The sequence below is a fragment of the Heterodontus francisci genome, chromosome 6, assembly GCF_036365525.1.
Source record: "Heterodontus francisci isolate sHetFra1 chromosome 6, sHetFra1.hap1, whole genome shotgun sequence".
In the NCBI taxonomy this organism is placed as follows: Eukaryota; Metazoa; Chordata; class Chondrichthyes; order Heterodontiformes; family Heterodontidae; genus Heterodontus; species Heterodontus francisci.
In genome coordinates this window covers 26,918,572-26,990,660 of record NC_090376.1, presented here as the reverse complement: position 1 = coordinate 26,990,660, position 72,089 = coordinate 26,918,572, and the positions used below count along the sequence as shown (strand labels likewise).

Here is a 72,089-nt window from a genome sequence, read left to right as displayed (position 1 = left end):
TTTAAAGTAAACTTAATTTCCTTTTGTTTTCGGCGGAGACCAGGGGGCTGCTGGGTAAGTAAAACCCTATATATTTGGGCCATTTAAAATAACTTGCCTTTCACTGCAGCAGCTTTTTCGGGAGCAAAGAGTGCGAGCGAGTGAGCAGCTGGGAAGGTCAGTTTAAAGTAAACTTAATTTCCTTTTGCTTTCGGCGGAGACCGGGGGCTGCTGGGTAAGTAAAACCCTATATATTTGGGCCGTTTCTGAACCCGAGACACTACACCTGTAGTGTCTCCCACCCGCCCTCCTCCTCTAACCAAAAGAAAAGGACTCGGTGGTGTGTAGATAAGGTAAGGCTTTTTCTATTCCTCTTTTTTTTTATCGTGTGATTGGTAAAAAACTTTTCGTTCCTTTTTCATTTAACTAAGTTTAAGCTTAAGATTAAAATTGGCAGGAGATCTCAGACCCGTGACATGCTCCTCTTGCTCAATGTGGGAGCTCAGGGACATGGCTGATGTCCCTGACTCCTTCACGTGCAGGAAGTGTGTCCAGCTGCAGCTCTTGTTAGACTGCATGACGGCTCTGGAGCTGCGGATGGACTCACTTTGGAGCATCCGCGATGCTGAGGAGGTCGTGGATAGCACGTTTAGCGAATTGGTCACACCGCAGATTAGGATTGCTGAGGGAGAAAGGGAATGGGTGACCAAAAGGCAGAGAAAGAGCAGGAAGGCAGCGCAGGTGTCCCCTGCGGTCATCTCCCTCCACAACAGGTATACCGTTTTGGATACTGTTGAGGGAGATGGCTCACCAGGGGAAGGCAGCAGTAGCCAGGTTCATGGCACCGTGGCTGGCTCTGCTGTTCAGAAGGGCGGGAAAAAGAGTGGAAGGGCTATAGTCATAGGGGATTCGATTGTAAGGGGAGTAGATAGGCGGTTCTGTGGTCGAAAACGAGACTCCCGAATGGTATGTTGCCTCCCAGGTGCACGGGTCAGGGATGTCTCAGATCGGCTGCAGAACATTCTGAAGGGGGAGGGTGAACAGCCAGTTGTCGTTGTGCACATAGGCACCAATGATATAGGTAAAAAACGGGATGAGGTCCTACAAGCAGAATTTAGGGAGTTAGGAGCCAAGTTAAAAAGTAGGACCTCAGAGGTAGTAATCTCCGGATTGCTACCAGTGCCACGTGATAGGCAGAGTAGAAATGAAAGAATAGTCAGGATGAATGCATGGCTTGAGAGATGGTGCAGGAGGGAGGGGTTCAGATTTTTGGGACATTGGGACCGGTTCTGGGGGAGGTGGGACTATTACAAATTGGACGGTCTACACCTGGGCCGGACTGGAACCAATGTCCTTGGGGTGCTTTTGCTAACGCTGTTGGGGAGGGTTTAAACTAATGTGGCAGGGGGATGGGAACCAAATGAGGTCAGTAGAGAGTAAGGATGTAGTAACTAAAGCCTGTAAGGAACTAGATAATGAAGTCAGCGTGACTAAGGGAAAGAGTAGGCAGGGAGCAGATGATGAAAGAAAAGGGACTGGTGGTCTGAGGTGTATTTGTTTTAATGCAAGAAGTGTAGTAGGTAAGGCAGATGAACTTAGGGCTTGGATTAGTACCTGGGAGTATGATGTTATTGCTATTACTGAGACTTGGTTAAGGGAAGGGCATGATTGGCAACTAAATATCCCAGGATACCGATGCTTCAGGCGGGATAGAGAGGGAGGTAAAAGGGGTGGAGGTGTTGCATTACTGGTCAAAGAGGATATCACAGCTGTGCTGAAGGAAGGCACTATGGAGGACTCGAGCTGTGAGGCAATATGGGCAGAACTCAGAAATAGGAAGGGTGCGGTAACAATGTTGGGGCTGTACTACAGGCCTCCCAACAGCGAGCGTGAGATAGAGGTACAAATATGTAAACAGATTATGGAAAGCTGTAGGAGCAACAGGGTGGTGGTGATAGGAGATTTTAATTTTCCCAACATTGACTGGGATTCACTTAATGTTACAGGTCTAGATGGAGCAGAATTTGTAAGGAGCATCCAGGAGGGTTTTCTAGAACAGTATGTAAATAGTCCAACTCGGGAAGGGGCCATACTGGACCTGGTGTTGGGAAATGAGCCGGGCGAGGTGGTTGACATTTCAGTAGGGGACCACTTTGGGAATAGTGATCACAATTCCGTAAGTTTTAGAATACTCATGGACAAAGACGAGAGTGGTCCTAAAGGAAGAGTGCTAAATTGGGGGAAGGCCAACTACACCAAAATTCGGCAGGAGCTGGGAAATGTAGATTGGGAGCAGCTGTTTGAAGGTAAATCCACATTTGATATGTGGGAGGCTTTTAAAGAGAGGTTGATTAGCGTGCAGGAGAGACATGTTCCTGTGAAAATGAGGGGTAGAAGTGGCAAGATTAGGGAACCATGGATGACAGGTGAAATTATGAGACTAGCTAAGAGGAAAAAGGAAGCATACATAAGGTCTAGGCGGCTGAAGAAAGACGAAGCTTTGGAAGAATATCGGGATTGTAGGCACAATCTGAAACGAGGAACTAAGAGGGCTAAAAGGGGTCATGAAATATCTTTAGCAAACAGGGTTAAGGAAAATCCCAAAGCCTTTTATTCATATATAAGGAGCAAGAGGGTAACTAAAGAAAGGATTGGCCCACTCAAGGACAAAGGAGGAAAGTTATGCGTGGAGTCAGAGAAAATGGGTGAGATTCTAAATGAGTACTTTGCATCGGTATTCACCGAGGAGAGGGACATGACGGATGTTGAGGTTAGGGACAGATGTTTGATTACTCTAGGTCAAGTCGGCATGAGGGAGGAAGTGTTGTGTATTCTAAAAGGCATTAAGGTGGACAAGTCCCCAGGTCCGGATGGAATCTATCCCAGGTTACTGTGGGAAGCGAGAGAGGAATTAGTTGGGGCCTTAACAGATATCTTTGCAACATCCTTAAACATGGGTGAGGTCCCGGAGGACTGGAGAATTGCTAATGTTGTCCCCTTGTTTAAGAAGGGTAGCAGGGAAAATCCAGGTAATTATAGACCGGTGAGCCTGACGTCAGTGGTAGGGAAGCTGCTGGAGAAGATACTGAGGGATAGGATCTATTCCCATCTGGAAGAAAATGGGCTTATCAGTGATAGGCAACATGGTTTTGTGCAGGGAAGGTCATGTCTTACCAACTTAATAGAATTCTTTGAGGAAGTGACAAAGTTGATTGATGAGGGAAGGGCTGTCGATGTCATATACATGGACTTCAGTAAGGCGTTTGATAAGGTTCCCCATGGCAGGCTGATGGAGAAAGTGAAGGCGCATGGGGTCCAAGGTGCACTAGCTAGATGGATAAAGAACTGGCTGGGCAACAGGAGACAGAGAGTAGCAGTGGAAGGGAGTTTCTCAAAATGGAGACGTGTGACCAGTGGTGTTCCACAGGGATCCGTGCTGGGACCACTGTTGTTTGTGATATACATAAATGATTTGGAGGAAAGTATAGGTGGTCTGATTAGCATGTTTGCAGACGACACTAAGATTGGTGGAGTAGCAGATACTGAAGGGGACTGTCAGAGAATAAGCAGAATATAGATAGACTGGAGAGTTGGGCAGAGAAATGGCAGATGGGGTTCAATCAGGGCAAATGCGAGGTGATGCATTTTGGAAGATCCAATTCAAGAGTGAACTATACAGTAAATGGAAAAGTCCTGGGGAAAATTGATGTACAGAGAGATTTGGGTGTTCAGGTCCATTGTTCCCTGAAGGTGGCAACGCAGGTCAATAGAGTGGTCAAGAAGGCATATGGCATGCTTTCCTTCATCGGACGGGGTATTGAGTACAAGAGTTGGCAGGTCATGTTACAGTTGTATCGGACTTTGGTTCGGCCACATTTGGAATACTGCGTGCAGTTCTGGTCGCCACATTACCGAAAGGATGTGGATGCTTTGGAGAGGGTGCAGAGGAGATTCACCAAGATGTTGCCTGGTATGGAGGGCGCTAGCTATGAAGAGAGGTTGAGTAGATTAGGATTATTTTCATTAGAAAGACGGAGGTTGAGGGGGGACCTGATTGAGGTGTACAAAATCATGAGAGGTATAGACAGAGTGGATAGCAAGAAGCTTTTTCCCAGAGTGGGGGATTCAATTACAAGGGGACACAAGTTCAAAGTGAAAGGGGATACGTTTAGGGGGGATATGCGTGGAAATTTCTTTACGCAGAGGGTGGTGGGTGCATGGAACGCATTGCCAGCGGAGGTGGTAGACGCGGGCACGATAGCGTCTTTTAAGATGTATCTAGACTGATACATGAATGGGCAGGAAGTAAAGAGATACAGAACCTTAGAAAATAGGCAACAGGTTTAGATAGAGGATTTGGATCGGCGTAGGCTTGGAGGGCCGAAGGGCCTGTTCCTGTGCTGTAATTTTCTTTGTTCTTTGTTCTCTCCAGTACTTTAACATCTATGTTCAAAATGGATATAGGGAGACTGTGGTTTATACAGACCATAATCCTCTAACTTTTGTGGAGAAATTCAAAAATCAAATTGCAAGGCTATTTCGATGAAGCCTGCTCTTGCAACCCTACCATTTAAACTTACCCACATTGCAAGAAAATACAATGTCATCGCTGATGCATTGACCAGGGTTTAACACAACAGAGAACCATCCCAGACAAAACTCCAAAAAATTAAATCAGCATAGCTGTTGCAGACAATGCCAGCTGCAGCAATTCTAAGATTAATGTGTGAATTTGAGAAGTGAGGTTTGAGAATGAATATGTGTTTCCTTTTTCTTTTTGCTTTTCCACAATTCTGTAATAAAATGTTCCTTTCATCACATTTTATTCTGTGTGGTGCAGAGGTGTCAAGAAAACACAATATGCCAAATGAGGAATTTTAATTCATCGGTTGGAAACTTACATTAAACTTTTAATGGGAAAAAAATCCTACAGTTAACTTTAAAAAAAGCTGGCAGCCAAGATGGCCACTGCAATTTTAATTTGAATACCTTACACATTCCAAGGCCTTCAACAGGAGACACATGTCTGATGTGCCTGTATCCAAAACAATGGCTTTCTCTAGTGATTGAATTATCTAATATTGCTTTCATTAGCATGACATTCAAGGCCATCCAGACACATTGACTTTGAAAGAGCAAATCCCTCCAAGTGTAAATTTTGGCAGCCTGAGACCTGAGGAGATGGAAACTTATAACCTTGAATTTCATTAGAAGGTTCCAGAGAATATATTGAGGCAGTCATGTGACCATCTGTCCATCTCTGTGGAAGCTGGGAGTTTCCCTTGGACAAAGACAGACAAGCCGGTGACTGAAACCGGGAAGAAGCAGAAGAGCTGCGTTCTTCTCTCTCTCTCTTTCTCCAGATAACATCACAAGTTTGAAAACCATCCGCAACTGTGAACCCTCCAAGCCTACAGATTGCTGCAGACAGAGACACCAGAGGAAGAGAGCCACCTACAAGTCTGCCTCCAAGAAAACCTTGAGCCAAGTGGGCCAGCCACAAAGTGCACTTCAACCAGCCAGAGACTTCAAGAATACAACTTCAACCAGAAGACAACAGAATCATCAAACCTCACAGACTGAGTATTAATTTTTTTATTTATTCTGGACTCTAATCCAACCACAAATCTACTTCTCATTCAGTAATCTATTTGTGTGTGTGATTCTCGTGTGAGTGTGTGCATGAATGTGTAGCATTTTTATTATTTTATTTAGATCGGGTTTAGATTGTTAAGTATAATAAACTCACCTCTTTCTTGTTTAAACCCAGGAAAACCTGTCCGATTGGTTCTTTCATGATCACAACAAAGGTAAAAGGTAAAAATACTCACTGAGGTGGTAAACACATTCACTGTTTAAAAAGGAATAAACCCTGTTACAGTCAAATAAGAGGAAGGACAAGAGGGGAGCCTGTGACCCCTTACTCACCTGGCCATAACATTCAGGATAAACCAAGATCACAAGACAATGCCCAGATATATAACTTTAAAAGGACCAAACTTTGAGAAAATGAGAGAAATTTTTAAACAAGCTAATTGAGGGACAGTATACAAGAAAATTTAATTTGAGAACAAAGAGAATATACAAATTAAATAAATGTATATCAAAACTAATAAGCATGAAGCATACAAACGTGACTTCAAACAGATTAAGATAATGTGAGGTTAAATAAATAATAAGGAAAGACTGTACAGTGTATGTAGGGATAAAGATGAGGCAAACAGCTGAGAAGAGCACAGGAACTGCCAAGAAATGTAAACAAAAAAGGCCACTAGAAGAGAAAAGAGGGAATTAGAACAGGGCAAAACTGAAGGCAAGATATTCCTCCAGCATCATATGAGTAAGAGGGTAATCAGAGAAGAAATGAGAGCCCAAGGATGCAAATTAATTGAAACGGAGAATGAACTCCTTATCTCTGCAATCTCCTCCAGCCCCACAGCCTTCCGTGATCTCTGCACTCCTCTAATTCTGGCTTCTTGAACATCCCCAATTTTAATTGCTCCACCATTGGTGGCTGTGCATCAGCTGCCTAGGTTCTGAGCTCTGGAATTCCCTACCTAAACTTCTCTGTCTCTCTTTCCTACTTTAAGATGCTCCTTAAAACTTACCTCTTTGACCAAGCTTTTGGTCTCCTTGTCTCCATATGTGGCTTGGTGTCAAATGTTGCTTTATGATGCTCCTGTGAAGCACATTGGGGCGTTTTGTTATGTTAAAGAAGCTATATAAATCTGAGTTGTTGTTGTTTTTGTTGAACTAGATATAGCGAACAAACAGAATCATTATTTCCCAGAAATATTCAATGTAGAAGATCAGACTGACTTGTCACCTATCCGTAAACCTAACAATTTGACATCACTGTGTTGGAAGTCTGAGACAGTCTTAAATAACTGAACACAAATAAATACCCAGGAACAAACAATATATACTCAATTAAATCAAAGACAAAATCTTCTAAGAGTGGTTGGTCATCATGAGGAAGTGACTAAACACAAGAGAGATCCCACTGTGTTGCAAACAAGCAAACATAGTAGCCATCTTTAAAAAAGCCTACAAAATGAACCGAGGTAAGAACACATCTATTCAATAATTGTCAAAATAATGACATTAATCATCAGGAACAATCCAGAAGATTATCTGCCTAAAATTAGAATGTAAGAAAGTTCAGAGCAAAAAAAGTCCATGAAGTCAGTCAAACTAGTTCTTTCCAGTAAATGACAGCACTGTTTCAGAGAGGGAGACCAATGTCATTAGCATTTTTTGCAGAAGACTTTTTTTGAGTTGGCAATGGAAAGCCCTAGACTTCCAAACACTTTAAATATGGTTCTGCATAAAATGCTGCTACATTGGCTTAAGGCAGTGGATGTCCATGACAAAATTGTAGATGGACAAGGAATTGACTTAAATAAAGCAGCATATACTTCTTAGGGGAGTAAGGTCAGGCAGGGAAAATGCAATGAGTGGCATACCCCAGGGATTAGTGCTAGATTCCTATTATTCCTAATTTACATATATTCAGAAATTATATGTAATTCGATCAAATTTACACATAAAAATATATAGAAGTCACAACATAGAAAAAGGCCATTTAGTTCTTTTATGCACGCTAACAGTTCTAATCATTTATCCACTCTGTCCCCACTTCCCTTCAAACCTTTTTCCATTATTAACCTAAGGGAAGGTGGTGGTGTAGCAGCAATGTCACTGGCTTAGTAATCCAGTGGCCCAGGCTTATGTCTGGGGGACATGGGTTCAAATCCCACCACGGCAGCTGGTGGCATTTAAGTTCAATTAATTAATGCAAAAGTAATCTTGAATTGAAACTATCATCAATAGTCATAAAAACTAATGTTCTTCAGGGAAGGAAACCTCCTGTCCTTACCTGGCCTACATGTGACTCCAGACCCACAGAAACGTGATTGACTCTTAACTGCCCTCTGAAATGGCCTAGCAAGCCACACAGGTACTGGAGCCCAGTACTGCACACAATAGCTTAACTGAGGTTTTATGAAGGTTTTATATGAAGGCTTATCATTACCTCTTGGCTTTTATATCCTATACCATGTAACAAAACTTAGAATTCCAGTATATAAAAACAAGAAATGCTGGAAATACTCAGCAGGTTTGGCAGCATCTGTGGAGAGAGAAGCAGAGTTAACATTTCAGGTCAGTGACCCTTCATCAGAACCCTGCTGGAGAGAAGAGCAGGACTTCTTCAAGGTAGGCATTCCTGGAAGAGAAGTGGCAGTGAATCAAACACTAAAATAAAAGCAAAATACTGCAGAAAGAAACCCAACCGAAGAATTTCCTACCAGAACGTGACAAACTGATTTATTTTATTATTTCTTCTATTCCTAAGAAACAGCTGCAAACCAAAACCCTTTTTGCCCGGTTAACTGTTTTTTTATGTATGTATGTTTGCATGAGCACTAGGGAAATAAGGAGCTTTCATATCTATAGATTTATCTCATTAGTGGTTAAGACTTTCTTTTTCTAATAAATAGTTAATGTTGTTGTTGTTTAAAGAAACCTGGTTGGTGTGCTTTATTCTGGGGGACAAATAGAGTGTCTAATTGTCTATTCTTCGGTAGGTGGAAGAATTTATTGATATGCTGTGAACTGTGGAGAAGTGGGAATGAATTAACAATGCATTTCTCCCACCTTGGTCGTAACAACATCAAAACAATATTTGATCAAGTGTGGCATCAAGGAGCCCTAACAAAATTGAAGTCAATGGAAAACAAGGGTAAACTCTCCACTGGCTGCAGTCATGCCTGGCACAAAGGAAGATCGTTGTGATTGTTGGATGCTAATCATCTCAGCCAGGACATTATTACAGGAGTTCCTCCAGGAAGTGTCCTAGGCACAATCAGCTTCAGTTGCTCCATCTATGATGACCTTCCCTCCACCCTAAGGTCAGAAGTGGGGATATTCACTGATGATTGCACAGTTTTCAGTACCATTCGCAATCCTCAGATAATGAAGCAGTGCATGTCTGCATGCAACAAGACCTGGACAAATTCAGAATTGGGTTGATAAGTGACAAGTAACATTCATGCCACACAAGTGCTAGGTGTTATGAAAGCGTTTCTATATTTTTTGTTAAGTATATGTTTTTGAGGACATATTTAAATTGTGGAGATGGATTCATTGGAAGGCTGAAGATTTCATAGAAGCTGGACTTTGCTTTGTTGTTGACAGTTCATTGAAAGGACACTGAGATGTTGTTTAAAAACAATCCTGCTGGAAGTCATGTGCTTTAAGCAATAAACAACAGAAATCTTGGTGACCTGGGAAACATGCTTATAGAGAAGTGAAAAGTCAAGATTTATAGGGGTCAGGAGGCTTGACTCTTGAGATATTGTTTTTGGTTTTGCTTTGGACAGTTGTTGGGGTGTGAACTGGTTTTAAGACAGTTGGAGAAAACCAGCCAAGAAAGCAACCCCCATCAGTTCATCCTCTTCCATCTCTTTAAGAACTTTCTGAGAATCAAGTGTAAGAAATAGAGAAACTGTTGCCTCATTTCTCCTCAACGTCACCCGAACAGAAGTGCTCTAGAAAGATCCCAGTGACAGCCGTCTACGCGTATTTGGGATGCCAGACCAAAAAGGGACAACTGACATCTTTCCATATCTTCTCTTTTTTCTTCAAGAATTAGAAAGTATTTGGCCAAGGTATCCTTTTTTGTCTTTTTTTTTGTAACAGACCTGTGCAGCGAGAATTTCTGTATTTTTTCAGTGTGTGTGTGTTTGTGTGTGGGGAATTTAAAAAAGGTACATTCATATTTCAATCTGTGTGTTAATGCTTTGTTTTGTTACTGGTTAAGTCTTGTTTTATAATAAAATAACGTTGTTGTTTATTAAAGAAACCTGGTTGGTATATCTTATTCTGGGATAAAGAATAGAGTATATGATTGTCCGCATTGGTAACTGAGTAAACATTTTTTAAAAATATAGATTGTGACCTATGGAGAACGGGAACTTCCCGCCTCAGTCATAACACAGGCAATGCCCATCTCCAACAAGAGCGAGCCTAAATTCCTCCCCTTGATATTCAACAGCATTACCATCTTCAAATTCCATTGACCAGAAGCGTAACTTGACTAGCCACATAAATATTGTGGCTACAAGAGCAGGTCAGAGGCTGAGTATTCTGCAACAAATGACTCACCTCCTGACTCCCAAAGCCTTTCAAACACCAGCAAGGGAAATGTAAGGAGAATGATGGAATACTCTCCGCTTGCTGGAAGAGGGCAGCTTTGAAAACACTCAGGAATCTCAACACCATCCTGGTCAAAAATAGCCCGCTTGATTGGCACCCCATCCACCACCTTAAACATTCACTCCATCTACCACTGGTGCACCATGGCTGCAGTGCATACCATCTACAAGATGCACTGCAGCAACTTTCCAAGATACCTTCAACAGCACCTTCCAAACCCACGACCTGTAACATTTAGAAGGACAGGGGCGGACAGGGACAAACAGGCACATGGGAACACCACCACATGCAAGTTCCCCTTCAAGTCACACAAGTCACACACCATCCTGACATGGAAGTATATCACTGTTCCATCACTGTCATTGGGTTAAAATCCTGCAACTCCCTCCCTAACAGCACTGCGGGTGTATATTCACCACATAGGCTGCAGTGGTTCAAGAAGGCAGCTTACTCCCACCTTCTCAAGGGAAATTACGGATGGGTAATAAATGCTGGCTGCCAGCAAAACCCACATCTCTTGAATGAATGAAAAAAAGGCACAGGAAAAATGAATCAGGATAAGTCCATGACTTACTCAATAAAACTAGGCCTGCCAAGCAACACTCAGAGTGCCAATTACTTATATTGATTTAAAATAATGGGACTATTTGTGATCTGCATTTCTTTAAAACATAAACAATGTTTCATACTTTTGAAAGGATTTAGTGTACAATTTGTACCAATTATCATAGTCAATTCTAAAATTTCCTGGGTCTTGAACAGTGGCACAGCCAGTGGAGGGGTTGCAATCACTTTGAGGTAAGCCAACATGACTTTGAAGATCTGCATCTATTTTGCTCCCAAGGACCTCTGTCACCCCTGTTTAGCCACCAGGTTCAGCCTGCGAGTCTATGTGGTTTCAGGCTCAGCCTTTGGATGAGGCATGTCAGCACCCACCAGTTCCTATGCTTGGCTCCCTTCCTCCCAAGTCAACCAAACCTCAAGTTCAAACTACCACATTCCCAACCCCCAGTTGGCCAAACCTAGCTCCACCACTGGTGTTGACAACTCTGGTAAATGCACATCTGGGGCTGGATTTTAAGGAGCCCTCAATATTGGGATCTGAGAAGGGGCGGGGGGGGGGGGGGGGGTAGGGGCTTGCCTGAAGGTGGCCCCAAATGAGGCCCACCACAGACCTCAATGACAGCAGAGCCTGGCCCGATCATCCCAGCGGCAGCGGGGCACCATGGCGGCCCCCCTCGCCCCGGCCGCTCGGCGACAGGAGCACAATCACCATATGCAAAGGAAGTAAATTAATAGATTTGCACGTACTTACCATCAATCTTGATGTCCCGCTGCAATCTTCAGCCCAGTGGCCGGCACTCCCGAACCTTCGGATTCCCATCCGGGGAAACGAGGCGCAACATTGGTGGGGAGTGGAAGGAGGTAAGTTTCTCAGTGCAGGGAGGGGGGCACGGGGTCAAATTAATGTCATGGGTGTAGGGGATGGTAGGAAGGGTTGAAATTGAAAGTTTGTGCAGTTTGGGGGGGAATGTCAGATGGGAAAGGTAAGTGTATTGGGGAGAAAGGGAAAATAATTAATGCAATCGTTATTGGGGGTGGGGTGGGAGAGGGGCAAACAAGATGTATTTATTTATTTAATTCCATTTCCCTTTAAATGTTGAAATTTCCTGGTAGGGCTAACAGCCCTTTAAAAATGGCGCAACATCTGCGCACAGGCAGCTAACGCCATTGCTGGGGACGGACAGCCCGCCCCTCCACATAATCGGTGGGGCGGGTGCGGGGTGGCCTGCCCCAGCTATTTAAATGAGCCACTGTGTTTGGAATCGCTCTTTGGTGTGTGGCCCATGAGGGCAGGCAGCCATTTTTTTTGCCCCCTGCCAATTTCGGCATAGGGCTTATAAAATTCAGTCCGTGGTGTGGCATTAAATTACTGAGTAACAGCTTACATATATATAGAACATTTCATGTAACAAAACATTCCAAATAATGCAAGTTTTTCTTAATAGTTCTGATTAAACAGTTGCACAAGACCTTATGTTACATTATTTTTGCTAAGCAGGGCTTTCTTTCCATACTAAAGGTTTCTAAAGTAACTCTGCCAAATTGAAAAAAATGCATCTGTTATTGACCACTAAACCCCTGTTAGCCGACGATAAGTTAAACATGAGCCGTTTTGCTCATGGTGGAATAAGTAAGGCTTTTCCCCATAGTCAGACCTACAAATTAGCTTACACAGACATTCTGTGTTTTCAAAGAACACTAACAGAGGTAAATGGTGTTGTGCTGTTTTGATCCCAACATATGCAGCTTAAAGATAAAAAAAGGAAGAAGTTATAAAAATATTTCATAATTGTCAATGTACGTCTCATATCTTTTATAACACAGGTTTTTATAGTATTTCAATAAAATATTCATTGTGCATATCATCAGCAGCAACAATTTGCATTTATATGCTGCCTTTAATGTAGAAAAACATCCCAAGACATTTCACAGAAATATGCAGACAAAAATCAACATGAGTCAAAGAGATAATGAAAACGGTGATTAAACACTTAATCAAAAAGGTGGGTTTCAAGGAGGGTTTTAAAGAAGGAAACTGAGGTGGAGAGCTGGTGAGCTTCAGGGAGGAATTTCCAGAGCCTAGAACCTAAAGGCATGGCCATCAATGCAGGAGTAAAGGGAGTGGGAGTGCACAAAAGTGCAGAGTTAGAGAGTTGTGGGACTGGACAAGGTTATAGAGATAAGGAGCGGCAAGACCATCAAGGGATTTGAATACAAAATAAAAATCTTTAATTTGTAGATCTGGGAGCCAATAGGAGTCAGTAAGCTAAGGGGTGATGTGTGATTGGTACAGGGTATGGGTTTTGGATGAGCTGAATTTATGGAGGTTTGATGATCAGAGGCTGGCCATGGGAGCATTGGAAGAGCATTCTAATGAAAGGTCATCGACCCAAAACATTAATTCTGTTCCTCTCTCCATGGATGGATATCAGACAAGCAGGCTGACAACACAGAGGCAATGGAGGGGTTGGGAGGTAGCTGAGAGGTAAAGCTGGGTGTCGTCAGTGTATGTGTGGAATATAACCCCATATCTTCTGATGATATCACCAAATGGCATCATGTAGATGAGGAAGAGGTTGGGGCCAAGAATAGATCCTTAGTGGGACCCAGTGATAACAGAACAGGGCCAGGATGAGAAGTCATTACTAGAGATATTCTCATTATGATTTGGACAGCCCATATCCTTCCTGCATTATTCTTTACCTCTGTCCTTGTTGACCTACAATAGGCTCAAATATAAAATTCTCATCCTTGTGTTTAAATCCCTCCCTGTCCTTGTACTTCCCAATCACCACAATCTTTCCCAATGGTACAACTGTCTAGAACACTCCATTTCTCTTACTAGCCTCCCCTTTCTTTTCCCTCAATTGCTGGCTGTGACCTCAGCTGCCAGGCCGTCTGGTCTGGAAGTCCCTCCCTAACTGTTTCCACCTCTCTATCCTCCTTTCTAACCCATACTAACCTCATAGCAAAGGAGCCTCTAGGTAGCAGTGATCATAACATGATGGAATTTCACATTCAGTTTGAGGGTGAGAAGTGTGGGTCTAAGCATTCTAAACTTAAATAAATGTAATTACAAGGGTATGACGACAGAGCTGGCTAAAGTGAATTGGGAAATTACGTTAAAGGGTAGGACAGTAGAGATGCAGTGGCAGAAATTTAAGGAGCTATTTCATAACACTCAGCAAAGATACATTCTTGTGAGAAAAAAAGAGTCTATGAGAAGGTCGCACCATCCCTGGCTAACTAAGGAAGTTAATGATAGTATCAAATTGAAAGAAAAGGTGTACAATTCTGCAAAGATTAGTTGTAGGTAAGAAGATTGGACAGAATTTAAAAACCAGCAAAGAATGACTAAAAATAATAAGGAGGGAAAAGTTTGAGTATGAGAGAAAGATATCTGGAAATATAAAAACAGATAGTAAGAGTTTCTCCAAGTATTTAAAAAGGAAAAGAGTAACTAAAGTGAGCGTTAGTCCTCTAGAGAGTGAGTCTGGGGAATTAATAATAGGAAATTAGGAAATGGCAGAAGCATTGAACAGATATTTTGGGCTGAATTTTACCATCCCCTCAACATCAGGGGTCGTGGCGGCAGGCCCATAAAATACTTGCAGGAGCAGCCCACCACGACACCCCGATGCCAAGAAGGCGCCACCGCATTTAACCAGCGGCGGAGAGGCCTCAGCGTGGCCCCCTCACAGCTCGGCAGTGGGGCCTTCATTTATTTATTTTTTTTTTTAGAGATAGCACTGAAACAGGCCCTTCGGCCCACCGAGTCTGTGCCGACCAACAACCACCCATTTATACTAACCCTACAGCAATCCCATATTCCCTATCACCTCCCTACACTAGGGGCAATTTACAATGGCCAATTTACCTATCACCTGCAAGTCTTTGGATGTGGGAGGAAACCGGAGCACCCGGCGAAAACCCACGCAAACACAGGGAGAACTTGCAAACTCCACACAGGCAGTACCCAGAATCGAACCCGGGTCCCTGGAGCTGTGAGGCTGCGGTTCTATCCACTGCGCCACTGTGCCGCCCATTTAAATAGTAAAATCAATGCAAATTAATTTACATATACTTACCTTGTCCCGGCGGCCGTCCCACGCCGATATTATGGCCTGCGGCCGCAACTCACATGCCTTTGGAACTCCGTATGGAATTTCAAGGCGAGACGCTGGTGGGGAGGGGGGAGGAGTGGGGAAAACCTTTTTTACTGGTTGTGGGGATGCTGGGAAGGGGTTGAGGTTCAAAAGTTATGAAGGTGGGGGGGTTAAAGGTCAGCATTTTCCAAAGTGGTTTTTGGGGGGCAAATATAAATTTATGAAATGTGAACTCAGTGAGGCAGGGTGGGTGGGGGTAAAGGGTAATCAAAGATCATTTACAATTTTATTCACTTTCTACTGAATTGGCACCTTTAAAAATGCAAATGAAAGTGAAGGGCCTGAAGCCCTTTAAAAATAGCACCGGCGCCTGCGCAGTGGCTCCGGACGCCATTGCCGGGGATGGAGCGGCCGCCCCCTCTACGTCCATTTAAATGAGCTCCACGCAAAATATTGCAAGGGCTCAGCGGCGGTGCTTCCAAGTCTCAAGGCCGCCAAGTTCAAAGCGCGCCGTTGCAACGTGCGGTCCGCTAATAAAATTCAGCCCTTTGTGTCGATCTTCACTGAAGAAGACACAAATAACATCCCAGAAATACTTGTAATTCAAGAGGTGAAAGGAAGGGAGGAACTTAAAACAATAACAATCACCAGGGAAAGGGTACTGAGAAAACTATTAGAACTAAAGGCTGACAAGACCCCAGGACCTGATGGTCTGCATCTTAGGGTCTTAAAATAAGTGGCTGCTAAGATAGTGGATGCATTGGCTGTAATTTTCCAAAATTCCCTAGATTCTGGAAAGGTCCCATCACATTTGAAAATAGTGAATGTAACTCCTCTCTTCAAGAAAGGAGGGAAACAGAAAGCAGGAAACTACAGGCCAGTTAGCCTAACATCTGTCATAGGGAAATGCTAGAATCTGTTATTAAGGAGGTTATAGCAGGGCACTTAGAAACTCTTAGTGCAGAGTCAACATGGTTGTGTGAAAAGGAAATCACATTTAGCTAATTTATTAGAGTTCCTTGAGGAAGTAGCAAGCAATGATAAGGGGGAACCTGCAGATGTGGTGTACTTGGATTTCCAAAAGGCATTTGATAAGGTGCCACATCAAAGGTTACTACACAAAATAAGAGTTCATGGTGTAGGGGATAATATATTAACATGGATAGAGGATTGGTTAGCTAACAGGAAACACAGCATAGGGATAAATGGATAATGTTTGGGTTGGCAAGCTGTAACTAGTGGACTGCCACAATGATTAATGCTGGGGTCTCAAGTATTTACAATCTATATCAATGACTTGGATGAAGGGACAGAATGTATAGTTGCTAAATTTGCTGATAAAGATAGGTGGGAGAGTAACTTGTGAAGAGGACATAAAGGGTCAGTTTTCCAGTTCACTGCCAATCTCGCACGCACGAGATGTACTCCGCAGAATCGCCACGATATTTAGTTCATTTACATGGACAGGGCGGACCGCCCTCCCCCCCTGATGATGTGGAGGGGGGTGGGCACTCTGTCCCCAGCAATGGCGTCCGGCGCCACTGCGAAGGTACCGTGCCATTTTTAAAGGGCTTCAAACCCTTACATTTGATTTATATTTCCAGGGAACAGTCATTAAAAATTTAATAAATGATACAAGCCCCTCTCCCACCCCCACAATGACTAAACACTTTATTGATTGCCCTCTCCCTCCCAGAAAACTTACCTTGCAATCCCGACCTTCCCCCCCCAACATTATCAACTTTCACCTTCAACCCCTTCCCACCATCCCCTCCACCAATCGCAATAGTTTTCCCTGCTCCTCCCCGCCCTGAAAACTTACCTCCTCCCCCCTCCCCACCAGAGTCCCGCAGTTGGTAATCCGAAGGCGTGGGAGTCCCGGCAACCACCGGCTGATGGGAGCAGGTAGGTAATTAATTCATTAATGAACATATTTAAATCCTGCTCCCATCGCCGAGCAGCAGGCTGGCCACCCGAGGCCTCGCCGCCACCGGTAATATGGGGCAGGCCCTTCCCACGTCGAGGACCCTGGTGGGCCTCTCCCGGAGGCATTTATCGCCCCCCGCCCCCAACCCACCCCTGCCATGACTCCCAACGTCTGGGGGCTGGTAAAATCCAGCCCAAAGGGTCTGCAAACCGATATAGATAGGTTAAGTGAGTGGGCAAAAATATGGCAGATGGAGTATAATGTAGGAAAATGTGAACTTGTCCACTTTGACAGGAAGAATAGAAAAGCAGTATAGTATGTAATTGCAGAGAGATTGCAGAACTAGTGGTACAAAGGGATCTGGATGTCCTGGAACATGAATCACAAAAGGTTAGTATACAGGTACAGTAAGTGATTAGGAAGACAAATGGATTGTTGTCATTTATTGCAAGGGAAGTCAAGTATAAAAGTAGGGAATTTCTGCTGCAGTTGTACAGCGCGTTGGTGAGACCATACCTGGAGGACTGTGTACGGTTTCGGTCTCCTTCCTTAAGAAAGGATATAATTGTATTCGAAGGAGTTCAGAGAAGTTTCACTTGACTGATTCCTGGGATGAAGGAGTTATCTGATGAGGAAAAGTTGGACAGGTTTGTCCCATATCCATTGGAGTTTAGAAGAATGAGAGGTGATCTTATTGAAACATATAAGATCCTGAAGGGACTTGACAGGATGGATGCTGAGAGGATGTTTCCCCTTAAGGGAGAGACTTGAACTGGGGCACACAGTTTAAAAATGAGGGATCTCTCATTTAAGACGGAGATGAGGAGAAAGTTTTTCTCTCAGAGGGTCGTTAGTCTGTGGAATTCTCTTCCCCAGAGAGCAGTAGAAGCAAGGTAATTGAATATTTAAAAGGCTGAGCTAAATAGATTCTTGATTGACAAGGGAGTCAAAGGTAATAGGGGGTAGACAGGAAAGTAGAGTTGAGGCCATAATCAGATCAGCCATAATCTTATCAAATGGCAGAGCAGGCTCAAGGGGCCGAATGGCCTACTCCTGCTCCTAATTTGTATGTACGTATGTATGTTTGACCAAGCTTTTAGTCATACTTTCCAATATTTCCTTTGTCCCTTTTTACCCCATTGTCTCTGTGAAGCGCCTTGGGATGGTTTTCTACGTAAAGGTGCTATAGAAATTAAAATTGCTGTTGTTAAGTAAGGAGGAAGATTGTTTATTTATATTTATTTGATAAAAAATTTTGCAAAAGATTGGAAGTGAAGCAAACCAGATGTTTTCAATATTTTCGGTTTGTGTGAGCCCTTGCAATTATTGACACACTCACAAAGGCCTATAGCATCATAGGATGCCGCACAGAAGGAGGCCATGCGGCCCGTGCTGGTTCCTTGAAAGAGCTATCCAATTAGTCACTCTCCCTTGCTCTTTCTCCATAGGCATGTAATATTTTCCACTTCACGTATTTGTCCAAGTCCCTTTGAAAGTTGTTGAATTTGTTTCCACCACCCTTTCAGGCAGTGTTTTTCAGATCATAACTCGCTGTGTAATTTTTCTCCATTCAAATCTGCGTTAACCTTCTCTGCTCTAAGGAGAACTACCCCAGTTTCTCTAGTCTCTCCATATAACAAAAGTCTTTCATCTTTGGTACCATTCTGGTAAATCTCCTCTGTACCTTCTCTAAGGCCTTGATGTCCTTGCTAAGGTGTGGTGCCCAGAATTGGCCACAATACTCCAGCTGGAGCTGAACCAGCATTTTATAAAGGTTTAGAATAACTTCCTTGCTTTCATACTCTATGCCTCTATTTATAAAACCAAGGATTGCGCATGTCTTCTCAGCTATCAATTAGCTTGTCCTGTGACCTTCAAAGACTTGTGTATATACACCCCAGGTCTTTCTTTTCTTGCATCCACTTTTAAATTGTACCATTTAGGTTATATTGCCTCTTCTCATTCATCCTACCAAAATGAATCACTTCACACTTCTCTGTGTTAAATTTCATCTGACATATTTGCCCACTTCACCAGTCTACCTTTGCCCTCCTGAAGTCATATTACCATCATCCTCCTTATTTACTACATTTGCAAATTTCACGTCATCTACACTGTGCACTCCAAGTCCAGGCCATTAGTATATATCAAAAAGAGCAATGGTCCCAACACTGACCCCTCAGGATCCCAATTGAATGCTTCCCTCCAGTCTCAAAAACAACTGTTTATCACAACTCCTGCTTTTTGTCTTAACGGATTTTGTATCCATGCTGCCACTGCCTCTTTAATCACATGGGATTAAATTTTGCTAACAAGTCTATTATGTGGTACTTTATCAAACACCTTATCATGAAGACCCCCACCTGCCAAGAATGAGGCAAATTAATTTTGTCATGTGAACATTAATTTTAAACTGTTGCTGGAGTGAAGAAATGACTTGTTTAAAAAGAGATCACCAGACAGTTGGCTGGAGGACATTTGCATACTAAGAGACAGTGCTGGGAGAGACAAAAGAATTGCTCACTGATTCAATTAACAGAGATTGGGCTGGGCAATGGTGATCCACATCTTGTCGGGGCGGGAGACAGCACTACACTCCCCCACCGAGAGCTTTGGAATCCACAAACACAGGAGTTTGTTTAAACAGTTAATCACATGACTAACCTGCTGGCCAACTTGGAGTTTTGAATTATGCTCACAAGACAGTTTGAGGTCAGACTGCAGATTGCAACTGAACCTGGAACAAGAGAGCTTCTCTCCTGGCTGGCTCTCTCTCTCGCTTTCTCACAAGCCTCTGGACCCACTTAAGTCACTTAAACCTTAAGAGAGAAAAGACTCCTACATCGAAACAAATTGAAGCATGTACTTGGCCCCAACAAACAGCAAGACTTACCAGCAACCAAAGACTCCACATCAAACTTAAAGGACCATAAATAACTACCAGATATTGTCTCAAACTTTTCCCCTTTATTCCTTCTACTTTTTCTGTCTCTATCTGCGTGTGTGTTTATTGCGTATGCATGCTAGCATGGTCATGTCGCGTATTTATAGTCGTTAACCAAATTAGAGTTTAAGATTAATAAACTTCCACCTTTCTTACATAAATCTAAGAAAACCTGTCTGATTTGATTTCTTTGCCTTGCAATTGGAAAGCAGTGAACAAGGGGGAGCTGAAAACATGGTGCTTTTAAGAATTAAACCCTGTTACCGTTGAACCAGGCAAAGGCTGAGAGGGAACCCCTAGACCCCTTCTCACCTGGTCGTAACAACCTTTTGAAAGTCCATATACACAACATCAACTGCATTACCCTCATCCATTACTCAAAGAATTCAATCAAGTTAGTCAAACACAACTTGTCTTTAACAAATCTATGCTGGCATTTACTTATTAACCATATTTTTCCAAGTGCCAATTAATTTTGTCTCGAATTAACATCTCTAAAAGTTTCCCCACTATCAACATTAGGCTGACTGGCCTGTAGTTGCCAGGTTTATCCCTCTCCCCTTTTTTAAATAGGGATGGAACATGCGCAATCTGTAAACTCTCTGGCATATCTAAGGAGGACTGGAAGATTGTGACCAGAGCTTCAGTGATTTCCATCCTTACTTTCCTTAGCAATCTAGGATGCATCCCATCTGGACCAGGTATTTTTTTCTACTTTGAGGACTGCCAACCTTTTTAGTACCTTCTCTTTATCTATTTTTAACCTACGCAATTTCTCTACTACTTTGTCCTTTCTTATGACATTGAAAGCATTCTCTTCTTTAGTGAAGACAGATGCAACGTACACCTTTAGTATGCCATCTGCCTCTATAAGAAGATCTCCTTTTTCATCCCTAATTGGACCACCCTTCCTTTGACGATCTTTTATTATTTATATATTTAGGAAATCACTTTTGGATTCCCTCCTTTGTTACCTGATAATCTATTCTCATATACTCACTTTGCCCCGATTTATTTTTCATTTTCCTCCTCTACTTTTTGTATTCAACCTAATTATGAACCCAACATTTATCATAAGCCTCCTTTTTCTATTTCATTTTATTCCCTATGTCTTTAATCATCCAGGGAGTTCCAACTTTGAATGCTCTTCCTTTCCCCCTCATCTGAATGTGTCTAGTCTGTACCTCTTTGAAGGCCTCCCATTGCTCATTTACTGTTTTACCTGGCAATCTTTTATTCCAATCCACCTGGACCAGATTCCTTTTCAATTCACTGAAATTAGCCTTCCTCCAGTTGAATAATTTCACATTTGATTTTTCCTTGTCCTTTGCTAAACTACTCTAGACTTAATGATAATATGATTACTGTTTCCCAAATGCTCTCCCACTGAAACATACTCCATATGCCCCACTTCATTCCACAGAACTAGATCCAGCTTCCTTCCTTGGTGGGCTGGAATCATACTGATTATGGAAGCTCGTGCACATTTCCTGAATTCCTCCACTGCTTTGCCCTTTACATTGTTATTTTCCCAGTCTATATTAGGATAATTGAAATCTCCCATTATCACTAGTCTGACGTTCTTGCATCTTTCTGCAATTTGCCTGCAAATTTGTTCCTCTTTCTCCTTCCCACTATTTGGTGGTCTGTAGTTTACACCAAGCATTATAATAGTTCCTCTATTGTTTGTTAATTCTAACCAAATAGATTCTGTCTGCTAACCCTCAAGTGCACCTTATGCATTTGTTAACATGTTCCTGGATCCCCATCTTACTTATCCTAAGGAAAACAGTGCTAACATTACAGAGAATGTATTTTATTAGTATAGATCAAAAGATAAATGTATTTATAAGTCAAAAAATACAGACAAAGTACTAGAATCTATTAACAAAACTGCTGGCCACGTGGACCCCCTGCCACCCATTAAGATCTCTGTTTGAAAACTTGTTCAGCGTTCCCTCATTTTAAACTATAAATATAAATCTGTAATTTAGGGAAAGACGGTGGCATAGTGGTAATGTCACTGAAGTAGTAATACAGAGGCCCAGGCCAATGCCCTGGGGGCACAGGTTCAAAACCCACCACAGCAGCTGGTGGAATTTAATTTCAAATAATTAATAAATTCAATTAATTAATGAAAAAAATCTGGAATTGAAAGCTAGTCTCAGCAATAGTGCCATGAAACTATCATCAATTGTTGTTAAAAACCCATCTGGTTCACTGATGTCCTTTAGGGAAGGAAATCTGCTGTCCTTACCTGGTCTGGCCTACATGTGATTCTCAACCCACAACAACGTGGTTGACTCTTAACTGCCCTCTGAAATGGCCACTCAGTTGGCAAGGGCAATTAGGGATGGGCAACAAATGCTGGCCTTCCCAGCAACGCTCACATCCCATCAAAGAATAAAAAAAATGTCTGCTATATTGGACTCCATGTAACTGTTGAAATTTCTGCTAACATTGCATTGATAGGGTAAGACTTTATAATCCTTGCACAAACTGTTAAAAGAGCTGGCACTCCTTGCACCCTCTTGAGGATGCTGTGTTAGCTGATGACCTCTCCCCACAGCCCAGCCATGGAAGACAAAAACAAATGACATCATCTTGTTTGATTGGTCTGATATTAATCACCTTTAACTTTCACAGAATAACAGCGCACAAAAACTTAAAATAAGGATTCATATTTACCCAAATTAACTCTGAGAAATTTGAACAGTGACAAGAAATACCATACAGCAAATAAGGATTGAAAAACACGAAATGTTAAATTAGCAGCCTCTGCTGTCTATTTAATTTCCTTAAGTAAATGTCTATTGCATCCTCATATTACTGCAGGAGACCTTTTTTAATTTTAAAACGGTCATCTGTGGATATGACTCATGTTAACTTACTTCACAAACACCAGCAGCCCCTATAGTAAATGAATTTGGACAGTGAGAGTTGGCAAGCTCTATCAGTGGGGCAGAAAATGTGGGAGGGAGGAAGTGGATCCAAGTAAAGGTTGATCTTGTCCTCAACTGTTAGTCACATACGTATGGAACCGTGGTCACTGGATAGTAATCAGACACTAGAACCCTGACCAATATTTCTCTTCCTAGCCCAGTGATAATGAGGCTAATTATAATAATTCGTTGGAATTATAAAGTCCCATTATAATCCCAGTTATCAGCAAACTCAGGAATTGAACCTGTAATGCCACTAGTCGGTTGCCTTGGTATCACATTTGTGATACAATTGCCCACCAACCCTTCAGTAAGCCCCAAACTTGACTGATGTTACAGGTGTCCCCAGTGGCCCACTGGAAAATTTCAAGGCAGCCTTCACTACCACTGCCTGCATGGTGACTGCCCTTGAGTTCAGTTTAGGTTTTCCCACAGCATGCTGCACAACTTTGTCTCAGTTTCCCTGGTGTCTCCAAGGGCAACACTCCTTTGTGACGTCCAGATAATTCCTTTGTGTCCAATATGTCCGGTTGACAGAGTGATGACAAATATAAGCTCTACTTTTGCCATGATGTCTCACTTCCTTGACACTCAAAAGTTCTTTACAGATCTCCTCCTCTTCCTCCAAGGACCACTTGTAAAGATGGCGTTGCCTCAGTGCCACCACGGGAAGGCAGCCATGGGGAGTGTTGGACAAATGCAAGATGAACAGGCGGGTGCAGTGGCCATTGCCCAACAATGGTACAGCCCTCATGGCGAGAGTGGGTGTAGTGCGGTTGCGGCCCTTGAGGCAAGGGTGGGCTTCATCTTGGGTGGCCGGCTCTCTGCAAGGGAGGGTTCTGAGGAGCATTAGCCCATGTTCAGAGGGGAGTGACAAGGGGAAGGTCCCAAAAACAAGGTTCTCTCTCCAGGGACAGAGCACAGGAGGGGGTGCGACCAGCAGGAATGGGTCTTTGTAGGTCCCCGCATTGCGCTGCAGAGACTCAGAGGGAGGCAGGGCCATGCGGCGACTGGGCAAGTTGGTGAAGATCAACTAGGGGAGCCACAACAGTCGACTGCACCAGGAAAAGCCTATCCATGACAGAAAATATACTGGACTCCCTCAGCTACCTCCAAATGTCCAAGCAGTAGTGCCAGCGAAGACTGTGTCTCTCAAGGGAGGCTGTCACCAACTTATGAACAAAAAACAAAGAACAGTACAGCACAGGAACAGGCCATTCGGCCCTCCAAGCCTGCGCCGATCTTGATGCCTGCCTAAACTAACACCTTCTGCACTTCCGGAGCCCATATCACTCTATTCCCTTCCTATTCATATATTTGTCAAGATGTCTCTTAAACGTCGCTATCGTATCTGCTTCCACCACCTCCCCTGGCAGCAAGTTCCAAGCACTCACCACCCTCTGTGTAAAAAACTTGCCTCGCACATCCCCTCTAAACTTTGCCCCTCGCACCTTAAACCTATGTCCCCTAGTAACTGACTCTTCCACCGTGGGAAAAAGCTTCTGACTATCCACTGTGTCCATGCCGCCCGTAACTTTGTAAACTTCTATCATGTCGCCCCTCCACCCCCATCGTTCCAGTGAAAACAATCTGAGTTTTTCCAATCTCTCCTCATAGCTAATGCCCTCCAGACCAGGCAACATCCTGGTAAACCTCCTCTGTACCCTCTCCAAAGCCTCCACGTCGTTCTGGTAGTGTGGCGACCAGAATTGCACGCAATATTCTAAGTGTGGCCTAACTAAGGTTCTGTACAGCTGCAACATGACTTGCCAATTTTTATACTCTATGCCCCGACCAATGAAGACAAGCATGCCTTATGCCTTCTTGACTACCTTATCCACCTGCGTTGCCACTTTCAGTGACCTGTGGACCTGTACGCCCAGATCTCTCTGCCTGTCAATACTCCGAAGGGTTCTGCCATTTACTGTATACTTCCCACCTGCATTGGACCTTCCAAAATGCATTACCTCACATTTGTCCGGATTAAACTCCATCTGCCATTTTTCCGCCCAAGTCTCCAACCGATCTATATCCTGCTGTATCCTCTGACAATCCTCATCATTATCCGCAACTCCACCAACCTTTGTGTTGTCCGCAAACTTACTGATCAGACCAGCTACATTTTTCTCCAAATCATTTATATATACAACAAACAGCAAAGGTCCCAGCACTGATCCCTGCGGAACACCACTAGTCACCTCCCTCCATTCAGAAAAGCACCCATCCACTGATACCCTCTGTCTTCTATGACCGAGCCAGTTCTGTATCCATCTTGCCAGCTCACCTCTGATCCCGTGTGACTTCACCTTTTGTACCAGTCTGCCATGCGGGACCTTGTCAAAGGCTTTGCTAAAGTCCATATAGATAACATCCACTGCCCTTCCTTCATCCATCATCTTCGTCACTTCCTCAAAAAACTCAATCAAATTAGTAAGACACGACCTCCCCTTCACAAAACCATACTGTCTCTCGCTAATAATTATAATTATGCACCATACTATAGGACAATCTGCAACCCATAGGATTTTGTGGACATCCAATGCCCATGGGCCTGAAGATCACTGTGGCACTCAACATTTCCAGGCATCCGCTGGGGACATGTTCTAGGCAGTAGCCTACTGCTGCATCAAGGAGGTGACCAATGCTCTGTTCTAGAGGGCCAGCGACTGTGTGCAGTACTGGACTGAACCTGACAGTCAGACATAAGAACATAAGAAATAGGAGCAGGCGTAGGTCATTCGGCCCCTCAAGCCTGCCCCACCATTCAATAAGATCATAGCTGATCTGCCCCAGACCTCAACTCCTCTTTCGTACCAGCTCCTTATAGCCCTCAACTCTCCGATATTTCAAAAATCTATCTACCACCTCTTCAAATACTTTCAGTAATCTAGCCTCCGCAACTCTCTGGGATAGAAAATTCCAGACATTCACTACTCTCTGAGAGAAGAAATTCCTTCGTATCGCAGTTTTAAATGAGTGTCCCCTTATGCTGTAACTATGTCCCCTAGTTTGAGATTACCCCACTAGTGGAAACATCTTCTCAACATCTACCCTGTCAAGCCCCCTCCGAATCTTGTATGTTTCAATAAGATCACCCCTCATTCTTCTAAACTCTAATGAATAAAGCCCTAACCTGTTTAGCCATTCTTGATAAGTCAACCCCTTCATCCCAGGAATCAGCCTAGTGAATCTCTTTCGAACTGCCTCCAATACATCCTTTCTTAAATACGGGGAGCAAAACTGTACACAGTACTCCAGGTGCAGCCTCAACAACACCCTGTACAGTTCTAACAAAACCTCCCTATTTTTAAACTCCAACCCCCTAGCAACAAAGTACAAAATTCCTTTTGCCTTCTTAATTACTTGCTGCACCTGCATGCTAACTTTTTATGTTTCATGCACAAGAACACCCAGATCCCTCTGTGCTGCACTGTTTTGAAGTCTCTCTCCATTTAAATAATAGTCTGCCTTTTGATTCTTCCTACCAAAGTGCATGACCTCACACTTTCCTACATTAAACTCCATCTGCCAAGTTTTTGCCCACTCACTCAACCTATCTATATCCCCTCGCAGATTCCCTATGTCCTCATCACAGCATGCCCTCCCACCTATTTTTGATGGAGAGGGCCATCCGATTCAGAACCATTGCTGGATGTTTGACAGGTGCATAGTGTCATTATTGCACGCATGTGGCCACAAAGGCTCCCATGGACCAGCCAGCCAACTTCATCAACAGGAAGGGCTTCCATTCCATCTACGTACAACTGGTCTGCAATCACCGACAGTGTTTCCTGCGGGTGTGTGCTTCCCGGGAAGCAGCCACAACACCTACATACTTCGGCAGTCCCAGGTAGCACAGCTTTTCTGTGGACAGCCCCACCGCCTCCTGCATTCAAACGGGTTGTCCACCGCATAATCACAGCGATGCCACCCTCATCCGGTCCTACTGCTGAGATCTGCAATGAGCTGATAAAATTCAGCACCAAATGGTTGACAGATGGAGGTGAGGTGGGATGGGATTGGAGAATTGTTTTGGGATCAGCAGAGGCCATGTGCGACAGCAGGAAATAAAACCCACTGCTGCTTAAGTGAGGCAACTTGTACTGAATCCAGAATCTGACATTCTTTCATAGAATCTTGAAAATGATTGATGAAGCTCAAAGCACAAGAGGAGTGGGGTGGCAGTGTCCTTGATTGACAGCTCTGTGTTCAGAAATCTCTTATTGGAGTTACATCTGGTATTGTTTGAACTTGACTACTCAGTCTACAACCAGCTGGCTGGACCAGTTTTACTTTATGGTAGACTTTCACCATATATGAAGTAACCATTTTCTGGGATTTTGCTTTGTTGAAAGATAGCTCAGGGTAAATATCTTGAAAGTTTTTGATATATATGTCAAGCATAGTAAAGTTTGTAATTACTGTAACCTGAATTGTTTTGCACAAAATACTGTTCATTTACCTGCTTTATTTAAATCAGTTGCCCTTGTTTCTGGCTTAAAAAAAGTGGAGGATTGGATGCTTAATTTTCCTGGGTCCAAGGTATTCAGGAAAGACAGGGAAGGAAAAAAGGAGTAGCGGTTTTGATTATAGTAAATATTACAGTGCGAGGAAAAGAGTATGTCCTTGACAGAATCTATTTGGTTGGAGTTGAGAAACAAAAGAGCTATGACACTACTTGGTTTATCTTATAGGCCACCAAAAAGTGGGAAGGAGATAGAAGACAGATTTGCAAAGAAATTAAAGAGGAGGAAAAACTATAGAATGGTGATAATGGGAAGTTTTAACTGTGCTAATAGTGACTGGATCAGTGATTTTGGTCAGAGATGGGGAGAAATTTATGAAGTTTGTTCAGGAGAATTTTCTTGACCAGTATGTTTCCTGATCAATAAGGAAGGAAGTATTGTTGGATCTAGTCCTGGGGAATGAATTGGATCCAGTGGAGTATGTCATAGTCAGCGTACACCTGGGGATAATGATCATAGTATCGCAAGGTTTAGATCAGTTATGGAGAAGGACAAGGAGCAATCTAAAATCAAGATACTTAACTTGAGGAGGGATAATTTTTGTAAACTGAGGAGGGATCTGGCCCAGTTAAACTGGAGTCAAAGACTGGCAGGCTGAAATGCAACGGGCAACCTTTAATGAGGAGATGGTTCGGGTACAATCTAGCTATCTTCCTACAAGGGAGAAAGGGAGGGCAGCCAAAGCCAGAGATTTCTCAATGATAAAGAAGTTAGAGAGTAGGATAAAGCAAAAAAGGGATCAACTTGATGTCAGCTTGAAAATACAAGGGAGAATCAGGCTGAACATAAAAAGTACAGAGGAGAAGTGAAAAAGGAAGTAAGAAGGGAATGGAAACAGTATGAGAACAGATTGGCAGCTAATAGAGAAGGGAATCCAAATGTCTTCTACAGGCACATTAACAGTAAGAGGGCTGTCAGAGGATTGGTAGGGCTGATTAGGTACCAAAACGGAGATCTATTGGTGAAAACAGATGGGGATAGGTGCTAAATGAATACTTTCATCAGTGTTTACCAAGGAAGAAGACTTTGCCAAAGCTATGGTAAATGAGAAAGTTGTCAGCATACTGGATGAGATAAAAATAGTTAAAGAGGAGGGACCACGAAGACTGTCAGTACTTAAAGTAGAGAAGACATCCATTCTGGATGGGATGCATCCTAGTTTGCTGAGGGAAGTAAGTGTCAACATTATAGAGGTGCTGGCCACAATCTTCCAATCCTGCTTAGATACAGCGGTGGTGCCAGAGGACTGGAAAATTTCAAATATTACACCCCAGTACAAAAAAGAGGAAGATAAACCTGGCAATTAATTACAGGCCAGTCAGTTTAACATCCATGGTGGGGAAGCTTTTAGAAACAGTAACCCGGGAGACAATTAACAGCTACTTGGACAAGCATGGACTAATAAAGGAGTCACCACAGATTTGTTAAAGGTAAATCATGCTTGACTAATTTTATTGAGTTTTTGATAAGTAACAGAGATGATGGATGAGGTCAGTGCAGTTGTTGTTGTGTAAATGTATTTTTAAAAGGTGTTTGATAAAGTAGTAAATATTTTAAGCTTATTAACAAAATGGAAGCTGATGGGATAAAAGGGGCAGAAGCAGTATGGATACAAAATTGGCAAAGGGATAGAAAACAATATGATAAATGGTGGTTTTTCAGACTGGAGGGAGGAATACACTGGAGTTCTCCAATGTCCAGTACTCGGACCATTGCTGTTGTTGATATACATTTATGACTTGGACTTGGGGGTACTGGGCACAATTTCTAAATTTGCAGATGATAAACTTGGAAGTGCAGTAAACAATGAGGGAGATAGTAATGGATTTCAAGAGGACATAGAAAGACTTGCATTTTTATAGCCCCTTTCACAACCACCAGACATCTCAAAGTGCTTGACAGCCAATGACATACTTTTGAAGTGTTATAAGTGTTGTAATGTAGGAAAAATGACAGCCAATTTTGCAGGGAGCAAGCTCCCACAAACAGCAATGTGATAATACCAGATAATCTGTTTTTGTGATGTTGACTGAGGAATTGGCCAGGGCACCAGGGATAACTCCCCCGCTCTTCTTCAAAATAGTGCAATAGGATCTTTTACGTCCACCTGAGAGGGCAGACAAGGCCTCAGTTTAATGTTTCATCTGAAAGGTGGTACCTCTGACAGTGGAGCACTCCCTCAGTACTGCACTGAAGTATCAGTCTCAATTTTTGTGCTTAAGTCCTGGAGTGGAACTTGAAACCAGAACCTCTGTCTCAGAGGTGAGACTGCTACCAACTGAGCCAGGCTAGTGAAATGGGCAGAAACATGGCAGATGAAATTCAATGTAGTAAGGTGTGAGGTAATACATTTTGGTTGGACGAATGAGGAGAGCCAATACAAGCTAAATGGCACAAATTTAAAGGGGGTGCAAAAAGAGAAAGACCTAGGGGTGTTTGTGCACAAATCTCTGAAGGTGGCAGACAGATTAATAAAGCAGTTAATAAAGTAGATGGTATCCTGGACTTTATAAATAGTCATTGAGTACAAAAGCTAGGAAGTTATGCTAAACCTATATAAAACATTATTCCAGACCCAGCAGAACACTTTTGGAAGGACGATTAGGTTTTGGAGAGGGTCATGGAGAGATTTACCACAATAGTTGCAGGGATGAGGAGTACAACTATGTGGGCAGACTGGAGAAGCTGGCATTGTTCTCCTTGGAGCAGAGAAGGTTAAGAGGAGGTTTAACAGAGATGTTTAAAATCACGAAGGGTTTAGATAGAGTAAATAAAATAAGCTTCCAATAGCTGAACCAGAGGGCACATATTTACATGCTTGGCAAAAGAACTGGGGCAACACGAGGGTTTAAAAAAATGCAAGAAGTGCTTTGGATTTGGAACGCAGTGCCTGATAGGGTGATGCAGATTCAAAAGGGAATTGGATAAATACATGAAGGAGAAAAGAATTTGGGATATGGGCAAAGAGTGGGAGCATGGGACTAACTGGATTGCTCTTTGAAAGAGCAGGCACAGACTTGATGGACTGAATGGCCTCCTTCTGTGCTGTACTATTTGATATAGATTAAACTGTTACACTACTGTTTTTTTTTAACCTGCTTTATTTAAATAAGTTGCATAAATTGTTCTACACATGCGTGTTGAAAATTTGCCATATTTGAGTCCACCTTGGGCGCTGCCTGCAAACTGCCTACTTTAAATGAATAAAGAATTTTCCTGTATGATGCTTATGTCTCAAACTAACCAGATGGTCACTCCCTTCCAATAGATATATAATGAATTATATAATAGAGAAAAAAATGATAGATTCAAATCATTACATGAATAGAGCTGTTTTTCTTTATAAAGGTACATGTAGGAATGCTATTTTGACAAAAAGGAAAAGGTTTTCATTATAGGTAACTGAATATTTGATAGGTTTGGCATGGTCTTCTCCCCCACTATCATTTCAACCAAAGAACAAGCATATCCATCTAAAATAAGTTTGCTTCCTCCCCTGAAAGATCCTAATCGATGCATTTATTTACTTTTTACGATTCTATCTAATTTCTCCCTGAAATATAGAATTCACTTTCGTTACATTCTTTTTTCTCTGAAAGCTTGTTGCGACCTGCACTGGAGCCGGAACGCATGTTCGCGGGGTTTGGTGCTGCGGTGGGAGATTTCAGAGCGGGTTTCCGGGGGGAGGTTTGTGTGCGGGACTCGAAGCAGTAATTTAATTTCTGACTGTCTGAACCATGAATCCTGTTCTAACGAAGGTGATTTATAGCAAAAAATATATATTATTTTACGTAAAGGGCAGTTTCAGGTTTCCTGTAAAAGCGGATCGGATCTGTCAGTACCGTCGATGTAGAGCCTAGACCTCAGTGTGGGTGTTGGGGACAGAGACAAGGGCGGCCGGGCTGGGAGAAATAATGTTTCCTAGCGTTATCAACAACGTTTCAGTGGTCCGGAGTGATACGCATTTCAATCCTATTTTACCATACAGAAGCTTATAAGAAAAGCCACTGGTTCATCCATTTAATAGGATGGGGATGAGAAAAAAATACTTGCATTTATATAGTGTCTTTCACGACCACCGATGTCCCTAAATGCTTTCCAGCCAATGAAGTACTTTTGAAGTGTGGGCACTGTTGTAATTGTGTGTGTGTGTGTGTGTGTGGGGGGGGGGGGTGGTGACATAGTAGCCATTTTGTGTACAGCAAGCCTGAAAAAACAGCATTGTGATGATGACCAGATAATGTTAATTGTGTGATAAATATTGGCCAAGACACTGGGGATAACTCCCCTGTTCTTCTTTGAAATAGTGCCCTGGGGTTTTTTTTTACCTCCATTTGAGAGACCAGGGCCCTGATTTAATGTCTCATCGGAATGATGGCACCTCCAACAGTGCAGCACTCCCTCAGTGCTCCACTGCAGCGTCAGCCTAGATTTTTGTGCTGAAGTCTTGGAAGGAGACTTGAACCCACAACTGTCTGACTTGGAGGTGAGAGTGCTACCAACTGAGCTATGCTGACAATTAGGATGATTCTGCCATTCCTTCTGCCCTGTGAAATCCTTTTTGCCAAGTTCCAGAATTTAACAGGGAAACAAAACAGGTCCTGACATCTGAGGTTTACTTTGCTGCTAATGAATATTCTCTTATCTAAAAGAAAATTAATTTATGTACATCATAAGACATGACTGTGATATCCAGTTTATGTACTAGTTCCAAGTAGCCCATTCAAAAATACTAACTCCATATTGAGCAGTATTTTATTTTTTGATGTCTGAAATAGAACAAAATATAATTCACCAGAATGAGCAAGGTCCACTCCTAATGCATGAGACATGGCAGGCCTTGTTTCTGTGTTTCTCCCTGCACAGCAGAATTCCAACACATTTCTTTAGAATAGGTTTTCAATCAGTTTTCACCTTTTTCCTGTGTAATAAAATCTCATTGTTTTGAATTGTCTAACTTACACAAATAAATCAAATCTTTACTTATCCAATAGCTCTGAATTTATCTCAACGAGTAACTGAGCCATACGGAAGACGAAAATCTGGCTGCTCTGCTAAGGAGTAGAAGTGTTAAAGTTGGCCTGTGTGCCTAATAATTTGGGATGGAAAATTCAACCAGTGTTCCTGTTCTTCACTTCTATGTAGCACTCAGCTGAAAGTGTATGTTAGTCATGAGTGGACACTAGCATGGACTTGACTGTAACAGCAGCCAGAATTGAATAGGCTGTTAACACAGCCAAAGCTCACACATGAATAATGATTATTATAATAATAATAAATGATGCATTTTGGAAGATCCAATTCAAGAGTGAATTATACAGTAAATGGAAAAGTCCAGGGGAAAATTGATGTACAGAGAGATTTGGGTGTTCAGGTCCATTGTTCCCTGAAGGTGGCAACACAGGTCAATAGAGTGGTCAAGAAGGCATACGGCATGCTTTCCTTCATAGGACGGGGTATTGAGTACAAGGGTTGGCAGGTCATGTTACAGTTGTATAAGACTTTGGTTCGGCTACATTTGGAATACTGCGTGCAGTTCTGGTCGCCACATTACCAAAAGGATGTAGATGCTTTGGAGAGGGTGCAGAGGAGGTTCACCAGGATGTTGCCTGGTATGGAGGGCACTAGCTATGAAGAGAGGTTGAGCAGATTAGGATTATTTTCATTAGAAAGACGGAGGTTGAGGGGGGACCTGATTGAGGTGTACAAAATCATGAGAGGTATAGACAGGGTGGATAGCAAGAAGCTTTTTCCCAGAGTGGGGGATTCAATTACTTGGGGTCACGAGTTCAAAGTGAGAGGGGAAAAGTTTAGGGGGGATATGCGTGGAAAGTTCTTTACACAGAGGGTGGTGGGTGCCTGGAACGCATTGCCAGCGGAGGTGGTAGTCGCGGGCACGATAGCGTCTTTTAAGATGTATCTAGACAGATACATGAATGGGCAGGAAGCAAAGAGATACAGACACTTAGAAAATAGGCGACATGTTTAGATAGAGGATCTGGATCGGCGCATGCTTGGAGGGCCGAAGGGCCTGTTCCTGTGCTGTAATTTTCTTTGTTCTTTATTACTTGATTAACATACTGGAGGTGGCTGCTGCCCATGGATCTTTAACCCAGCAATGAATTAATACCTGTAGGACAGAAATTAGTAAGCAAAGAAAACTCAGTCTCCTCATTTAACTAATCAGCTGTTTTCTCCATTTCATATTAACCGATTCACCAAACTGGCTGGTTCATTCTAATAAGTGCAATTGGTTTTAAATTGATAAGACAATTAAAGTTTTTATTTCACTATATTTCTCACCATTTACTCTCACACCTTACTTGCAGGTCCTGTGTGTAAGAAATATAACCTGTTTAGAACAAGCTGCTGCTACAGTCTTCAGGTAGGGATTGTAAAGTGGAAGTATTTTTTTGTAAAACCCATAATTTACCAATCTGCTCTAAAATAGTACCACCTTTGTCGTGCTCCTCCTCCTTCCCACCTCCCACCCCAGAGTACCTGGATATGTTTCACAGGAACTTACTTTTATTTTACTGCTGAGTAAGAGAACATGCCTGTTCAATAAATGTAAGAAATAGGAACAGGCTATACAATCTCTTGAGCCTATTCCACCATTCAATAAGATCATGGCTGAGCTTCTACCTCAACTCCATTTTCCTGCCCTATTCCTATATCCCTTGATTGCCTTAGTGTTCAAAATTTATTGATCTTATTCTTGAATATACTGAACAGTCCTCTGGGGTAGAGAATTTCAAAGATTTACAACCGACCCAAGTGAAGAAATTTCTCCTCGTCTCAGTCCTAAATGGCCGAACCCTTGTCTTGAGACTATGATGTCCAGTTCGGTCCAATCTCCATCCAGTTGGGCTTTTTTTTTTATAAAGAAGTGTTTCACTATTTTTGATAATGAAAATGAAACTTCATAATTGTGCAAGTTTTACATATGATAAATTTTGCTGGTCGTGGGTTCTATTTCTTGGCTGTGGGATTAATAAGAATCTGTGACAGAGAATGGAGAATGTTTGTTTTACTCTCATCTGCTTGCAAAGCTTGATTTTTGCAATAAGGGATTTTTTTTAACTTTTAAAAAGCTGTTATTTGAAATGGAATGGTTGCTCAGTGAAATATGTTTCCACTGTCTTTCATATTGAACACCTAAAATGTTTTGAATAAAGGTGAGTAGATCAAAGATTAATGTTTCTGTTTAATATTTAAGGTTTGATGTCAAACAGTTTCATTCTTCGAGGCTTTTTAATGGATGAAATGCACCACATTTAGAAACAATATTTACCAGAATCCTCCATAGTTAAGACAGCAACCAAACAATTTGTTACCAACTTTCTATCAGTGCGATCATCAGCAAAGTGATGGACGATGTCATCAACAGTGCTATCAAGCAGCACTTACTCAGCAATAACCTGCTCACTGATGCTCAGATTGGTTTTCGCCAGGGCCACTCAGCTCCTGACCTCATTACAGCCTTGGTTCAAACATGGACAAAAAGCTGAACTCAGGAGATGAGGTGAGAGTGACAGCCCTTGACATCAAGGCAGCATTTGATCAAGTGTGGCATCAAGGAGCCCTCACAAAACTGGAGTCAATAGGATTCCGGGAAAACTCTCCACTGGTTGGATTCATACCAAGCACAAAGGAAGATGGTTGTGATTGTTGGAGGTCGATCATCTCAGTCCCAGGACATCACTACAGGAGTTCCTCAGGGTAGTGTCCTAGGCCCAACCATATTCAGCTGCTTCATCAATGACCTTCCCTCCATCATAAAGTCAGAAGTGGAAATGTTCGCTGATAGCACAATGTTCAGCACCATTCGCGACTCCTCAGATACTGAAGCAGTCCGTGTCCAGATGCAGCAAGACCTGGGCAACGTTCAGGCTTGGGATGATAAGTGGCAAGTTACATTCATGCAACAGAGAGTATCCAGCCAACTCCTCTTGACATTCAATGGCATTACCATCGCTAAGCCTCCACTGTTAACATCCTGGGGGTTACCATGGACCAGAAACTCAAATGGACCAGCCATATAAGTACTGCAGCTCCAAGAGCAGGTCAGAGGCTGGGGATTCTGCAGCGAGTAACCCAACTCCTGACTCCCCAAAGCCTGTCCACCATCTACAAGGAACAAGTCAAGAATATGATGGAATATTGTTCACTTACCTGGATGAGTGCAGCTCCAACAACACTCAAGAAGCTCGACACCATCCAGGACAAAGCAGCCCGCTTGATTGACACCCCACGTACCATCTTCAACATTCACTCCCTCTACCACCGACGCACAGTGGCAGCAGTGTGTACCATCTACTAGGTGCACTGCAGCAACTCACCAAGCCTCCTTCGACAGCACCTTCCAAACCCGCGACCTCTACCATCTAGAAGGACAAGGGCAGCAGATGTATGGGAACACCATCACCTGCAAGTTCCCCTCCAAGCCACACACCATCCTGACTTGGAACTGTATCACCGTTCCTTCACTGTCACTAGGTTAAAATCCTGGAACTCCCATCTTAACAGCATTGTTGCTGTACCTACACCACATGGACTGCAACTGTTCCAGAAGAGGGCTCATCACCACCTTCTCAAGGGCAATTAGGGATGGGCAATAAATACTGGCTTAGCCAGTGACGTCCACATCCCGTGAAAGAAGAAAATAAAATGCAGCTGCTTGGAGATTTAAGAGATTGGTCTGAGTTAAATTTTTCATCCATCCTTCTCTCTGAGTAAGTTTCTTATTTATTCATTCATGGGATGTGGGCATCACTGACAAGGCCAGCATTTATTGCTCATCCCTAATTGCCCTTGAAGAAGTGATGATGAGTCACATTCTTGAACTGCTGCAGTCTATTTGGTGAAGGTCCTCACACCGCGCTGTTAGGTTGGGAGTTCCAGGATTTTGACCCAGCGATGTTGAAAGAATGGTGATATAGTTCTAAGTCAAGGCAATGTGTGACTTGAAGGGAAACTTACAAGTAATGCTGTTCCCATCTGCCTGCTGACCTTGTTCTTCTAGGTTGTGGTTTTTTAAGGTGCTGTTGAAGAAGCCTTGGTGAGTTGTCCAGTGCATCTTGCAGATGATACACACTGCAGCCACTTTGCAACAGTGGTGGAGATAGTAATTGTGGGGTAATGAATGGGGTGCCAATCAAGCAAGCCGCTTTGCTCTGGATGGTGTTGAGCTTCTTGAGTGTTGTTAGAGCTGCACCGAACAGGCATGTGGGGAGTTGGGACGTGAGTCACTCGTGGCAGAATTCCCAGCCTCTGACCCACTCGTGTAGCCACAGTATTTATGTGGCTAGTCCAATTAAATTTTTGAGGAAGTTAATCTGCCCTTGTAATGTTTCTTCTACCTAATATTGAGACTTGATGCATTGAGCTAAGTTTTACATGCTTGTGGCACAAGGCACTGAACAGCTAATTTTATTGTTTTGCCCTGTGCAATATTTTCTTCCTAAAACTTCAATGAATGAATGAAGGGAGGGCATATTCATGTCCATGCATGCTACTGCAATGACACAGAAGGACAAGTAATAGCCTGAGAATGTCAGTGTGTTGTTGTCATATTGTTAATAGGAGAGGTAGAGTCATAGAGTTATACAGCACAGAAACAGGCCCTTCGGCCCATCATGTCTGTGCCGGCCATCAAGCACCTAACTATTCTAATCCCATTTTCCAGCACTTGGCCTGTAGCCTTGTATGCTATGGCGTTTATAGTGCTCATCTAAATACTTCTTAAATGTTGTAAGGGTTCCTGCCTCTACCGCCCCTTCAGGCAGTGCGTTCCAGATTCCAACCACCCTAATATTGCAATATTTGGGAAATGAATTACAAAAATAGGTTCAACAGAAGCTTAATTACAGAAAACAGCAATTTATATTTGTATCACACCTTGAATGTTCGAAACACCCCACAGCACTTCACAGAATGTAAACCGACAAAAATGAATGCCAAGCCAAAGATGATGTTATTAGGGGTGATCAAAAAGTTAGCCAAAGAACTGTGCTTTTAGGAGGGAATTAAAATAAGATAAGGTGGTAGAAAGGCAGAGCCGTTTTAAGGTGATTCTAGAGCTTGGATCCGAGGCTGTAGGCTGGTGGGATGTAGGGAGGGGGATGAATTGGAAGAGCACAACATTTTCAGATGTTTGTAGGGCTGGAGAAGGTTATGGAACTCGGGGGGGAGGTGGGGGGGGCGGTGGTGTGGGTGGGTGTGAGGCCATGAATGGATTTAAACATGAGGATGAGAATATTTAATCTGAGGCGTTAAGAGGACTGGGAGCCAAGGTAGGTCAGTGTGGACAGAGGTGATGAATGATTGGGACTTGGTGCTAGATGAGATACAGGTAGCAGAGGTTTGAATGAATTGATATTTATCGTTGCTGGGAGGCCAGCTGGAAAAGCTTTGGAATAGTCAAGTCTGAAGGTAACAAAGGCTGAGGGTTTCAGAAGCAGATGGCATAAGGCAAGGGCGTATGTGGATCATGTTATGGAGGTGTAAGTAGGCTGCCTTTGTGGTGGAATACAAAAGTAGGGAGTTATGCTTCAGCTATATAGGGCATTGGTACGACCACATCTGGAGTACTGTGTACAGTACTGGCCTCCTTATTTAAGGAAGGATGTAAATGCGTTGGAGGCAGTACAGAGAAGGTTTACTAGGCTTAGGTTTACCTGGAATAGGTGGGCTGTCTTACGAGGAAAGATTAGACAGGTTAGGCTTGTATCCGCTGGAATTTAGAAGAGTAAGAGGCAACTTGATTGAAACATATAAGATCCTGAGGGGTCTTGACAGGGTGGATGTGGAAAGGATGTTTCCCCTTGTGGGAACACTGTTTAAAAATAAGGGGTCGCCCATTTAAGACAGAGATGAGGAGAAATTTTTTCTCTCAGAGGGTCGTGAGTCTTTGGAATTCTCTTCCTTAAAAGGCAGTGAAAGCAGAGTCTTTGAATATTTTTAAGGCAGAGGTAGATAGATTCTTGATAAGCAAGGGGTGGAAGGTTATTGGGGATAGGTGGAAATGTGGAGTAATCAGTTCAGCCATGAACTTACTGAATGGCAGAGCAGGCTCAAGGGATCGAGTGGCCTAGTCCTGCTCTTAATTTGTATGTTCGTATGAGATTACGGGGATGGAAGTGCAGCTCAGGGTTGAAAGGACACTGAAATTGTGATACACCTGATTCAAGCTTTCAATTAATATTACAAAGAACCAATAAGATCTAATTCATCCCTCGCCCTGTATTTTTTTTTTTTGCCTACCTGTATTTCACATGCTGGGTTATTTAAAGGGTACACATGATTGTTTGCTGCATCTAAGAAATGCCAGATTATGAGAACAAGCAGGTATAGGTTAAAACTGGTGAAAGGAAAGTTTAGGCTAGATGTCAGGAAGAATGCCAAACAACAAATGGTCTTAAGGATCGGGTTGCTGGGGATGGTTAGGTGATCTGATTAGGCAAGAGAAGTTGAAGCTTTTCTTCATTCTAATTGGATGGGCCGAATGGATCTGTTTTCCTTGAAAGAGCTGGCATATTTTGTTGATACAAGTTTGCCACACTAACTGCCGCCTTTTCTGTACATTGCAAACTTCCCCATAATTCTCCATTTGGTTTATTAACTATAATTTCAAGTTACCTCTCAGCTGTTAGTATTTTAAACTTAGTGAGGTAGATGTTTCTCAGATCAAACTTTTTCAGTTTTCAAATACAAATGAACTATCTTTGCAGCATAAAAATTGATTTTGACTGCTCTTTTTCTTTTTTAGGTTAACATCCATCAGACATCCTCCTTTGTGGTTTACAGGTTAGAAAGTCTTCATTTCATTGATTGCAAAATATTGTCTGACCAAAAAGACTCAATTTATTAGGAATAGTGTGCACACTTTTTAACCTATCTACTTAATGTTTCCCTGGTGATTCTTGACTCATACCACTTCTGCAAGTATGGAAGCCTTTCCAGCTCCTGCCTCTGATCCCTTTCATTTGTTGATCGAGGATCTGCCTCTTGCTCCATTTACCTCAGGTTGCTCAAAGCAAGGTGTGGGGTCACAGTGTTAAGTGAGCCTTGGTTTATATATTTAATGGTTCATTAGAGACTAGGATTGTTCCCATGATTTGGAGGGAGGCTAATATTTAAAAAGAGTAGCAAGTCAGAACCAGAAAATTATAGTAAAAGCAAAATACTGCGGATGCTGGAAATCTGAAATAAAAACAAGAAATGCTGGAAATACTCAGCAGGTCTGGCAGCATCTGTGGAGAGAGAAGCAGAGTTAAGGTTTCAGGTCAGTGACCCTTCTTCAGAACTGGCAAATATTAGAAATGTGAAAGGTTATAAGCAAGTAAAGCGGGGGTGGGGCAAGAGATAACAAAGGAGAAGGTGTAGATAGGACAAGGTCACAGAATAGCTGACCAGAAGGTCGTGGACCAAAGGCAAACAATATGTTAATTGTGTGTTGAAAGACAAAGCATTAGTACAGATAGGGTGTTAACGGACTGAAAATTGAACAGCCGCAAGTACAAACATGAAAAAAAACAGTGGGTAAGCAAACTGAACAAACTAAGATGAAATAAAATAAAATAAACAGAAAAAAATACATAAAAAGAAAAAAATAACTAAAAATAAAAGTAAAATGAAGGAAGTGAGTGGAGTCAAGTAAAAGGTGATGCTATGGATACCCACATGGGTCCTAGTTATGCCTGTCTTTTTGTGGGATATGTCGAACATTCCTTGTTCCAGTCCTACTCAGGCCCCCTCCCCCAACTGTTTTTACGGTACATTGACGATTGTATCGGTGCCGTTTCCTGCTCCCGCCCCGAACTGGAAAACTTTATCAACTTTGCTTCTAATTTCCACCCTTCTCTCACCTTTACATGGTCCATCTCTGACACTTCCCTTCCCTTCCTCGACTTCTCTATCTCCATCTCTGGGGATAGGCTGTCTACTAATATCCATTATAAGCCCACCGACTTCCACAGCTACCTCGACTACACTTCTTCACACCCTGCCTCCTATAAGGACTCCATTCCATTCTCCCTGTTTCTCCGTCTCCGATGCATCTGCTCTGATGATGCTACCTTCCATGACAGCGCTTCTGATATGTCTTCCTTTTTCCTCAACCGAGGATTCCCCCCCACGTTGGTTGGCAGGGCCCTCAACCGTGTCTGGCCCATTTCCCGCACCTCTATCCTCACCCCTTGCCCTCCCTCCCAGAACCGTGACAGGGTTCCCCTTGTCCTCACTTTCCACCCCATCAGCCTGCATATCCAAAGGATCATCCTCCGCCATTTCCGCCACCTCCAGTGTGATGCCACTACCAAAGGCATCTTCCCCTCCCTTCCCCTGACAGCATTCTGAAGGGATCGTTGCCTCCGTGACACCCTGGTCCACTCTTCCATTACCCCCACCACTTCGTCCCCTTCCCATGGCATCTTCCCCTGCAATCGCAGGAGGTGTAATACCTGCCCATTTACCTCCTCTCTCCTCATTATCCCAGGCCCCAAACACTCCTTTCAGGTGAAGCAGCGATTTACTTGTACTTCTTACAATGTAGTATACTGTATTCGCTGCTCACAATGTGGTCTCTTCTACATTGGGGAGACCAAACGCAGACTGGGTGACCGCTTTGCGGAACACCTCTGCTCAGTCCGCAAGCAGGACCCCGAGCTTCCGGTTGCTTGCCATTTCAACACTCCCCCTTCTCTCATGCTCACATCTCTGTCCTTGGATTGCTGCAGTGTTCCAGTGAACATCAACGCAAGCTTGAGGAACAGCATCTTATTTACCGATTAGGCACACCACAGCCTGCCGGACTGAACATTGAGTTCAATAATTTCAGAGCATGACGAGTTGCCTATTGTACTTTTATTTTTAGTTATTTTATATATTTTTTTGTGTGTTTATTTTATTTTATTTCATCCTAGTTTCTTCAGTTTGCTTACCCACTGTTCTTTTTCATGTTTGTACTTGCGGATGTTCAATTTTCAGTCCGTTAACACCCTATCTGTACTAATGCTTTGTCTTTCAACACACAATTAACATATTGTTTGCCTTTGGTCCACGACCTTCTGGTCAGCTATTCTGTGACCTTGTCCTATCTACACCTTCTCCTTTGTTATCTCTTGCCCCACCCCCGCTTTACTTGCTTAGAACACAGTGGCGCAGTGGTTAGCACCGCAGCCTCACAGCTCCAGCGACCCGGGTTCGATTCTGGGTACTGCCTGTGCGGAGTTTGCAAGTTCTCCCTGTGACTGCATGGGTTTTCGCCGGGTTCTCCGGTTTCCTCCCACAGCCAAAGACCTGCAGGTTGATAGGTAAATTGGCCATTATAAATTGTCCCTAGTATAGGTAGGTGGTAGGGGAATTGTGGGGATGTGTTAAGAATATGGGATTAATGTAGGATTAGTATAAATGGGTGGTTGATGGTCGGCACTGACTCGGGCCGAAGGGCCTGTTTCAGTGCTGTATCTCTAAATAAATTTTAATAATAAAAGAACCTTTCACATTTCTAATATTTGCCAGTTCTGAAGAAGGGTCACTGACCTGAAACGTTTGCAGTGAAATTCAGTATAAAACTAAATGAACTATTGTCCGAGTACAGCTTTTTAGTTATCCCTCATCTGGAATATTGCATTCAGTTTTGGTTCCTTTACATGGTTGGTGATAGAGGTCCTGTAAAAGGTTAAAAAGGAAGGTCATTGATGATCCTTAGCTTAAAACCAGTTAGCATGATTGACTTTTTACTCCAGAAATGCGTAAGTTTTCGGTGATTTAGGTGAAATGTTTAAAATTATGAAGGGAATAGACTATGTCTATATGGATAGACCATTTCATGGAATCTTAGCAACTTAAAGCACAGATGGAGGCCATTTGGCCCTTTGTGCTGTGCTGGCTTTTTGAAAGAGCACTCATGCTTCTTCCCACAAGTCCGATTTTTGTCTGTATCACTGTAAGTTTCTCAGCCTCAAGTACCTGTGGAACTCTCTTTTAAAATTATTTATGGAATCGGCTTCCAGCAGCACCTTTTCAGGTAGAGTGTTCCAGATCCTAATAACTGAGTGAAAAATTAATACCCTTATCTCCCCTCTAGATCTTTTGGCAACGATTTTGAATCTATGACCTCTAGTCATTGAGCCACAAGGATCAGTCCTAGGGCCTCAATTATTTACTATCTATATTAATGACTTGGAGGAAGGGGCAGAATGTAATATAGCCAAATTTGCTGATGATACAAAAATAGGTGGGAGGGCATGTTGTGATGAGGACATAAGGAATCTGCGAGGCGATATAGATAGGTTGAGTGAGTGGGCAAAAACCTGGCAGATGGAGTTTAATGTAGGAAATTTAATGAGGTCTTGCACTTTGGTAGGAAGAATCAAAAGGCAGACTATTATTTAAAGGGAGAGAGACTTCAAAAAAGTGCAGCACAGAGGGATCTGGCTGTTCTTATGCATGAAACACAAAAAGTTATCATGCAGGTGCAGCAAGTAATTAAGAAGGCAAATGGAATTTTGACCTTTATTGCTAGGGGTTGGAGTTTAAAAATAGGGAAGTCTTGTTACAACTGTACAGGGTGTTGTTGAGGCTTTAAGGAGTGTCTTAAAGGAAGAGAGAGAGGTGGAGAGGTTCAGGGAGGAAATTCCAGAGCTTAGGACCGAGGCAGTTGAAGGCACAGTGATTAAAATTGGGGATGCGCAAGAGGCCAAAATTGGATGACCACAATTCTCGGCAGGTTGTAGGCCTGCAATAGGTTTCAGAGGTAGGGAGGGGCAAGGCCATGGGGGGATTTTTTTAAAAACGTGAGAATTTTAAAATAGAGTTGTTGCTGAACCAGGAGATAATATAGGTTCGTGAGCACAGGAATGATAGATTAATGGGACTTGGTGCAAATTAGAATACAGGCAACAGAGTTTTGGATGACCAAGCTTATGGAGGGTGGAAGATGGGTGGCTGGCCAGGACAGCTTTGGAATATTCAGGTCAATAGATAACAAAGGCATAGATGAGGGTTTCTGCTGAAGCAAGGCAGAGGTGGCTGATGTTACGGAGGTGTGAGTGAGCGGTCTTCGAAATTGAGCAGATGTTTGGTTGGAAGCTCATCACAGGGTCAAATACAACACCAAGATTGTGAACAGGCTAGTTACACAGGAAACAGGTGTACCCCAACCAGGTCATCTACCTAGGTATACTGGAGTAACAACGCAAGAAAAGGCTTAGGAGTATTATCTTAGATGAAGGAGTAATGCTGCAGGGATTGTTATCTGAAAAGGAAGAATGTACAGGGCTACGGGAAGAAGACACTAGGTAAGTTGCTTTTTCAGAGAACCAATGCAGACACGATAGGTCGGATGGCTTTATTCTGTGCTGTACAATTCTGTGATTCTGTGACTGTTGTCAGGGAGAAAGATGGAGTCAGTGGCTAGGGAGCAACATTTTTGGCAGGGACCGCAGGCAATAGCTTCAGTCTTCCAAATATTTAGTTGGAGAAAATTGTAACTTATCCAGTACTGAATGTCAGTCAAGAAGTGTGACAAATTAGAGACAGCAGAGGTCTCGAGAGAGAGCTGATATTGGTGAGGTAGAGTTGGGCGTTGTCAACGTATACGTGGAACCTGACGTTGTGTTTCGGATAATGTCGCCGAGGGGCATCATGTACCTGAGAAATAAGAGGGGGCTAAGATTGGATCCGTGGGGAACTCCAGAGGTAACAGTTTGGGAGCGGAAAGAGAAGCCATTGCAGTTGATTCTCTGGTACAACTGAATGGATGAAAGTGGAACCAGGCAAGGGCAGTCCCACTAAGAAGGCCAGTGGAATAGAGACATTGAAGAAGGATGGTGTGGTCAGCTGTGTCAAAGGTTGCAGACAGGTCGAGAAGGATGAGGAGGGATAGGTTAGCAATGTCACAGTCACGTAGGATGTAACCCGGTAGACATTATCTACATGGACTTTCAGAAAGCTTATCACAGGGCATTTTTACAAGTTGGAATCTCGTGACTTAGTGGCAATCTGCTTCGATAGATTGAGAATTGGCTGAATGCCCTTAGGCAGAAAGTTGTCGTCAATAGATTTGGATTTCCTTTGAAACCGATTATCAGCGGTGTCCTGCAGGGATTAGTGTTAGCACCTTTGCTATTTACTACTTTAATTGAAGACCTAGATGTCAGCGTTGGGGGAATAGTCTGAAGTTTTCATGCCATCAAGATTTGTGTGAGTGTTAGGTCTGTAAAGGATGCTTGACTACTCCACGCAGATCTCCATATGTTGGAGGAATGGCTGTGTGTTTAGCAAATGTTGTTTAACTTTGAAAAGTGTAGTGCTATATGTGTGGGCAGGTCAAGTGCTGAATAGACATACACCCAACAGGAAAAAGAATTGAAGCCAATGATGAAAGAGAGAGATATGGGTGTTGTAGTGCATCATTTTCTCGACATTCATCGCCAATGCCTTGAGGCTATAACCAAATCGTTCTAGATTGTATGCAGAGGACAATTCAGTACAAAACAAAGCATTTTGTCCTTGTATAAGATCTTGGATAGGCCTTAGTTAGAATACAATGTCCAGCCTTAGTCTTCTCAAATAGAGGATATTGAGGTTTTGGAAAGACTGTCAAAGGGCAAGAGTGTTTTTTTTTATTCTTTCATGGGATGTGGGCGTTGCTGGCAAGGCCAGAATTTGTTGCCCATCCCTTATTGCCCTTGATAACTGAGTGGCTTACTAGGCCATTTCAGAGGGTATTTGAAGAGTCAACCACATTGCTGTGGGTCTGGAGTCATATGTAGGCCAGACCAGGTAAGGACAGCAGATTTCCTTCTCTAAAGGACATTAGTGAACAAGGTGGATTTTTACGACTATTGATAATAGTTTCACGGCACTATTACTGAGACTAGCTTTCAATTCAAGATTTATTATGATATTTCCCAATCTAAGACACCTTACGTGCCCAGATTGATTCCGATCGGTCTGTATACTTTAGAAGAGCGTAGACTTTTGATTTGATCAAAGTTTATGAAAAAAATGCAGGGTCTAGATTTTTAAAAAGGGACACAGAACTAATCCAGGTAATTACATGTAGGCAAAATTTTGGTTGAGGATGAAATTACCATGTATCTAGTTAAAGAGAAAACAGAAACAGCCAGCAAAGATTTCAAAATGGGACGTTCTTCCTTGATGAATCTGAGAATTCCTCAAGGAGTTAACATACATGATAGATGGGGGAAGTGCAGTCAATGTAGTGTGCATTGGACCAATTATTTCAACTGGATAGGCTAGGAAGTGCCAGAGGTCACGCTCATAAGTTACATAAAGGCAGAACTAGATTAGATGCTAGATTGTAGTGGTAATGTTACTGGACTAGTAATCCAGAAACTCAGGTTAATGCTCTGGGGACATGGGTTTGAATCCCACCATGGCAGATGGTGACATTTGAATTCAATTAATATAAAAATCTGGAATTTAAAAAGCTAGTCTAATGGTGACCATGAAACCATTGTCAGTTGTTATAAAAACCCATCTGTTTACTAATGTCCTTTAGGGAAGGAAATCTTCCGTCATTACCTGGTCTGGCCCCACAGCAATGTGGTTGACTCTTTAAATGCCCACTGAAATGGCCTGACAAGCCACTTAGTTCAAGGACAATTAGGGATGGGCAATAAATGCTGGACGAGCCAGTGATGCCCACATCGCACAAATGAATTTTTTTTTAAATGTGTAGGTTCCCTGAAAAATATATCTGGACTGATTTAAGCACAGAGGAGAGTATTTCAAATCTAAGCTATGGGGCAACAGAGAGCAGTGATAGAGTAGCCTTGGGAAAACCGCTACTGACTGACTGATTAAAAGTAGTTGTTTTAACCACACTTGGCTGACTCCTGTACCTGTGTGTGTTTGAAAGAGACAGACACAAGTAAAATTGAGTGATGCCATCTAAGATCTTCTAAATTTTTTTTGAGTAAACTTTCAGTGCTTTATTGTCAAAACCAAAGCAGTCACAAATGATGTTAATGTCTGGTAGGTAACTGCTGAGATGCTAATTTTACTTCTGATGCATTAAACTCCTGGGAAAAGAATGAATGAATGTAATGTCAGTGCAATAATGCACATACAGATATGTTGTATTCTCTGGAGTGAGAGCTCAGCATCTGAACTGCAGTGAGAATAATTCAGTTAAGTGCTAAGGAACCAATTAACAACTTGGTAAATAATGCTCAGTATGTGTTCTGTCATTATCTACAGCTAACAGTTCTGAAATTTAACTTTACATCGAAATATTTGGGTCAGTGAAAGCATTTTAGGTGTAAAACCTAATAGGCAACTAAAGGTTCAAATTTGAGGAATGCAACCACTAAGCTTTTAAATTTGTTTGTTTTAAATCTTTTTAGTTGGGTTCATAGTACCATAGAAATGATTGTGGAGCCCACAGAGTATACTTATTTATTGCTTGGAGACCTGGTGCTGCTTTATATTTCCCAATTCCACAGCAAAGGTCCAACACCAGCTGTATTGTTTAGGCTAGTCTGTGTCAGAGAGGTGGATCAAACCTCATAGTCAGTTTGCTAGCAATATTGAGAGAGACATTGGAGCAGGTCACACCATGTTACTCCAGGAATTATGCAATATTGGGAGACATTAGGGAGAAAAGAAGTTGGCAAGAAAAAGTTGTAGGTTTTCGTGGTCTTTGGTTGTGAGTCTAGCTGGTGGAAGTGGGATTTCGATGGATATCCATGCGTGGAAGCTGGTAAGATGGAGATCATAGTTTGATTTCTCATCAGAATTGCAGTGCCTTGTAATGTAATTTTCTCAACACTGGGGCCATCAAACAAAGATCGGATGACCAATTTGGTGAACACCACCATTCTGTCTGACCTCCTGTAACTCGCCTAGTTCAATTTCCCTCCTATTTCCACTGTCACCATTCCATTTTTGGCCTCCTGCGCTGTTCCAATCAAGCTCAACACAAATTTCAGGAACTGTGTTTCCTCAGTCTCCTTGGCACCCTGCAGCTGTCTGCTCTGAATACTGATATTAGCAGCTTTAAACATCAGCTGTCTTTCTCATTTTCCTGCCTGTTCTCACATCTACCTTTCATTACTACCCCCATTAAGTTGTTTGCATCCTTTTCTTATTTGTTGCCTTTTTTGCGCCTCTTTGTGATGGAAGCCAGAAAACCAGACTCCTGCTCTTCTATCCGTTCTTCCCTTTTGTTTTCTTCCTGTAAAGAGGCTTAGCTACCTTTTAGGTTCTAGTTATCGTGGGTCCATACCCAGAATGTTAACTTAACTGTTGAGTATTGGTAGAAATTTATTTGACATTGCTAACTTGCTTGAATTATACGTAGGACTAATCCTATAAAGTTCTATCATGCTCCTTCCTGTTACAAACATTCATCAGCCTATATTGTGTCTGTAACACTAAAACAATGACATTTCATCACCTGATAGGTAATTGGCATGAAATATTACATCTGTTTCTCTCTCCACAGATACTGCCTCGTCTGCTGAATATTTTCTTGTAGATTTGGCCCACTAAGTGCTTAAAGGCCTTTCAATTCTGATGAAATGTTCCAAACAAAATATTTACCTATCCTTTTCTTGTCAGATACGGACTGACCTGTAATGCATTTCTGGATTTTTTTTTTTGTTTATGGTTCAGATTTTCAGTGTTAGTAGTTTTCCTTTTATCCACTCCTTTATTTAAGATCTACATATTTTCATTTACTTGATCTGTGAATGATTTTATGTGAGGTTTTTATGCTGACTATTACTAAGTAGACCGAGGCAAAAGTGCAGATCAAAGGATAACTCTAATTAAAGACAAGTAGAGTCTAACCCTGTTAGGTTTTGTTTGTACAAAGTTGCTATTATTGTCTTCAAAGAGTGGTCTCAATTGCTTTGTGTCATTTTGTATTGGCCCTGTACTGCCACCAGGAGATGAGACATATCAGGAGTGTGATCTAGTAATATATTTTAATCAAATAAATTCTGCATTCTGTGTACACAGATAATAACCTAGCCAGCAAGAGACATTACAGGTCGATGCCCACCCATGGGATTGGGAGGTATAAATACTTACTACCGAGAGAAGTGGTAAGTAATATCTTGTTTGCGTGCCTGGATTAAAATCAAAAACAGATATAACTGAGATAATTAATTACAAAATTCACTAATCAACTTAGTTTTAAAATAGATCATTTTATGGTAGCTATTTAATATTGCTCAAATCAAGTATTGACTTCTTTTCTTTCCCCTCCTTACTTACTATTGTCTTCCTCCTTCCTCTCCTGAAGGATTCAACTCTTACAGTCTCACCATCACTCCAGCAACCCTCCAGGTCATCACTTAAATTGTCACCCTCCTGTGTGACTCTCGGATAGTGAATATTGACTGGCAATTTGAATGGAGTCCTGATTGTTTTTTCACCTAACATCCACACAAGCGCACCTTCTGTGTGGCTCAATAACATACTGTCTTTAGCTATTGTGGGGCCTTTATTTTGCCCCTCAAATTTTCTGTGCCCCTCGCGAATGACTGAACTTGCATTTATATAGTGCCTTTCACAAAGTTCTGAAGCTCTTTACAGCTAATTAAGTACTTCTGAAGTGTAATCACTTTTGTAATGTAGGAAATTTAACAGGCAACTTGCACACAGCATTTTCTGTTTTCTCTGCAGTATTTTGCTTTTGCGCATAGTCAGGTTCCACAAATAGGCACTGATATTTGAAATAAAAAAAGAAAATGCTGAATGTCCAATCTCTCTACACTTCCACCCCCTACCAGGACAGTCTGAGGGCTTTCCGTTTCTTTCTTGAAAGTGGCCCAACCAGACCCCATCAACCACCACCCTCCTCGGCCTGGCTGAACTTGTTCTCACCTCGAGCAACTTCTTCTTCCTCCAAATAAAGGTTGTTGCTATGGGTACCCTCATGAGTCCCAGTAATGCCTGTCTTTTTGTGGGGTATGTCAAACTTTCCTTGTTCCAGTCCTACTCTGACCCCCTCCCCCAACTCTTTTTCTGGTACATTGATGGCTGTATCAGTGCCATTTCCTGCTTTCACCCTGAACTGGAAAACTTCATCAACTTTTCTTCCAATTTCCACCCTTTTCACCTTCACATGGTTCATTTCCAACACTTCCCTTCCTCAACTTGTCTGTCTCTATTTCTGGGGATAGGATGTCCACTAATATTCATTGTAAGCCCACCGACTCCCACAGCTACCTCAACTACACTTTTTCATACCCTGCCTCCTGAATGGACTCCATTCCATTCTCCCAGTTTTACTGTCTCTGTCGTATCCGCATCTGTACTGATGATGCACCTTTCCACAACAGCACTTCTGATATGTCTTCCTTTTTCCTCAGCTGAGGATTCCCCCCACGTGCCCTACTATGGTTGACCCATTTCCTGCATTTCTGCCCTTATCCCTTCCCCTCCCTCCCAGAACTGCAACAGGGTTCCCCTTGTCCTCACTTTTTACCCCACCAGCCTCCACAACCAAAGGATCATCCTCTGTCATTTCTGGCACCTCCAGCATGATGACACCACCAAACACATCTTTCACTCCCCTCCCGTCAGCATTCCGAAGGGACCGTTCCCTCCGCGACACCCTGGTCCACTCCTCCATTAAGGGATACGGTGGGAGCGCGGGTAAGTGGATCTGAGTCCACGAAAAGATCAGCCATGATCTTATTGAATGGCGGAGCAGGCTCGAGGGGCCGGATGGCCTACTCCTGCTCCTAGTTCTTATGATCGCCCCCGACACTTCATCCACTTCCCACTGCACCTTCCCCATGCAAGGAGGTGTAACACCCGGGAGGGTTTAAACTAGTGTGGCAGGGGGGTGGGAACCAGAGCAGTAGGTCAGCAGGTGAAATAACTGAGGGGGAACTAGTGACGAAGGCCAGTAAGACTGAGAGGAAGAGCAGGCAGGGAGAGGTTGCTGAGTACAGCGGGACTGGTGGTCTGAAGTGCATTAGTTTCAATGCGAGAAGTATAACAGGTAAGGCAGATGAACTTAGAGCTTGGATTAGTACTTGGAACTATGATGTTGTTGCTATTATAGAGACTTGGTTGAGGGAAGGACAGGATTAGCAGCTAAACATTGCGGGATTTAGAAGCTTCAGGCGGGATAGAGGGGGATGTAAATGGGGTGGGGGAGTTGCATTACTGGTTAAGGAGAATATCACAGCTGTGCTGCGGAAGGACACCTCGGAGGGATCATGCAGCGAGGCAATATGGGTAGAGCTCAGGAATAGGATAGGTGCAGTCACAATGTTGGGGGTTTACTACAGGCCTCCCAACAGCCAGCGGGAGGTAGAGGAGCAGATATGTAGACAGATTTTGGAAAGATGTAAAAGCAACAGGGTTGTTCTGGTGGGTGATTTTAACTCCCCCTATATTGACTGGACTCACTTAGTGCTAGGGGCTTGGATGGGGCAGAATTTGTAAGGAGCATCCAGGAGGGCTTCTTGAAACAATATGTTGACAGTCCAACTAGGGAAGGGGCCGTACTGGACCTGGTATTGGGGAATGAGCCCGGCCAGGTGGTCGAAGCTTCAGTAGGGGAGCATTTCGGGAACAGTGACCATAATTCCGTAAGTTTTAAGGTACTTGTGGATTAGGATAAGAGTAGTCCTCGGGTGAAGGTGCAAAATTGGGGGAAGGCTAATTATAACAATATTAGGCAGGAACTGAAGAATTTAGATTGGGGGCAGCTGTTTGAGGGTAAATCAACATCTGACATGTGGGAGTCTTTCAAACGTCAGTTGATTAGAATCCAGGACCGGCATGTTCCTGTGAGGATGAAGGATAAGTTTGGCAAGTTTCGGGAACCTTGGATAACGAGGGATATTGTGAGCCTAGTCAAAAAGAAAAAGGAAGCATTCGTAAGGGCTAGAAGGCTAGGAACAGAAGAATCCCTTGAGGAATATAAAGACAGTAGGAAGGAACTTAAACAAGGAGTCAGGAGGGCTAAAAGGGGTCATGAAAAGTCATTGGCAAACAGGATTAAGGAGAATCCCAAGGCTTTTTATACATATATAAAGAGCAAGAGGGTAGCCAGGGAAAGGGTTGGCCCACTCAAGGACAGAGGAGGGAATTTATGTGTGGAGCCAGAGGAAATGGGCGAGGTACTAAATGAGTACTTTGTATTAGTATTCACCAAAGAGAAGGACTTGGTGGATGATGAGTCTAGGGAAGGGAGTGTAAATAGTCTGAGTCATGTCGATATCAAAAAGGAGGAGGTGTTGGTCGTTTTGAAAAACATTAAGGTAGATAAGTCCCCAGGGCCTGATGGGATCTACCCCAGAATACTGAGGGAGGCAAGGGAGGAAATCGCTAGGCCCTTGACAGAAATCTTTGCATCCTCATTGGCTACAGGTGAGGTCCCAGAGGACTGGAGAATAGCCAGTGTTGTTCCTTTGTTCAAGAAGGGTAGCAACGATAATCCAGGAAATTATAGGCCGGTGAGCCTTATGTCAGTGGTAGGGAAATTATTGGAGACAGGATTTACTCCCATTTGGAAACAAATAAACTTATTAGCGAGGGGCAGCATGGTTTTGTGAAGGGGAGGTCATGTCTCACTGACTTGATTGAGTTTTCTGAGGAAGTGACAAAGTTGATTGATGAAGTAAGGGCAGTGGATGTTGTCTACATGGACTTCAGTAAAGCCTTTGACAAGGTCCCTCATGGCAGACTGGTACAAAAGGTGAAGTCACACGGGATCAGAGGTGAGCTGGCAAGATGGATACAGAACTAGCTCGGTCATAGAAGACAGAGGGTAGCAGTGGAAGGATGCTTTTCTGAATGGAGGGCTGTGACTAGCGGTGTTCCGCAGGGATCAGTGCTGGGACCTTTGCTGTTTGTTGTATGTATAAATGATTTGGAGGAAAATATAGCTGGTCTGATTAGTAAGTTTGCAGACGACACAAAGGTTGGTGGAGTTGCGGATAGTGATGAGGATTGTCAGAGGATACAGCAGGATATAGATCGGTTGGAGACTTGGGCAGAGAAATGGCAGATGGAGTTTAATCCGGACAAATGTGAGTTAATGCATTTTGGAAGGTCTAATGCAGATGGGAAGTATACAGTAAATGGCAGAACCCTTAGGAGTATTGACTGGCAGAGAGATCTGGGCGTACAGGTCCACAGATCACTGAAAGTGGCAACGCAGGTGGATAAGGTCGTCAGGAAGGCATACGGCATGCTTGCCTTCATCGGTCGGGGCATAGAGTATAAAAATTGGCAAGTCATGCTGCAGTTGAGTGGCACTGGTGAAACCTAAACTGAGCATCAGTGAGCAGGTTTTTGCTGATTAAGTGTCACTTGATAGTACTGTCAATGGCACCTTCCATCACTTTGCTGATGATTGAGAGTAGACTGATGGGATGGTAATTGACCAGATTGGATTTGTCCTGCTTTTTGTGGACAGGATATACCTGGGCAATTTTCCACATTGCTGGGGAGGTGCCACTGTTGTAGCTGTACAGGAACAGCTTGGCTAAAGGCACGGCCATTTCTGGAGCACTATTTTTCAGTACTATTTCCGGGATGTTGTCAGAGTTCATAGCCGTAGTCATATCCAGTGCTTTCAGCTGTTTCTCAATATCATGCGGAGTGAATCAAATTGTCTGAAGACTGGCCTCTATAATGCTAGGAACCTCCAGAGCAGATGGAGATGGATCATCCACTTGGCACTTCTGGCTGAAGTTGGTTGCAAATGCTTCCGCCTTGCCTTTTGCACTGACATGCTGGGCTGTGTCATCATTCTGGATAGAGATGTCTGTTGAACCTCCTCTGGTTAATTGATTGATTGTCCACCACCATTCACAACTGGATGTGGCAGGACTTCAGAGCTTTGATCTAATCCATTGATTGTGGGATTGCTTAGCTATCTATAGCATGCTACCGCCACAGTTTATCATGCATGTAGTCCTGTGCCGTAGCTTCACCTTATTTTTAGGTACACTTGGTGCTGCTCCTGGCATGCTCTCCTACACTCCTTATTGAAATAGGGTTGTGCCCCTGGCTTGTTGGTAATGGTAAAGTGAGGGATATGTCAGGCCATGAGGTCACATATTGTGGTGGAATGCAATTCTGCTGCTGCTGATGGCCCACAGTGCCTCGTGGACGCCAAATTTTGAGCTGCTAGCCTATCCCATTTAGCACAGTGGTAGCGCCACACAACACATTGGAGGGGGTCCGCAGTGGAAAGATGGGACTTGGTCTTCACAAGGATTGTGCAGTGGTCACTCCTTACTAGTACTGTCATGGACAGATGCAACTGTGACAGGTAGATTGGTGAGGACAAGGTCAAGTAGGTTTTCCCTCTTGTTGGTTCCCTCACCACCTGCCACAGGCCTAGTCTGATTGATATGTCTTTCAGTTTTGCTACCAAGCCACTGTTGGTGATAGACAAAGTCCCCCACCCAGAGTACATTCTGTGCCCTTGATACCCTCAGTGCTTCTTCCAAGTGGTGTTCACCATGGAGAAGTACTGATTCATCAGCTGAGAGAGGGTGGTAGATGGGTAGGAAGTTTCCTTGCCCGTGTTTGACCTGATGCCATGAGACTTCATGGGGTCCATTATTACTGTTGGGTTTCCCAGGGCCACTTCCTCCTGACTGTTACCACTGTGCTGCCACCTCTGGTGGGTCTGTCCTGCCAGTGGGAGAGGACGTACCTGAGATTGGTGATGGAGAAGTTTGGGACATTGTGTGTGAGGTATGATTCGGTGCGTATGTCTGTGGGATAGCTCTTCCAATTTTGGCACAAGTCCCTAGATGTTAGTGAGGAAGATTTTGCAGATTTGACTGGGCAGGGCGCACCCTTGTCATTTCCGGTGCCTAGGTTGATGCCGGGTGGTCCATCCAGTTTTATTCTTCTTTGACTTTTCTGCAGCTGTTTGATACAACTGAGTGCTTGCTAGGCCATTTCAGAAGGCAGTTAGGAGTCATTGCTGTGTGTCTGGAGTCACATGTAGGCCAGACTGGGTAAGGACTGCAGATTTCCTCCCCTGAAGGACATTGGCGAACCAGATGGGTTTTTACGACAATCCGGTAGTTTCATCATTATTATTAATGAGACTAGCATTTTATTCCAGATTTATTAATTAGTTGAATTTAACTTCCTTCTGCTGCCGTGGTGGGATTTGTGTTCATGTCTGTGGAACATTAGTCTGAGCGTCTGGATTACTAGTCCAGTAACATTACCTCTATGCTACTGTCCCCCTAATTGCAGCGACAACAACTTGCAATTATATAGCGCCTTTAATATCGCAACAATGAAGATCAATGTGTCCTGGGGGGGCACATTCTGTTGCAAACCCCTGGGTTTCTTAGTTTAGTTGACCATTTAAATACAATCTTGTAACTTCAACAATATTTAGAGTCATAGAGTGATACAGCACTGAAACAGGCCCTTCGGCCCAACGAGTCCGCGCCGATCATCAACCACCCATTTTTACTAATCCTACATTAACCCCATTTCCCCCTCACATCCCCACCTTCCCTCAATTCTCATACCACCTACCTACACTAGGGGCAATTTACAATGGCCAATTTACCTATCAACCCGCAAGTCTTTGGCATGTGGGAGGAAACCGGAGCACCCAGAGGAAACCCACGCAGACACAGGGAGAACTTGCAAACTCCGCACAGGCAGTACCCAGAACTGAACACGGTTCACTGGAACTGTGAGGCTGCGGTGCTAATCACTGTGCCACTTTGCCCTCTCTACTCACCAGCTGTCTGATGCACATAGAAACCCACTAATGTTAAGAGTAGAAGAAGCTGTTTTGTTCAGAGGGTTTTGAGACTGTGGAATGCACTGCCCAGCTTAGTGATTGAAGCAGAGATCATACCAATTATTTTCAGTCAGTGCTACACTTTCTCCCCAAATGGACTTACGCCACTTATTGAACTCCAGAGCCTTTCAGTGCAGGTTGAAGAGTGGGAAGACTTAGAGATTCCCAACTGTGCAACAGGAGTACAACTGAAGTTTAACCAGATAAAACTGCACAAATTGCTGTCACTAAAAGGCACCCCATTGTTTAACCAGCCGGAGCCACTCTACCTGTTAGGGCATTGGCTTGCTGGGGCTATCTGGAGATCATAGGTAAACTTGTAGTTCCCATGAAAGATTCATGCAATCATCAGTTGTGTCCTGCACTACTGTGGACCTTCCTGAATCAAAGGATTAGACCCAATCTTCTGTAGCAAATTGCATCATCATGGAGTTGACGTGACCCCGATAGTGATGCAGTTTACCTATGGCTACAAGAAGCTTAGTTACTAGTCGGTAATTAGACAACTGACAAGTGTGGATTTCAGCCCTCAGCAGGTACCAAGAATTCCTCGCAAGCCACACAATTATCAGCACAACTCCTTGTAAAATGTGATGGCCCATTTCCACCATCCCCCTGTTTACAGCATGGAGTTTACAATATCTCATCAAATGTTGGTTCTATCAGTGGCAAGTTTGGAGTGTCTCTCTACAACCAATTACAATAGGCTATCATGAATCTGACTGCCTCTAAATCTTTGTTGAAATCTTCATGTAATTTACACTGTTTTGCCAACAGCCACGGAAGAAAAGAGAGAAGCTACAGATGAAGCAGCTAAAGCCTGGCACTGACACAGAATATGGTGTACTAAATATCCAACTTACTGGCTATGACATGACACTTGTGGAACACTACAGTCAGTACATCCACCAGCTCTGTAATCGATTGAAGATCAAAGTGGACGAAAGGTAGAAAACAATGCTAAATGGATCACCAGTCTGCAGTCAACTGCAACAACAACTTGCATTTATGTAGTTTTTAACATAGATAAATGTACAAAAGTGAGGTGAGGTGAGAGTGAGTGCCCTTGACATCAAGACAGCATTTGATCGATTGTGGCATCAAGGAGCCATAACAGAATTGAAGTCAATGGGAATCGGGGAAAACTCTCCACTGGTTGGAGTCATACCTAGCACAAAGGAAGATGTTTGTTTTTGTTGGAGGTCAATCATCTCAGCCCCAGGACATCGCTGTAGCCTTTCCTCAGGGTAGTGTCCTCAGCCCAACCATCTTCAGTTGCCTCATCAATGATCTTTCCTCCAACGTAAGGTCAGAAATGGGGATGTTCGCTAATGTTGGTACATTGTTCAGTACCATTCTCAACTCCTCATATACTGAAGCAGTCCATGCGCGCATGCAGCAAGACCTGGACAACATTCAAGCTTGGGCAGATAAGTGGCAAGTAATATTCGTACCACACAAGTGTCAGGCAATGCCCATCTCCAGCAAGAGAAAATCTTAACCACCTCACCATAACATTCAATGGCATTATCATTGCTGAATCCCCACCATCAATATTCTGGGCATTACCGTTGACCCTAACAGCACTGTGCATGTACCAACACCACATAGATTGCAGCAGTTCAAGAAGGATGCTCGCCACCACCCTCAAGGGCAATTAGGGATGGGCAATAAATGCTGTCCAGCGACACTCACGTCTCAAGAACAAATTTAAAAAAAAAATTCAGGGAAGTGTAATCAAAGAACTGGGGCTGAGTAAAACAAGTAGCGATTAGGATGGGTGACCAAAAGCTTGATCAAAGAGTTGGATTTTAAGGAAGATCTGAGAGAGATGGGGTTTAGGACATCACAGGTAGAGTTTGAGGGTGTGGTTGAGCATATTGATGGCTGCAGAAGTATTGTGGTGAATGGAGGGCCAAAGACTTGGCATTTGGTTATCTGAGTGCAATTGTAAGTGATTTGGGAGAGTCCTGAATTCCAGCAGGGTGTCAGGTAAGGGTTAAAAGGTTCTGCTTTTTAACCTCATTAAAAATTAAACAATGAATTGTATTTTTCCCAAGACTTGTTCCTAAACAAAAATCACACATGCTTCATACATGTCTTCATTGACTCTGTCCCTTTCTCCCCAAAAAACTGGAGTAAATGATATTAATATTTATCCTTTAATGTTTGTTCAATATTACTTTCAATGTTCAGTTTTATTGAAACGATAAATTATGTAGAAGTGCTTCTGCTTTTCCTTTCCACAGCTATGCAATGCCTACCAAATCCACTGAGATCTCAGTGTTACAGGAACAGGGCACTAAGATGAATGTGGAAGGTGTTATTCACTCTCATGAGAGAATTGTACAGGTATTGTGTGGTTTCGCCACTTGCATTCCTAAAATTATTTCTCATACTTCCTATTTAAAATTTCTCCTATGCTATGCATTTTTTATGAGCTCAAGATGGAAATGAATTTTGCTCCCAGGCTGTGCTATTGCCACTCCCAAGCAGCCTGCTGGTGGATTCACAGTAATAGCCCTGGATATATTTTTTTTAAACCTCTTATGGGGAAGTGGTTTATCTGACATTGCTTGAACCAGGAATATGCTACATGGAAAACTGTAAGCATGAATTTGTGTCAAGCCACACACTGGCACAAGTTGTATCTTCAAGCTGCTATTTATTTAATTTTAATGGGAATTTTTAAAGTAATTAATCTCATCACTCTTGGCACCAGAAGCATTAAGATCTAAGTTGGTTCTAAATGCAAATGTTAACTTTTTTTTAAATGGAGGTTACTGGATGCATAGGAATGACATGCTTACTTTAATAAGACAAAATCCAGGGGTTTTTTTGAGAATCCTTTCTTTTTACAACCTATGCCAGAGTTAAGTGATTCATCGCAGCTTTAGTTCATTAGCAGTATGCCGAGATAAATATGGATGAGGAAAGCCATTTGGCCTTTTGCAATGGATCAATCCAGAATGTCCTTTGTGTTCCATACTCCATTTCAGCAACCAGTTGTTCCTTAAATGATTCCAGGGTTTTTGTTTCCTACTGTATCCAGGACTGTATGAACTGGATTTTGCATAGGAATAACAGTGAGGCTAACTAGTCGCCATTATTAAGCAGTAAATCAGACATCAACCTCGGCATCCGCAGATGTTCAGCTAATCCCGAAAATACAGAAGTTACTGTCTGATTTGCCCTGCTCCTCCAGAAGCTTTGGTATACCAGTACATCGCTGAGGCATTCAGTATATAAACACAGGGAGTGTGTAAAGTTGCAGTACTTGCCCACTAGATACCCACTAAACATGCCAGAGCAAGTTAAGCCTTGTCCATTAAAATGTAACCAAATTTTTAATGATAAATCTTAATACTGTCAAACAACCTCTCTGGCACTCTGCAAACTATTAGAACTTAGCACTGTTCTTCATAGCATTCTAACAGTCTCTGTGATCAGCAGTGGTTCTTATAAATTAATTTCATGCCTGCACTTCATTGATTGAATTAGGACTGGGGTATCCCTTATATATAATGGGATCCTGTAGCGTGTTGTGCAATTTATTTTCTAATTGTATATTGATATTGTGCAAAATGTAAATGAACTTGTACAGTATTTTTTATGTCTTAAATTTTCAGGTTAGTGGTTTGAGTTCTGTTCTTGCCCCAATCGTTGTGGAAGTCCTTCAAACTAATCAGCCGGAAGGTGTACAGCTGTGCATTAGGGAGGTAAGTGCCAAAGCTGATCATTTTGGAAAACTTCGCAGCACAGTCCAATTAACCAGCAAGCACAGCTGTTAATTCCTTTTATATTGTATCTGTAGTTTAAGAAAAATCAACGGAAGTCTCAGACATTAATCGGTCTAATTTGTATATTTTCTGTATAGAATTGCATAGAATCTACAGCACAGAAACAGGCCATTTAGCCTAATTGGGCTATGCCAGTTTTTATACTCCCACAGAAACTTGCTCCCGCTCGAATTATCTCTTTCCCCTCTGCATCCATATCCCTCCATTCCATTCTTCCTCATGCATCCCTTAATTGTGAATAAGCTATTTTTAAGCACTCAACAGAAATTTTATCTGGCTGTGACCCAGCTTGAGGTTTTAAATAAAATGATGATCGCAACTGGAAATTGTTGTGCAGGCACGTGCAATCCTTCATTTCATTTTGTAGTTCAAGCAAAATCCATATTTTTTCCAGCCTGTATGCAGTCTGACACAGTCTGTTTTTCTCTCAGCAGGTTGATTTCTTTTTGTTTTCCTTTTTGCTAGTATTCCCACAAGGTTTTGTTTCCTCTTTTCTTTGAGCCTCCCTACGGCTATTTCTCTGTTGAAAGAGATAAACAACCTGTTCCAGGTCTCAGTCAACTGAGCTTTTCACCAGGTATTTAGCAGTGCAGAAGACTAGCCCTGATGTCAGTTTTTCCTCCCTGAGCTGTTGTATCTGACCTCTGCTTGGCACACTTTCTTTCTCCACAGTCTTCCCACACCACCCCCCCCCCCCTCCATTTTGACTGAGATAGTGAGTACAATTGAGTATCATATTAATTTGTAGCTTTACTAGCACACCAATTTTTGTGTTTTAAGCAACTGAGTGTCAGATTTGATGTTTCTCATGATTTCTGTATTCTATTTGTAATCCTCTTCTCGTCCGCCATTAGTTGAAAAAGTGTGGGAATAGGAAAGAATGAGACAAAAATAAGCAAGTCAAGTCATAACCTAAATTGTGGTAAAATAAAAGAAATAGAACACAAAGTGTGAATCCCAACAAAATAGGAAAAAGATTTAAGAAGGAAGTCAAAAGATGAAATCTGATTGATTAGTCTTAAATACAAATCATAAAAATGCTAACAATATGAAGTTCTCAACATTTACCACAGCTTTCAAGTTCAATAGATTTCTATCATTAAAGAATAATCAGCAGTGGAAGAGTTATATTATACAACCTCAGAAGCTATTATTTAATCCAAAGGGAAATTATGTAAGGTCACTGCACTGACATTAAGTCGGAGGTGATCACAAAGGTGTCCTCTAGCTGGCATTGATTGCTATGCACTTGGGCTTTTAACACATCAGTTAGGATCTTTTCAGTGAAACAGCTATTTGCTGTTTGGTTCTTATCAGAAATTAGTATTGTTCCTGTTGCTGTTTAGAACATAAGGTGATAGCGCAAAACGTTATTCATCCATGGTGACATTCAGAACCCTGCACATTAATTCAAGCTTTTAAATATTATAATCCTTTATTCTGCTGCAAGTGGAGCAACTGAAACACCTTTAAAACTTAAATAACAAATAACTTTGCTGTTTAGCTGAGCTGCATTAAAAAAATTGTGGCGTCTAACTCCTGGGCTCAGAATAGAGAAAATGAAGCAAGAATCCTAGAAAGCTTGAAAAAGAAATAAAGTCTCTAATATATTTTGAAATTGACTCTTTTTGATCTGTCAGACTTAGTAAACATGAATATGTATCACTAAAAAGCAAGATGCATGTGTATCTCTCATCATTTCCTTTCTAAAGCAGAATACTGTTGATACTTAAAAGATGGTTTGGAAGAGGAACAACAGAGAATGTAAGCTGTAGGGAGGTGGGAGAGAGAAGGGACAATGATGAATTTTTTGGTATAGGGATCATGTTGAGTATTTTTGGGTTGACCGTTTCTCACTTTTTGCCTGTCCCAGAAACTTTCCTCTGTTTTCTTTCAATCCATTTTGTGACTTGGCGCCTGACTCAACTCAGTCTGACCATTGTCATGAGTCTCGATGTGGCACTTTATTAAAGGCCTTCTGAAAGTTCATGTATACCACATCCAATGCTTTGCCCTTGTCGACTCTTGCTGTTGTTTTGATACTATAATTAATCATTTGCAGACTAGGTCTTCCGTTTTTTACTGGGAGAGAATTTGATTTATCCTTGTTAACGTTTTACAGAATTGTTGCAACCATTAGAGGAGACATTCCTCCCATTAGTCCATGTTGGATTCAGATTTGTGTCTCAGACATAAAAGCACTGTGTGTCTGTCTGTACTACAATAATCATCAACAGAGAAAATTATTTTTACTGCATAACTCAGGTTGTTACATACATAAGTTTAAAATGAGAATTTGATTTTAAAAGATTCTATATTGGAGTTCTATGTCAAGAAGTGTTGTCAAGGAAAAGAGGTATTTCTATGTGACCACTGAGTTTGCAGTGCCACTATTAAATTCCTGATGACGGAAAGCAGGAGATGAATGACATCAAATGACATTCTGGGGACTTGAGAACAAATTGACATTCCCCATATTGATTCGTTGAAAGTGGCACTGGTCACATCTTTGTTTTCTAAGCAAATGGCAACTGCTCAGAGAAGCTAGATAGTTCTGAGTTCTACTGTTAACTCTTTCAGAACACATTTGTGGGGTTTGAAATTGTCTCGATGCACAGTAGCTTTCAGCTGTTGCAATGTTACCTTTAAATGTTGCTTTTGTCCCTTAATTGGTAAATATATTTGTAATTTTTCTTTTATAAAGGAACCCTAGAAGCCTCACAAACTTAATCCATTTTATGATACAAAATATATGTTATGTCTTTGGGTCAGGATATTGTGATACATGTAGCATTATCTTGGTACTTATGAGGTATAGTTACTGCTTTACGATCTTGTATCTTGAATTTTAACAGCTGTAGCCTAGTGGCACAACAGGTAGGTTTACCGATTTACAATCGCACAGAATGGTAAGCAAATTCATGCATATAATGGTGTATTTGAAGGAATGGAATTTGATATTCCATGTGGTCTGGTTTACACATGATTCCAGTTCCACATTACATTGTTGACTCTTAATTCTCTCAGGCAATTAAGGATGGGAAATAAATATTTGTCTTGCCAGTGTTGCCTACATCCTAAGAATAAATAAGTTAAAAAAAATTGCTCACTGTCAGTTCACCTCATTGAACTTTGGCTTCTGTCCCTCGTACAATGAGATGAATTATCACAAGCTGTTTTAAATATATATTTTTTTTTATTCGTTCATGGGATGTCGGCGTCACTGGCTGGGCCAGCATTTATTGTTCATCCCTAATTGCCCTTGAGAAGGTGGTGGTGAACTGCCTTCTTGAACCACTACAGTCCATGTGGGGTAGGTACACCAACAGTACTGTTAGCAAGGGAGTTCCAGGATTTTGACCCAGCGGCAGTGAAGGAACAGCGATATAGTTCCAAGTGAGGATGGTGTGTGGCTTGGAGGGGAACTTGCAGTTGGTGGTGTTCCCATGCATCTGTTGCCGTTGTCCTTCTAGGTGATAGAGGTCACCTAGAAGGTGCTGTCTAAGGAGCCTTGGTGCGTTGCTGCAGTGCATCTTGTAGATAGTACACACTGCTGCCACTGTGCGTCGGTGGTGGAGGGAGTGAATGTTTATCGATGCGAAGCCAATCAAGCAGGCTGCTTTGTCCTGGGTAGTGTTGAGCTTCCTGAGTGTTGTCGGAGCTGCACCCATCCAGGCAATGGAGAGTATTCCATCACACTTCTGACTTGTGCCTTGTATATGATGGACAGGCTTTGGGGAGTCAGGAGGTGAGTTACCCGCCACAGGATTCCTAACCTCTGACCTGCTCTTGTAGCCCACAGTATTTATATGGCTATGCCAGTTCAGTTTCTGGTCAAGGGTAACCCCCAGGATGTTGATAGTGGGGGATTCAGCGATGGTAATGCCATTGAATGCCAAGGGGAGATGGTTAAATTCTCTCTTGTTGGAGATGGTCATTGCCTGGCACTTGTGTGGCGCAAATGTTACTTGCCACTTCTCAGCCCAAGCCTGCATATTGTCCAGGTCTTGCTGCATTTCTGCACGACTGCTTCAGTATCTGAGGAGTTGCAAATGGTGCTGAACATTGTGCAATCATCAGCGAACATCCCCACTTCTGACCTTATGATTAAAGGAAGGTCATTGATGAAGCAGCTGAAGATGGTTGCGCCTAGGACACTAGCCTGAGGAACTCTTGCAGTGATGTCCTGGAGTTCAGATGATTGACCTGCAACAACCACAATCATCTTCTTTTGCGCTAGGTAAGACTCCAACCAGCAGAGAGTTTTCCACCTGATTCCCATTGACTCCAGTTTTGCTAGGACTACTTGATGCCATACCTCACCTCTTGAGATCAGCTCCCTTGAACCAAGGCTGTAATGGGGTCTGGAGCTGAGTGGCCTGGCGGAACCCAAACTGAGCGCAGTGAGCAGGTTATTGCTAAGCAAGTGCCGCTTGATCGTGCTATCGATGACACATTCCATCACTTTACTGATGATTGAGAGAGAGTGATGGGGCGTTAATTGGCCATGTTGGACTTGTCCTGCTTCTTGTGTACAGGACATACCTGGGCAATTTTCCACATTGCCGGGTAGATGCCAGTGTTGTAGCTGTACTGGAACAGCTTGGCTAGGGGCACAGCAAGTTCTGGAGCTCAGGTCTTCAGTACTATTGCTGGAATGTTGTCAGAGCCCATAGCCTTTGCAGTATCCAGTGCCTTCAGTCGTTTCTTGATATCACGCAAAGTGAATCGAATTGGCTGAAGTCTGGCATCTGTGATGCTGGGGACTTCAGGAGGAGGCCAAGATGGATCATCAACATGGCACTTCTGACTGAAGATTATTGCACTTCAGCCTTATCGTTCACACTGATGTTCTGGGCTCCCCCATCATTGTGGATGGGGATATTTGTGGAGCCACCTCTTCCAGTTGGATGTTTAATTGTCTACCACCATTCTCGACTAGATGTGGCAGGACTGCATGACTTAGATCTGATCCGTTGGTTATGGGATTGCTTAGCTCTGTCTTTCGCATGCTGCTTACGCTGTTTGGCATGCATGTAGTCCTGGGTTGTAGCTTCACCAGGTTGACACCTCATTTTGAGGTATGCCTGGTGTTGTTCCTGGTGTGCCCTCCTGCATTCTTCATTGAATCAGGATTGGTCCCCCAGCTTGATGGTAATGGTAGAGTGGGGGATATGCCGGACCATGAGGTTACAGATTGTGGTTGAGCTGTTGCTCATGGCCCACAGCGCTATGTTATTATGTTATTTATATTATTCAGGTCTTAAGTACCGGGCCTTGATCCAGGCTGATGTTTCGTTGCAGTATCTGGGGAGTGCAGTGTTGGATGAGAAGTTAAACTGAAGCCTGTTCAGGCTGGATATAAGAGTTTCCAAGACACTGTTTGAAGATGAGCAACAGGTTCTCCCAGTGTCCTAGCTAATATCCTCTTCTCAACCAACAGCACCAAAACTAGATTAATCTATTTAATTTGCTGTTAGTGGGATCCTCCTTTTTGCAAATTGGCTGCCATGTTTGCTTCCAAAACTACATCAATTATACTTTAAAAGTACCTTGCCAAAACCATGATGAATTTGTAACCCTGGATAGACACATGCATTTTCAGCAGTGATTGCCAGATGCTGATAGGTGTAGGCAGCCTGGTCAGTTTTCCCTTCTTAACACTGAGATACTGAGACCACCTGATTAGCCCTTCTGCCACCCCAGCTAAGATTAGACTTGGAACTAGAGGCCTGCTACCCGACTCGAAGCCGACGGGACCCGACGACATGTGTCGGGTTCAGGTCGGGTTGAGCCCATCTTCAGGATACGGCACTCGAGCTCGGGTCGGGTTGGGCCAAGTCCAGGTCGAGTCGGGTCGGGCCGGACACACACGGTAAGTGCTCTGCTGTATTGAAATTTTAAGAAACTTACCTGAGCTGGGAATCCAGGACGAAACAGTCTGCGCAGTGAGCGAGTGACATCACCAATGATGTCATCGCACACGCGCTGCAGCTTCATGGAGATTCCGAGTCAGAAGGTTAGTAAACGGATGATCGAGTCGGGGTGGGCTCGGCTTGGCTTGGCAAAATCAGCGGGACTCGGGCCGGGTCGGGCTTGGGTCCGCGGTGGTTGGGTCGGGTTCTTTTTTCCCGACCTGAGCAGGCCTCTACTTGGAACGTTTCTCATCTGTTATGGTTCAGTTACTCACTGGGTAAACTAACTGAGGCTTTGGAGGAGCTTCCTATATTGATTCATAAAACATTTTTTCTCCATGGCCAGCAGGGTGTTGTACACTTGCAGAAACTAATCCCTGTGCTTGGGTAACAAAGCTATTGAAAATTCCACACACATGCCCCATACTTACAAAAGTCCGTAGAGCTTATGCACCCTTTGACACAGCTTAGAAACCCCTCAAGTGTGTAGGTTAGCTAGCAAAAACACTGCAGCTTACTAGCACAGAACTACCAGCTGCTTTCTTACCACACTCCTGTTTGTTTCTAGAGTTATCCGGAACAGAATGGGAAAAATCCCAGCCGGCAGTGCCAGAGCTAACCCCTTAGCTTCCGTTATTGAGCGATTCTAGTGGCTCGATCATCCCTGAACATGAATCGTTGACGTAGCTCCAATCTCGTCTTTGAGCCACATTAACCCAAAAGAAATCCCTTTTACCTTGTCCACCTTCCAACGACGATGGTTGTGGTTCGTTGCTTCACAGCTCACCTGTAGATTTGACTGTTCATTGGGTAGACAAGATACCAAAAACTCTTCATGAGCATCATGATCAGCCACTCACCATGAAATTGGTGCTTGCATTTCTACCAGCCTCATGATCACAGCATGGACATACAGTATACCACTGGGAATGGTAGTTCCATGAGTTGGAAGTATGGAGTTGCAGCAACAATTGCTTTCTCACTAAAACCCAATCATGATATTGACCCTTTATATAGATGCACTTGGTCTCATACCCAATCACCAGACAATCCCTTTCAACAACTGTTCTGCTAGGTCCCAGAGTTTCCTAATCAATTATGTCTGCATATTTGCCTTCAGAATCATGGAAGGATCTTTGCAACATGACAAGCCATCTTGATGTTCCTGACATCTAAATCTAATGCAGTCTACCAGACTTATTCATCACCAACTGCTTAATCGAGGACATTATGAGAAGCGTTGGCAGAGATATTCTGGGGGGGAGGCCCTCCTGATTGGGCACTCTGTGCCCCACGGAGGCCCGTCCCCGAAGCCCCAACCACCCCCATCGCACAACACGCGCCCCCCCCCGACCCCCCCTTGCCAATTGTCCCCAGTGAGGCCCCAAAAACGTACCTTCATTCTGGGGCCGTCCTTCCTCTTGCCACTGTTTGCTGGGTGTAGTCCCAGCAGTGGTTACTGCAAAATAAGGGGGAAGCCACTTAGGACAGAGATGAGGAAAATGTTCTTTACTGAGCGTGTTGTGAATCTTTGGAATTCTCTATCCCAGAGGTTGTGGAAGCTCAGTCATTGAGTATGTTTAAAGTAGAGATTGACAGATTTTTAAATACCAATGACATAAAGGGATATGGGGTTAGTGTTGGAAAAAGGCATTGAAGTGGATGATCAGCCATGATCGTATTGAATGGTGGAGCAGGCTCAATAGGCTGAATGGCTTACTCCTGGTCCTATGTTCCTATTAAATTCCAGCCTGTGTCTACTTTTTATCACAACCTCATCTCAGCTTGGTTCAGGACTTTACAGATGGGCTGAAGACAACTCTTCAACTCCATATCTAGGAGTTCCCAACCATTGAAAGAAAACTGCTTAGATATGCTTTATCCAACATAAGATTCTTTAACCAAAGCTATTTTTCCCATTGCCAAGACATTTTGAAGGAATTTTAACCTAACTTCATGCATGCAGAACTTGTTGATAAGAATGTGAACAAAACTAAATTTATCCAGTATAATAAAAGCAAAATACTGCAGATACTGGAAATCTGAAATAAAAACAAAAAATGCTGGAAATACTCAGCAGGTCTGGCAGCATCTGTGGAGAGTGAAGCAGAGTTAACGTTTCAGGTCAGTGACCCTTCATCAGAACTTCCATGATGAGGGGTCACTGACCTGAAATGTTAATTCTGCTTCACTGTCCACAGATGCTGCGAGACCTGCTGAGTATTTCCAGCATTTCTTAAATTTATCCAGTACTGGACTTGTGGAATTATAGTAGATAAATGATTGATTTTGGTTTCATTTCTCTAACACCACTTATTTTGATTAATAGTTTGTGGACTGCAGTAGAATTGCTGCGCCAAAATTAAAACCTACTCAATTTACAGATTTGAACAAAGTGGTTGAAATATTTTCTCTGTATTAACACCCCACATCATTTATGAACAGTATTTTTTTGTGAAATTTTAAGGAATAAAACGTAAAAGCTGAAAAATGTTCCAGGATATGTTCAGTTGTGAAAGAGATGGTGTTCCGGATCTTTTATTAAAGAGTGATATCATCTCTAATCCTGACCTCCAAAATGCAATGTAGATTATCCACATGGCAAATAATAACTGCTTTACACTGTTTTCACAGCACACTGAAGCTGATTTCATTGCTCGGTTCAAGGCTCGACCAGCATTAGAAGGACTGATGGCACAGATTAATTGAGAAGAAATCTAATGGTGGTGACCATTTTGGCTCAAAACTTATCAACCAAGCCAGAGGCTACCTTATGTGGTGACATCAGGGAGCTGTGATTGAAAATAATAAGTAATAATCGCTGTTTCAAGGACTTCCGAGCAAGCAGCTAAAAGTAGTGTACTTGAATTGTGTGATATATTTTTAATAAAAAGGATTCTAAAATATTTTGTATTTTAATTTATTTAGTGAAATTGGACAGCAGTATAGACATTCAGTCTTGAAATTGTCCACCCACAATTCACAGGCAGCCACTTCATTGCTTCTTGAATATGAACCTGTTTAGGATGCCTGAAAGATGTTAATAGTAATAGAGGGAGGAGTGAGCATTGTAAAATATACTATCAGTTGGATTACAGTGGTTAATATCTTCGACCTTCCACTTGCAACAGTAAAATCCTCAATATCCTGTTTTTAGAAGTTGTATGTAACCAGCTGACTCCTAGTTCCAATTGTTTTGTTCAAATCTGCTGTGAAATAGAAATGGGTGTATGAAGGAAAATTGATACATTTCAATAAAGTAGTCAGAGGCACCCTAAAAATTGAGTATTTTACGATTATCTGAATGCTGAGATTAAATTGCAACCTTTAAGGTTTCACATGATCAGATATTGGTTAATTTTTACCAGCTTTACAATTCCATTTGTGTGTAGGCTTCCAATTCTGTTTTGTGCCAAATGTTGGTTGGTGTTGCCCAAACACATACATTAATGTTCTCAGTACATCATTAATGTATTCACAAAAAAGTAATGCTGCCTACACAATGTCCCAACAATGTGCTTTAATATAAGCATTATAGACTAGCAGTCAATCAGTATAGTTTCACACTTTATGGAGCCACTTATGCTAAATAATAACCTGAAAGGTTACTTCATAAAGTTACTCCTGAAACGAGCAGTGCAGTGAGAAATCAGCCTTATGTTAGAACAGTGTTGTTCAATAGAAATACCAGACTAGCCATAGGCATTAATACTGTGACACTGTTTTAGCCACCTGCAATAATTTTAGTAGAACACCTTGCACACAATGTAGGTATATGTGCTTCACAGAATTAACAATTTGAGGGCAAGGGAGCACATTGCCAATAGCGACCATAATATGGCTGAATTTAATATTAGGCTTGAGAGGGAGATGGGATGGAGTTCAGTGTAGGGAAGTGCAAGGTCATCTAATTTGAATCCAAGAAAAACAAATTGGATTTTTTTTATTCGTTCATGGAATTAGAGTGTCTCTGGCAAGACCAGTATTTGTTGCTCATCTCTAATTGGACCCGAGAAGGTAGTGGTGAGCTGCTGCCTTGAACCACTGCAATCCATATGGTTTTTGTGCACCCACAGTGCTGTTATGAAGGGAGTTCCAGGATTTTGACCCAGCAACAGTGAAGAAATGCAATATAGTTCCAAGTCCGGATGGTATGTGGCTTGGAAGGGAACTTATAGATGGTGGTGTTCTCATGCGCCTGCTGCCTTTGTCCTTCCAGGTGGAAGAGGTCATGGGTTTGGAAGGTGCTGTCAAAGGAGGCTTGGTGAGTTGCTGCAGTGCATCTTATAGATGGTATGTATTGCTGCAACTGTGCGCTGGGGCTTGAGGGAGTGCTTGTTTAAGGTGGTGTGTTAGATACCAATCAAACGGGCTGCTTTGTCCTGGATGGTGTCGAGCTTCTTGATTGTGGAGAGTATTCTATCACAGACCTGACTTGTAGATGGTGAACAGGCTTTGGGAAGCCGGGAGCTGAGTTACTCAATGCAGAATTCTCAGCCTCTGACCTACCCTTGTAGCCACAGTATTTATATGGCTGATCCAGTTACGTTTCCGGTCAATGGTAAGCCCCTAGGATGTTGATGGTGTGGGATTCAGTGTTTGTAATGCCATTGAACTTGTTGTAGATGGTTATTGCCTGGCATTTATCAGCCTAAGTCTGAATGTTGTCCAGGTCTTGCATGCAGACACAGACTACTTCAGTGTCTAAGGAGTTGCAAACGGTATCGAACACTACAACCATCAGCAAACGTCCCCACTTCTGACATTATGAAGGGAATGTCATTGATGAAGCTGCTGAAGATGGTTTTGCCTAGGACACTACCCTGAGGAATTCATGCAGCAATGTCCCGGAGCTGAGATGATTGGCCTCCAACAACCAAAACCATCTTCTTTTGTGCTAGGTATGACTCCCAACTAGTGGAGAGCTTTCCCCCGATTCCCATTGACTTCAATTTTGCTAGGGCTCCTTGATGCCACACTTAGTCAAAGGATAGTCACTCTCACCTCACCTCTGGAATTCAGCTCTTTTGTCCATGTTTGAACCAAGGCTGTAATGAGCTCGAGAGCCAAGTGGCCCTAGTGAAACCCAAACTGAGTATCAATGAACAGGTTATTGCTGAGTCAGTGCCTCCTGATAGGACTGTCAACGGCACCTTCCATCGCTTTGTTGATGATTGAGAGTAGATTGATGGGGTGGTATTTGGCCATAACCATCTTCCTTTGTGCTGGGTATGACTCCAACCAGTGGAGGGTTTTCCCCCGATTCACATAGACTTCAATTTTGCTTCTTTTTGCTGCATTTGGTCAAATGCTGCATTGATGTCAAGGGCTGTCACTCTCATCTCACTTCTGAAATTCAGATCTTTTGTCCATGATTGGATCAAGGCTGTAACGAGGTCTTGAGCTGAGTAGCCCTGACAAAACCTAAACTGTGCATCAGTGAGTAGCTTTTCGCTGATTGTCATTTGATAGCGCTGTCAATGGCACCTTCCATCACTTTACTGATGTTTGAGAATAAATTGATGGGGTGGTATTTGGTCAGATTGGATTTGTCCTGCTTTTTGTGGACAAGACAGTTGTGGACTGTGCAATTTTCCACATTGTCAGGTGGATGCTAGTGTTGTAGCTGTACTGGAACAGCTTGGCTGGAGGCGCAGCAAGTTCTAGCACGAGTCTTCAGTACTACAGCTGGGATGTTGTGATTGGCTGTAAGGTATGATTCGGTGAGTATTACTATGTCAGACTGTTGCTTGACTAGTCTGTGGGACAGCTCTCTTAATTTTGGCATAAGTCCCCAGAGGTTAGTGAGGAGGATTTTGCAGGGTTGACAGGGTAGGGTGTGCCTTTGTCGTTTCCGGTGCCTTGGTCGATGTCGGGTGGTCTATCTGGTTTTATTCTTATTTGACTTTGAAACAACCGAGTGCCTTGCTAGGTATTGGAGAAAATCCAGATTGTGCCCAATTGTTGAACAAATTCTCCCGACTCAGACGTTGAGAATCAAACCCCTTATTGCATGATATCATGGGGGAGCACACCTTACCTAAATGCGGTCCAGCGCTACTCCCAAAGAGCTACAGATCGCCGTGGATTTATATAGTATAAAAGAGGCAGAGCTAACAGTTTCACAATTAGATAAACACCCACAAGACTGCCTACGTAACGGTGCACCATGCAGGGTCAGACATAAAACCGCAAGATAACCACAGGACTGCCTACGTGACTATACACCATGCACAGTCCGAGGTCAGCAAAACATCAGTTTCAACAATAACAAGCTAGTTCCTTAATTCAATGCCCACTCCAGACACCATATCTGGTCGTAATGTCTGATTGTGGTTAGCTGCTCTGTCTACAATTTATGACCGTTGGTTGTGGTTAGATTAGCTGTGTCCTGCTTTTCTGCTTCTACAAAGTTAAGTAATAATTAGCAAAGCTAAGAAAATTTCTCCAACAATCCCTCCTTTTATCATACCATGATAACACAATATCATCGTATGTGGAGGGGAGAGGTATTTAAAGTAGTCATTGAAGCATAATATCTTTTTCTGCCATCGCGCTGTAGCAGCCACAAGGCCAAGTTAGCAATACATAACTGATTAATCTCAGCTTAAATGTCCCCATAATATTCTGTTCTTAAAATTCTAAAATTCCGTTCTCACAGTCCCCTCTTGACTCTTCTACAACCCTTTTAAGAATCCTTCCCTTGATCCCACCTAAGTGCCTTTAATGGTCTCTATTTGTCTAGAAACAGCCTTCAACACCCGGAGGGGTCGCACTCAATACGTCGCCTGCTTATATCACAAGGGGGCAGCGGGAATTTTGTAAAGGCATAAGTTTTGCAGGGGCTTCAAATACTTGCTTACAACATAAAAGGTGGTACACTTGTACAATTAAAAATTCATTTAAACATCACTGTTACATAATCGATTGTATAAACATAATACAATTTCATAAAGTACATTGATCATTCATTTCCTCACTTTAAGTATATATGGAAAGGTTATACAATTACCCTTTTTATGGCATTGTCCCTCCTTTTACAGAGCAAGTTCAAACACTAATTGCTTTTCGGGTAGCTGTCCAACCTGTGTTCATACATCCTCTTGCATTGCCTAATTAATTTCTTAACTTGCCAAATTAAGTATGTCACATCTAACACCATGATACCCAAAACCACTATCAGGACATGGGAGATAATTCTAAACCAGGGGTGTATCTGCACGTCTGACCCCCAGTTCCATAAGTCCTCCTTCCAGGTAGAATCATTTATCTTGTCAATCTCATCTTGTAGCATCTTCGACTGTTGTTCCAGCCTGCAATGGCTTCCAGCTGCTGTCTCTCTTTACCCAAGCGTGTGAGCAATGGCTGAATA

At 42.8% G+C, this 72,089-nt stretch overlaps 1 protein-coding gene across 1 annotated transcript; it reads left to right on the top strand.

Annotated features, from left to right (window-relative positions):
• Window positions 1-30,869: 30,869 nt before the first annotated feature.
• mrpl48 (mitochondrial ribosomal protein L48) lies at window positions 30,870-67,623 on the top strand. Its single transcript, XM_068033372.1, has 8 exons — window positions 30,870-30,964; window positions 33,536-33,591; window positions 38,977-39,014; window positions 48,204-48,289; window positions 55,780-55,949; window positions 57,252-57,354; window positions 58,632-58,721; window positions 67,352-67,623. The coding sequence occupies exons 1-8, from the start codon at window positions 30,944-30,946 to the stop codon at window positions 67,424-67,426; spliced, it is 639 nt and encodes a 212-aa protein (XP_067889473.1). The 5' UTR covers window positions 30,870-30,943; the 3' UTR covers window positions 67,427-67,623.
• The last annotated feature ends 4,466 nt before the right edge of the window (window positions 67,624-72,089 follow it).

Bases quoted from the DNA above. Each gene is read 5' to 3' on its own strand.
- mrpl48 (XM_068033372.1), top strand. From the start codon at position 30,944: ATGAATCCTGTTCTAACGAAG. The intron at 33,592-38,976 runs GTAGGGATTGTA...TTTCTTTTTTAG, and splicing joins GCTGCTGCTACAGTCTTCAG to GTTAACATCCATCAGACATC. The intron at 57,355-58,631 runs GTATTGTGTGGT...TTAAATTTTCAG, and splicing joins CTCATGAGAGAATTGTACAG to GTTAGTGGTTTGAGTTCTGT.